Source organism: Salvelinus alpinus, chromosome 23 (genome assembly GCF_045679555.1).
Source record: "Salvelinus alpinus chromosome 23, SLU_Salpinus.1, whole genome shotgun sequence".
Classification (NCBI taxonomy): Eukaryota; Metazoa; Chordata; class Actinopteri; order Salmoniformes; family Salmonidae; genus Salvelinus; species Salvelinus alpinus.
This window is the reverse complement of record NC_092108.1, coordinates 31,020,965-31,093,053: the sequence shown is the minus strand read 5'-3', so window position 1 is coordinate 31,093,053 and position 72,089 is coordinate 31,020,965. Positions and strand designations below refer to the sequence as shown.

General features: G+C 41.6%; 2 protein-coding genes and 1 long non-coding RNA gene across 10 annotated transcripts in view; 2 read left to right on the top strand and 1 right to left on the bottom strand.

The window, feature by feature from the left end:
* Positions 1-22,704, top strand: part of LOC139550793 (uncharacterized) — a 24,431-nt gene extending 1,727 nt beyond the window's left edge. For 2 of the 8 annotated variants that reach the window (XR_011670126.1, XR_011670132.1), the window contains exons 2-7: positions 16,485-16,626; positions 16,711-16,846; positions 17,034-17,114; positions 17,289-17,933; positions 18,398-18,524; positions 19,028-22,704. This is a non-coding gene — a long non-coding RNA (uncharacterized lncRNA). The remainder of the gene's footprint in view (positions 1-16,484; positions 16,627-16,710; positions 16,847-17,033; positions 17,115-17,288; positions 17,934-18,397; positions 18,525-19,027) is intronic. The other 6 variants (XR_011670131.1, XR_011670130.1, XR_011670133.1 and 3 more) reach the window with 6 other exon arrangements.
* A 5,138-nt stretch (positions 22,705-27,842) lies between these two features.
* On the top strand, positions 27,843-35,697 carry LOC139550791 (serine/threonine-protein kinase PLK3-like). Its single transcript, XM_071361947.1, has 15 exons — positions 27,843-28,147; positions 29,055-29,162; positions 29,267-29,383; positions 29,482-29,611; positions 29,812-29,899; positions 30,000-30,095; positions 30,386-30,584; positions 30,930-31,056; positions 31,160-31,269; positions 31,790-31,913; positions 32,196-32,279; positions 32,402-32,564; positions 32,713-32,842; positions 33,068-33,178; positions 33,315-35,697. The coding sequence occupies exons 1-15, from the start codon at positions 27,941-27,943 to the stop codon at positions 33,507-33,509; spliced, it is 1,989 nt and encodes a 662-aa protein (XP_071218048.1). The 5' UTR covers positions 27,843-27,940; the 3' UTR covers positions 33,510-35,697.
* Positions 35,547-40,356, bottom strand: LOC139550792 (dynein light chain Tctex-type 5). The gene is made up of 2 exons (XM_071361948.1): positions 40,219-40,356; positions 35,547-39,456 (listed from the first exon to the last, which is right to left on the bottom strand). The coding sequence occupies exon 2, from the start codon at positions 39,442-39,444 to the stop codon at positions 38,734-38,736; it is 711 nt and encodes a 236-aa protein (XP_071218049.1). The 5' UTR covers positions 39,445-39,456; positions 40,219-40,356; the 3' UTR covers positions 35,547-38,733.
* Positions 40,357-72,089: the final 31,733 nt, after the last annotated feature.

Below are 72,089 nucleotides of genomic sequence, written 5' to 3'. Positions count from 1 at the left end.
AGGCGTACAGAGACCCATTGTCAGCAACCATCACTCCTGTGTTCCAATGGCACGTTGTGTTAGCCTTTTAAAAATGATACTTGGATTAGCTAATTGATCAATTGAAAACTGGCCTTAGACTAGTTGAGTATCTGGAGCATCAGCATTTGTGGGTTCGATTACAGGCTCAAAATGGCCAGAAACAAAACTTTCTTCTGAAACTTGTCAGTCTATTCTGAGAAATGAAGGCTATTCCATGCGAGAAATTGCTAAGAAACTGAAGATCTCATTCAACGCTGTATACTACTCCCTTCACAGAATAGCGCAAACTGGCCCTAACAAGAATAGAAAGAGGAGTGGGCCCTGATGCACAACTGAGCAAGAGGACAAGTACATTAGTGTCTAGTTTTAGAAACAGATGCCTCACAAGTCCTCAACTAGCAGCTTCATTAAATAGTTCCCCCAAAACACCATTCTCAACGTCAACAGTGAAGAGGCGACTCTGGGATGCTAGCCTTTTTAAAATGATTAACTTGGATCAGCTAACACAACGCGCCATTGGAACACAGGAGTGATGGTGCTGATAATGGGCCTATGTAGATGTTACATTTAAAAATCAATCTGCAATAGTCATTTACAAAATGAACGTCTACACTATTTCTGATCAATTTGATGTTATTTTAATGGACGAAATTTGCTTTTCTTTCAAGAACAAGGATTTCTTAGTGGCCCCAAACTTTTGAACGGTAGTATATATCATAATTGTTCATTCCTCTTAGTAGGAATGATGAGCCAGCTGTAGATTGCAACAAAATATTTATTGTGCCCATCTATCACATGCACTTATGTTACATTTTTCAAACGCTTTAAAACTGGCAGCGATTATGTTCAAAGTAGTTCAATATACAGAATCAACTTCAATAGCATTCTGAGTAATAGGGCTGGGAATTGCCAGGGACCTTACGATACTATATTATCACGATACTTAAGTGCCGACACGATATGTATTGCGATTCTATATTTAGGCGTATTGCGATTCGAAAAATACTGAAGCTTTGGTGCAGGTACAGCCAACTAGCACAAAAATAACATAATGATATTGTCAAAACGGTATATATCGTCAAATAATATCCCAATATGTAACTATTGATTTAAAAATATATATTTAGATTTTTTTTCTTCTTACAAATGAGTAACGGTTACAGAAGCTTTTTATTTGCTATGACTGTGATATGTTGTTGTTTATTTAACTTTGTTGAATGCACTGGCGGTAAATCACTCTGGATAAGAGCGTCTGCTGAATGACCAAAATGTTTGGCTCTGCCCCCAAACACATTTGTTCGGTGTGGACCAGATCCAAGTCTGAACGATTCATAGACGTCTAGGCTATGTTTCACAGGTTTGAACGTTACGGCACAGTTTAGTACAGTAGAACATAGAAGATGCTGACAAACTCCCAGCCAGACATGAAACAAGTGGTCAAAGACAAGACCAGAGGGGACTCCATCCTAGATCTGATCATTACAAATATGAAGAATCTCTATAACACCCTCGCTGTACATGCTCCTCTCAGATCCAGTGATAACAAATGTCTGCTGTTCTCCCCAAACACATCAGGAGGGAGAAGCGAGGTGCACCGGAAAAAAGGACGTCTGGTAACCCAGAACAGAAAGTACTGACTGGTCTGCCATATGAGGCTGAGAGCATTGATGCAAAAATGGAGATGTTCAACTCCTGCATTCAAACTGCACTTGATGTATGCATGCCAAATAAGAAAACAACAATGGACAAGCCCTGGATGACTGAACGTATAAAGGCCGCCATCAGGAAAAGACAGATTTTCAACAGATGGGGTAAAACAATGAAATGGAGAAAAATACAGAAACACAGTGCAAACGCTTATCAAAGAAGCAACGACGAACTACTACATAACTGAAATCCAGGACCTAAAGAAGAAAAGCCCTAAGGAATGGTGGGACTACATTAACAAAGGACTGGGACAAAAGAGAACATCAGTAGGGAGAATACAGGTTGTTTTTAATGCCTTCTTTGCTGAGGCATGGACAAGCACCTCTTGCCATCTCCCCCTGCCCATGCCTACAAGGCAGGTTGAGCTGTGCAGCATTGGCCAGAAAGCAAGCTCTGACCAGACTCGCCCCATGTAAAGAGTGTGGTTCTGGTGTCATTCCAGCCTGGCTACTGAAAGAGCATGCAGAAGATCTAGCCTCTGTCATCACACACATGTGTTAAAGTTTGTGTTATTGAATAATAACATAAATTGCTAAAGCAAATCAGGGGGAGAAAAATGTGTTTATTCAGAGAGGACAAATCAAGATGTTATGCTGCGAGTCAGATGTTCAGTCTCCCTGTCCTCAGCTTTTCCCCCAGAACAAAGGACAGGATGCCACTTATAACCCCCCACCCTTGCCTGGGGCTGACCAATCAGAAGTCCTTGCAGGAAAACTTGGCCAATGGCCAAATAACAAGTATCCCACTCCAGACTCATTGTACAGACCAATGAAAACGTGGCCCACGTCGCTCTGAGTTCATGACTGACATCCCACAGATGTTGAACTGAAAACCAACTCCTATTGATCGTTAATCCTCTAGTTTTTAGTCCTCTCATCCTCTCAAACTCTCATCCTCTGCATTGTGTATTTATCTTAAATGTTCTTGTACATGGATAATAACACCTACAGCAGGGACTGTTCCTGCTGCCTGGAAGATTGTCAATGTGTGTCCCATACCTAAAGTGTACCTAAATGAGAACAAATGAAAGCTAGTGGTTCCTTTTAACATGAGTCTTCAATATTCCCAGATAAGATTTAGGTTGTAGTTATTATAGGACTATTTCTCTCTCTACCATTTGTATTTCATATACCTTTTTACTATTTGATGTTCTTATAGGCACTATAGTATTGCCTGCCTAATCTCGGGAGTTGATAGGCTTGAAGTCATCAACGGCGCTATGCTTCAAGCATTGCGAAGTGCTGCTGGCAAATGCAGGAAAGTGCTGTTTACTTATGAATACTTACGAGCCTGCTGCTGCCTACCACCGCTAAGACTGCTCTATCAAATCATAGACTTATTTATAATATAATAAACGCACAGAAATACGAGCCTTTGTTCATTAATATGGTCAAATCCGGAATCTCTCATTTCGAAAAAACAAAACGTTTATTCTTTCAGTGAAATACGGAACCGTTCCGTATTTTATCGAATGGGAGGCATCCATAAGTCTAAATATTGCTGTTACATTGCACAATCTTCAATGTTATGTCATAATTATGTAAAAATCTGGCAGATTAATTACGGTCTTTGTTAGGAAGAAATGGTCTTCACACAGTTCGCAACGAGCCAGGCGCCCCAAACTGCTGCATATACCCTGGCTCTGCTTGCACAGAACGCAAGAGAAGTGACACAATTTCCCTAGTTAATATTGCCTGCTAAAATGTCTTTTAACTAAATATGCAGGTTTAAAAAATATATACTTGTGTATTGATTTTAAGAAAGGCATTGATGTTTATGGTAAGGTACATTGGTGCAACGACAGTGCTTTTTTTCGTGAATGCGCTTGTTAAATCATCACCCGTTTGGTGAAGTAGGCTGTGATTCGATGATAAATTAACAGGCACCACATTGATTATTTGCAACGCAGGACAAGCTAGATAAACGAGTAATATCATCAACCATGTGTAGTTAACTAGTGATTATGTTAAGATTGTTTTTTATAAGATAAGTTTAATGCTAGCAACTTACCTTGGCTCCTTGCTGCACTTGCGTAACAGGTGGTCAGCCTGCCACGCAGTCTCCTCGTGGAGTGCAATGTAATCGGCGTCCAAAAATACCGATTGTTATGAAAACTTGAAATCGGCCCTAATTAATCAGCCATGCCAATTAATCGGTCGACCTCTACTCTGGACACGGGATATTCAGACGATGTAGGGCTGTCCCGAGCCATACCATTAACCAGCATCAAAGAGGAATTTCCATGGGCTTGGAGGCAAAACAGCTGGAAGAGTGGACCACATCCAACAACATGCTCCTGAATGGGACAAAGTCTATGGAAATTCAGATATGTTTTTCTAGAGCCCATCCACAACCTGCACCACTGATCATAGGAGGACAGAAAGTACCATTGGTAACAGCTAAGTATCTTGGTTTTCATCTAGCCTCTAACCTCAGTGGTGACACACATGGGGAGTAGTCAGTGAGGAAGGCCTCATAACACCTGCACTTTTTGACTGTTCTTGCCAGAAATGGCCTACCCACTGAAGATCTGGTCTATACTACATTGGTGAGGCCTTGTCTGGAATACGGTGGAGTGCTGTTAGTTGGATGCAGTAAAAAGCAGCAGGCCCAACAAGACAGGGTGCAGTTGAGGGTCTTGAGGATCATCTCCAGAGGTTGAGCAGTCCAACCACAGCTCCCCTCACTGCAGAGCAGCCGAGAGCAGGCTGCAGTGCATCTGGTGAAGGACATGCACACTCTTGACCATCCACTGAATGAACTGCTCCCTCCAAAAAGAGGTAACTCCACCACCAGGCTCCTGAGAAACAGCCACGAACTGCCCTGTATAACTGTCTGTACGAACCGCCACTCTACCCACTGCTATCAGACTGTTTAATAACTTTAGCTCTTAAATGGTTCTCCCAAAAATTATATATTTTTTAATCACCTTTTAATATTTAAATTTCCATCATAAATGTCCTGTTTCAATTGTTCAATATTCTATTTATATCACATTATATATTTTAAATAAGTGTATAGCAATTAGTAGAAATGTAAATTCGAGCATTTCTTCAGTTTTATGTGAGCAAGAATAAACTCAAACCCAGTACAGTACGGTGTGGTACAGGACAGAGTACATTACAGTATATGGTACAGTAGTTTAATGTATTAGAGCATAGTGGAGTTAAATTCAGTAGAGTACATTAGAATAAAGTAGAGTACAATACAGTATACTATACCGGTGTTCCCTCTGGAAGAATTTGTAGCGGTTTTGGGGGCCCGTGGTATTTTTTTCATCTATAATCACTGAGAAACTCAGATCTAGTGACTTTAAAAGGACAGTCTACTCAAAATGTATGAAAGTAATGCTGACACCATCTAAAATATAATTTCCTCCTCCAGAGATGAGCTCAATAACATATTGGTAAAATTATTTATTTATATTATTTCAACATGTTGGACCATGCAAATAGTCTATGCATGGTCCATATTATCAGGAATATTATTAGCAATAAGCATTATCACCTGTAGCCCAACTGATGCAGCATAGTGGCTATAAATAAATAGGCTGAAGAATGGGGTTGCCAATCTGCATTTACCCTATTGGGTTAATCATTAGCTAGATCCCAAAAGTAGGCAAATATTTGTATCTAATTAGCATCTACTGTACGTACAGTCACTGACGTCGTCCCCACAGTGACTGTACGTTCATACACCAACCAGAAGCCATGTATTACAGGCAACATTCGCACTAAGCTAAAAGGGTAGAGCTGCCGCTTTCAAGGAACGGGACTCTAACCCGGAGGCTTATAAGAAATTCCGCTATGCCCTTCGACGAACCATCAAACAAGCAAAGCATAAATACAGGACTAAGATCGAATCATACTACACTGGCTCTGATGCTTGTCGGATGTGGCAGGGCTTGAAAACTATCAGACAACAAAGGGAAGCACAGCCGAGAGCTGCCCAGTGACACGAGCCTACCAGACGAGCTAAATAACTTCTATGCTCGCTTCGAGGCAAGTAACACTGAAACATGCATGAGAACATCAGCAGTTCTGGATGACTGTGTGATCATGCTCTCTGCAGCCGATGTAAGACCTTTTAAACATATCAACATTCACAAGGCCGCAGGGCCAGACGGATTACCAGGACGTGTACTGCGAGCATGCGCTGACCAACTGGCAAGTGTCTTCACTGACATTTTCAACCTCTCCCTGTCCGAGTCTGTAATACCAACATGTTTTAAGCAGACCACCATAGTCCCTGTGCCCATGAACACTAAGGTTACCTGCCTAAATGACTACCGACCCAGAGCACTCACGTCTGTAGCCATCTCTATTGCACTCCACACTGCCCTTTCAAACCAAGACAAAAGGAACACCCATGTGAGAACACTATTCATTGACTACAGCTCCGCGTTCAACACCATATTGCCCTCAAAGCTCATCGCTAAGCTAAGGACCCTGGGACTAAACACTTCCCTCTGCAACTGGATCCTGGACTTCCTGACGGGCTGCCCCCAGGTGGTAAGGGTCGGTAACAACACATCCGCCATGCTGATCCTCAATACAGGGGCCCCTCAGGAGTGCGTGCTCAGTCCCCTCCTGTACTCCCTGTTCACGCATGACTGCACGGCCAGGCATGACTCCAACACCATTAAGTTTGCCGACGACACAAGTGGTAGGCCTGATCACCGACAACGATGAGGGAGGTCAGAGACCTGGCCGTATGGTGCCAGGACAACAACCTCTCCCTCAATGTGATCAAGACAAAGGAGATGATTGTGGACTACAGGAAAACAAGGACCGAGCACTCCCCCATTCTCATCTACGGGGCTGTAGTGGAGCATGTTGAGAGCTTCAAGTTCCTTGGCGTCCACATCACCAACAAACGAACATGGTCCAAGCACACCAAGACAGTCGTGAAGAGGTTACGACAAAACCTATTCCCCATCAGGAGACTGAAAAGATTTGGCATGGGTCCTCAGATCCTCAAAAGCTTCCACAGCTGCACCATCGAGAGTATCCTGATGGGTTGCATCAAATCAAAATCAAATTTATTTATATAGCCTTTCTTACATCAGCTGATATCTCAAAGTGCTGTACAGAAACCCAGCCTAAAGCCCCAAACAGCAAGCAATGCAGGTGTAGAAGCACGGTGGCTAGGAAAAACTCCCTAGAAAGGCCGAAACCTAGGAAGAAACCTAGAGAGGAACCAGGCTATGAGGGGTGGCCAGTCCTCTTCTGGCTGTGCCGGGTGGAGATTATAACAGAACATGGCCAAGATGTTCATAAATGACCAGCATGGTCAAATAATAATAATCACAGTAGTTGTCGAGGGTGCAGCAAGTCAGCACCTCAGGAGTAAATGTCAGTTGGCTTTTCATAGCCGATCAATAAGAGTATCTCTACCGCTCCTGCGGTCTCTAGAGAGTTGAAAACAGCAGGTCTGGGACAGGTAGCACGTCCGGTGAACAGGTCAGGGTTCCATAGCCGCAGGCAGAACAGTTGAAACTGGAGCAGCAGCACGGCCAGGTGGACTGGGGACAGCAAGGAGTCATCATGCCAGGTAGTCCTGAGGCATGGTCCTAGGGCTCAGGTCCTCCGAAAGAGAGAAAGACACCGGATAAGACAGGAGAAGTACTCCAGATATAACAAACTGACCCTAGCCCCCCGACACATAAACTACTGCAGCATAAATACTGGAGGCTGAGACAGGAGGGGTCAGGAGACACTGTGGCCCCATCCGATGATACCCCCGGACAGGGCCAAACAGGAAGGATATAACCCCACCCACTTTACCAAAGCACAGCCCCCACACCACTAGAGGGATATCTTCAACCACCAACTTACCATCCTGAGACAAGGCCGAGTATAGCCCACAAAGATCTCCGCCACGGCACAACTCAAGGGGGGGCGCCAACCCAGACAGGAAGATCACGTCAGTGACTCAACCCCCTCAAGTGACGCACCCCTCCTAGGGACGGCATGAAAGAGCACCAGTAAGCCAGTGACTCAGCCCCTGTAATAGGGTTAGAGGCAGATTCAACAGAAGATCTCTTTGTTTCTTGGGACCTAGAACAAGCATCTCTGTTTTGTCCGAGTTTAAAAGTAGAACGTTTTCAGCCATCCACTTATGTCTGAAACACAGGCTTCTAGCGAGGGCAATTCTGGGGCTTCACCATGTTTCATTGAAATGTACAGCTGTGTGTCATCCGCATAGCAGTGAGTTAACATTATGTTTTCGAATGACATCCCCAAGAGGTAAAATATATAGTGAAAACAATAGTGGTCCTAAAACGGAACCTTGAGAAACACCGAAATGTACAGTTGATTTGTCAGAGGACAAACCATTCAGAGACAAACTGATATCTTTCCGACAGATAAGATCTAAACCAGGCCAGAACTTGTCCGTGTAGACCAATTTGGGTTTCCAATCTCTCCAAAGGAATGTGGTGATCGATGGTATCAAAGGCAGCACTAAGGTCTAGGAGCACGAGGACAGATGCAGAGTCTCGGTCTGACGCCATTAAAAGGTAATTTACCACCTTCACAAGTGCAGTCTCAGTGCTATGATGGGGTCTAAAACCAGAATGAAGCGTTTCGTATACATTGTTTGTCTTCAGGAAGACAGTGAGTTGCTGCGCAACAGCTTTTCCAAAAAATGTTGAGAGGAATGGAAGATTCGATATAGGCCGATAGTTTTTTTTATATTTTCTGGGTCAAGGTTGGGCTTTTTCAAGAGGCTTTATTACTGCCACGTTTAGTGAGTTTGGTACACATCCGGTAGATAGAGCCGTTTAATATGTTCAACATAGGAGGGCCAAGCACAGGAAGCAGCTCTTTCAGTAGTTTAGTTGGAATAGGGTCCAGTATGCAGCTTGAAGGTTTAGAGGCCATGATTATTTTCATCATTGTGTCAAGAGATATAGTACTAAAACACTTGAGTCTCTCTTGATCCTAGGTCCTGGCAGAGTTGTGCAGACTCAGGACAGCTGAGCTTTGGAGGAATACGCAGATTTAAAGAGTCCTGCCTAATATGACAACTGCTCGGCCTCTGACCGCAAGGCACTACAGAGGGTAGTGCGTAAGGCCCAGTACATCACCGGGGCCAAGCTTCCTGCTTTCCAGGACCTCTATACCAGGCGGTGTCAGAGGAAGGCCCTAAAAATTGTCAGACTCCAGCCACACTAGTCATAGACTGTGCTCTCTGCAACCGCATGGCAAACGGTACCGAAGCACAAAGTCTAGGTCCAAGAGGCTTCTCAACAGCTTCTACCCCCAAGCCATAAGACTCCTGAACATCTAATCAAATGCCTACCCAGACTAATTGCCCCCCCCCCCCCCCCTCTCTTTTACGCTGCTGCTACTCTCTTTTATCTATGCATAGTCACTTTAATAACTCTACCTACATGTACATATTTCCTCAATTACCTTGACACTGGTGCCCCTGCACATTGACGCTGTACAGGTACCCCTGTATATAGCTTCGCTATTGTTATTTTACTGCTTTAATTATTTGTTACTTTTATTTCTTATTTTCTTTTGGTATTTTTCTTAACTGCATTGTTGGTTAAGGGCTTTTAAGTAAGCATTTCACTGTAAAGTCTACACCTTATGTATTTGGCGCGTGTGACAAATAAAATTTGATTTGAAGAATTATGTCCCAAACAACATGCATTAACAGTGCCTTCAAAAAGTATTCATACCGCTTGACTAATTCCCCATTTTGTGTTACAGCCGGAATTCAAAATGTATTAAATGTTGTTTTTTTTCAGGCAATACCCCATAACGACAAAGTGAAAACATGTTTTTAGACTTTTAGCAAATTCATGACAAGTTTTGTATGCAGAGAAATTAAATGTGGACTGTTCTAGCATTTAAAGTGTGCCTCCACAGAAATATTGTTTCATGTAATTCTTTATTTTTATTTTTATGACTGCAGCGGAAACACTGCACTACTTTTTATTTCTTCCAAAACCAAGCATTTGCTTGGTAACAGCAGAGCATCCCCTCCTGGATCAAGAGCCTTGCTGGCTAATATTTGTTTTGTGCGTGCAACAAACTGTCAGTAGCGATTTTGAGCTACTTGTAGAGTTTAGGTCAGAAACTGTACAAAATGTTCACAATGCACTCGTTAGTGTTGTCTGTAAGGCTTCCTTAGTACTTTTTGCTAGCATTCTGGTAAGTGCATTTTTTGGGGGGGGCTTAGTTTGAATATTAGTACTTTTGAAATAAATACCTGCAGTCAACTTGTGCACTAGGTAATAAAGCAGATCGCGTTCATCATTTCGCCTGTTTAAATAATCTTTCTTTATGAAGCTTACCGGTACTAGTTAGCCCAAAACAGCGGTTTGAGCCAGTCACGTGTTTGTTTACAAAGGAGCACAACAAGATATATGTGTGCTTCGTAAGGGGAGTCACTCCTGCAGCACAACTTAAGTGAGGTGATGAAGTTACACTTGTATGAAATTCACTGTTTGCTAGCTATAAATCCTATAACTATTAAGTTAACTATCCAAATAAATCATTTCCAGCTGGGTTTTGTTAACTTGCTAATGTCAGATAAGTGTCTAATGTTATCTTGCAAGATCAAGCTTCTTGGTAACAGCAACAGAGATAATCCCCTCCTTGATTTAGATCCCTGCTGCCTAATATTTGTTTTGTGTGTACTGCAAACTGCATTTTGACATAGTTGCATAACCTTATGAGCTGGGTTGTGTCCTAGTAGTAAATGTTTGCATGTGCTCGTTAGCATTTACCTAGCATCCGCTATAACTTCCTTTAAACTTGTTAGCATTTTGTCATCATTCTGGTAATTTACATTTTTGAGGCTTTATTTACATTTGGGCAAAAAATGGCACCCCATGTGAGCACGGAAATAACATATCCACGGATGGCACAGGCACGGTATGAAGGTGGATATCTGGTTAACGCCCAATCCTACTGTGTACTGTGCTCTACTGTGCTGGCCAGACTTGTGAAACATAGACGTCTATGATAGACGTCTATGTTTGAGCTAAATCGAGGCCGGTCCAGACCAAATCTGAACTTCTATGTTTGGCCCAAATATAGGCCGGATGTTTGTGGAAATTCAAATTAAGGCCGGACCGGACCAAATTATGAACCAAATATAGATGTCTATGATTGGTTCAGATTTGGTCCAGACCGGAGCAAAAATCAACATCCAAAGGTGCTTCAACAAAGTACTTAGTAAAGGGTCTGAATACTTATGTAAATATGATATTCCATTTTCTTTATAAATTATCAAAAGTTTCAAAACTATTTTTACTTTGTCATTATGGGGTATTGTGTGTGGATTGAGGGGGGGGGGGGACGATTTAATTCATTTTAGAATAAGGCTGTAACATAACAAAATGTGTGAAGTCAAGAGGTCTGAATACTTTCCAAAGTCACTATATACACACTACATGACCAAAGGTATGAACATCTTACTCCAAAATCATCGGCATTAATATGTAGTTCAGGCCAATCAAGTTCTTCCACACCTATCTCGACAAACCATTTCTGTATGGAGCTCACTTTGTGCACGGGGGCATTGTCATCCTGAAACAGGAAAGGGCCTTCCTGAACCTGTTGCCACAAAGTTGAAGCACAGAATTGTCTACAATGTCATTGTATGCTGTAGCGTTAAGATTTCCCTTGACTGTAACTAATGGTCCTAGCCCGAACAATGAAAAACAGCCCCAGACCATTATTCCTCCTCCACCAAACTTTACAGTTGGCACTATGCATTGGGACAAGTAGCATTTTCCTGGCATCCGCCAAACCCAGATTTGTCCGTCGGACTGCCAGATGATGACGCGTAATTCATCACTCTAGAGAATGCGTTTCCACTGCTCCAGGGTACAATAGCGGCGAGCTTTACACCACTCCAGCCGACGCTTGACATTGCAATTGGTGATCTTAGGCTTGTGTGAGGTTGCTCGGCCATGGAAACCCATTTCATGAAGCTCCCGACAAACAGTTATTGTGCTGACGTTGCTTCCAGAGGCCGTTTGGAACTCTATAGTGAATGTTGCAACCGAGGACAGATTATTTTAACCTGCTTCAGAACTCGGTGGTCCCATTCTGTGAGCATGTGTGGCCTACCACTTCGCAGCTGAGCTGTTGTTGCTCCTTGACATTTCCACTTCACAATAAGAGCACTTACAGTTGACCGGGACAGCTCTAGCAGGGCAGAAATGTGACGAACTGACTTATTGGAAAGGTGGCACCCTATGACAGTCATTGAGCTCTTCAGTATGGCCATTCTACTGCCAATGTCTGTCTATGGATATTGCATGGCTGTGTGCTCGATTTTTTTTTTTAATATACACCTGTCAGCAACAGGTGTGGCTGAAATAGCCAAATCCACTTATTTGAGTTTTCCTCTCTGTCCACAGATATTACAATGATAACAATTTAAGGAACAACTGTAAAGTCTCAGTAAGCTAAGATTCTTATTTGTTGTCATATTTTGAATTGAATGTTGTTCATAATTGTTTAGGGGAGATATCTGGATCCACCTCAGTTGTCTTTTTTATAGATCTTCTATCATTGCCTTGCCAAACAGTAGTAATGTTATGCAGCAATACCACTGCAAACCTCTGAAAAACCTAACCCCTCATCCAAGATGTGGGAGGCAGAAACCGCTGAACTATGGGATTCGTAGACAGGTCAAAGTTCTGTGGGTGCGCTACGGTTGCCATGAAGGCCTGTCTGGATCCACCACACGCTGGATAATGGGGCTCTCGTAAAGCTAGGTGGACCAATCATCCATTTAGTGAATACTACCGATTTACAGATACATTCATGAAGAAACAACTGCGTAAAGGACCTATGCTTCCCAAAGAGCGAAAGGGTTTAACCTCTAGAGGAAGTGTGTGCCGTGCCCCCCCCCCCCCCGCGGGACGGTTGAGCTAAAGTGCACTAATGTGATTAGCATGAGGTTGAAAGTAACGAGAACATTTTCCAGGACCGACACATCTGATATGGACAGAAAGCTTAGATCTACAAGAATTTAACTGTACTGTCTAATTTACAGTGAAAGAATATCATGCTATTGTTTGAGAAGAGTTTACAGTTATTAACTCGAACATGTATTAATAAACCAATTAGGCACATTTGGGCAGACTTAATACAACATTTTGAACAGAAATGCAATGGTTCATTGGATTAGTCTAACACTTTGAACATACACTGCTTCTATCTAGTGGCCAAAATCTAAATTGTGCCTAAACTGGAATAATACATTGTGGCCTTGCATTTCAAAGATGAAAACAAAATAAATGCTTTTTTCCCCTTTGTATTATCTTTTACCAGATCTAATGTGTTATATTCTCCTACATTTCACATTTCCACAAATGTTAGTGTTTCCTTTCAATTGGTATCATAAATATTCATATCCTTGCTTCAGGTCCTGAGCTACAGGCAGTTAGATTTGGGTATGTCATTTTTAGCTAAATATTTTTTTTTTAAAGGGTCCGATCCTTAAGAGGTACCCTTGCAAATGTCCATTCTCTGTATCCCTAATAATTGTGGATAATGAATTATTTGCATCATCGTTTTAAAGGAATTGTATCTCACAATCGGTTAGTTTCACTTGCCCTCTTCTGAGTGACTTGTTTGTGTATAACCAACAGCTGGGCTAATGCTGGAGAAGTTAAATGGTTTGATTTGAAATCAGGAGAACCCATTTATCCTTGTTGATATGTCTCTAGCATTGGACTATTCTGTCCAAAAAGTTTAACAGATTACATGAATACGTGATTATTGCAGCTCAATGAGTAACTTTTGTTGACAATTTCGATAAACAAAACACGTTTTATAAGGATGGGATCCACCCAAATAATTTGCTTTCCTCTATGCTTTCACAGCATTATAAGGCTGTGTTGAGACAATGACTTATCAATGACCCAAGCCCAACTTGACTAATCCCTACCATTTTGACGCAGTTGTCATAATGCTTCCACAAATGTACATTACACCAGGGGCGTTGGTAGACACAATGTAAGTAACTTCATTTATTTCCCTCTAACTTCCCTGTATTCCTCTGCTGATCCTACAGCTATTGTATGCAGTAATCAAGTGCCTGTGAACCAGATTTATACTGTTAGTACTGAGGCGGTGTGCCCTAGGAGGAATCCCACTGTGTGCAGCTCACCCTGCACTAACATAAATAACATGAGCATATCTCATAGTAACATTTGACATTCATATTCTATCTCTGAAACTCACTTAGATAATACCTTTGATAAAGTGGTAGCAATACAAGGTTATAACATTTACAGAAAATATAGAAATGGTAGTGTTGCTGTTTTTATTCAGAACCACATTCCTGTAAAGATTAGAGAATCTCATGTTAAATACTGTTGAAGTAATACGGCTACAGGTTCATCTGCCTCACCTAAAGCCCATTCTGGTGGGCAGCTGCTATAGACCAAGTGCTAACAGTCAGTATCTGGATAACGTGTGAAATGCTTGATAATGTGATATCAACAGAGGCATATTTTCAGGGTGATTGTAAATATTAACTGGCTTTCATCAAGCTGCCCACTCAAGAAAAAACTTCAAACTCTAACCAAACTGCAACCTTGTTCAGGTTATCAGTCAACCTACCAGGGTAGTTACAAACAGCACAGGAATGAAATCAACAACATGTATTGATCATATCTTTACTAACGCTACAGAAATTAGCTTGAAAGCAGTATCCAGATCCATCGGATGTGGTGATCACAAAGTAGCCATATCTAGGAAAACCAAAGTTCTGGGCCTAATATAGTGCATTTTGTAGTGATTCCAATGTTGATGTAAAGAAATGTTGATGTTCTGTGGTGTGTAATGAGGAGCAAACAAACACTGCACTTGACACATTTATGAAATTGTTTATTCCAGTTACTAATAAGCATGTACCTATTTAAGAAAATGACTGTACAAACTGTTAAATCCACATGGATTGATGAGGAATTGAAAAAATGTTATGGTTGAGGGATGAGGCAAAAGGTATTGTGAATAAGTCTGGCTGCACAACCGATTGGCCAACTGTTGCAAATTTAGTAAACTTAGGCATGACATGGAAGCAACAAACGCTGACACTACACATCCAAGTATATCTGACCAAATTATGAAAGACAAGCATTGTACTTTTGAATTCCATAAAGTGTGGAAGAGGACGAGCCACCGGGGTCAGACAACTTGGATGGGAAATTACTATGGATAATAGAGGACGATATTGCCACTCCTATTTGACATATTTTCAATTTAAACCTACTAGAAATTGTGCGCCCCCAGGCTTGGAGGGAAGCAAGTCATGCCGCTATCAAAGAATAGTAAAGCCCCCTTTACTGGCTCAAATAGCCGACCAGCCTGTTACCAAACCTTAGTAAACTTGAGAGAAAAAATTTGACCAGATACAATGCTATTTTACAGTAAACAAACTTTCAACATGATTATAGGGAAGTACATTCAACATGCACAGCACTTACACAAATGACTAATGATTGGCTAAGAGAAATTGATCAAATGTTGTGGGGGCTGTTTGACTTCAGTGCGGCTTTTGACATTATCCATCATAGTCTGCTGCTGAAAAAAACGTATGTGTTATGGCTTTACACCCCCTGCTATATTATGGCTACAGAGGGTGTTCTTTAATGGAAGCCTCAACATAATCCAGGTAGAATCAGGAATTCCCCAGGACAGCTGTCTAGGCCCATTACTTTTTTCAACCTTTACTAATGACATGCCACTGGCTTTGAGTATGACTGCAACACTTAACAAAGAGCTGCAGTTAGTTTCAGAGTGGGTAGCAAGGAATAAGTTAGTCCTAAATATTTCTAAAAGCATTGCATTTTGGACACATCATTCACTAAACTCTAAACCCCAACTAAATCTTGTAATAATGTGGAAATTAAGCAAGTTGATGTGACTAAACTGCTTGGAATATCTTTGGATTGTAAATTGTCATGGTCAAAACATATTGATACAAGAGTAGCTAAGATGGGGAGAAGTCTGTCCATAATAAAGTGCTGTTAAGAAGGTAGAGCAGCACTTATCAACCAAGCAGATCCTACAGGCCCTAGTTTTGTCGCACCTGGTCGAGTGTTCAAGTGCCACAAAAATGGGTTTAGGAAAATTGCAATTGACTCAGAACAGGGCAACACGGCTTGCCCTTGGATGTACACAGAAAGATAATATGAATCATATGCATGTCAATCTCTCCTTGCTCAAAGTGGAGGAGAGTGACTTCATCACTACTTGTATTTATGAGAGGTATTGACATGTTGAATGCACCGAGCTGTCTGTTTGAACTACTGCCTCACAGCTCTGACACCCATGCATACACCACAAGACATTCCACAAGAAATCTATTCACAGTCCCCAAGTCCAGTACAGACTATGGGAGGGACACAGTACTACATAGAGCCATGACTACATGGAACTCTATTCCACATCAAGTTACTGATGCAAACAGTAAAATTAGATTTTAAAAACACATAAAAATACACCTTATGGAACAGCGGGGACTGTGAAGCAACACATAGGCACAGACACATGCATACACGATAACGTACACACAGATTTTCTACTGTAGATGTGGTCGTGGTGGAGTAGGGGCCTGAGGGCACGCAATGTGTTGTCAAATTTGTGATGTTTTTAAAATTGTGTAAACACCTTAATTTTGCTGGAATACAAATTTTGCTAAATACAAATGAACTACTTAGTGAATATGGAGGACGTTGTTTACTCATGCTTGTTCACTTCATTTTACAGGGGTGCCCAGGATTTCAAGCCGGGGATGTGCTGCGATCCAAAATCCAGAAAGTGGACGTAACTGGTGTGTTTGGAATGGCGTGCAGGCACAAGCATCCGCTGAAGTTCCTGAACCTGAAGAGATGAGAGAAGTTTGTGGATGGTTGGATGCTTCAGATGTATAGCTGATGTATTTTATTTATGTATGACATTGGCTATGATGACTGATGTTGAACTGTCATTTCAGGCTTGCAAATGCTGTGTTCCTACTGGGGACCTGAAAGCAATGCAGGGACCAAACATCACAACGTTTCTTCACTATGACATTGCTTTCCAGCTGAAGCCTCATTTACAGGAAAAATTGATAGGTCAATCTATGTCAGGTATAACAATACATTAATGTATTGAATATTTAACCACCAGCCTGTAGTAAGAGATTCATGAATTACATGATACGGTTTTATGAATGGCTTGAAACTGATTGCTTCATACCTGCTTTGTAATCATAAGTAATGTTTTACACAAATTCACAAAAGACCTGCTCCTACACTAAATTATTTTTCCATTTAGAAAAACAGTCCCGATCTGATTGTGGACCCCACATTTGCAGTGCCAGCCTTTCAACCCTATGCTCATAATGCTAACTGTCAGGTAATGAATAAAACATTTTCTTTATAATTTAGTCTGTTAAACACCACTTCTTTGTAGTTGCAGACAGTTACCCAAACAGTGTTAAGAAACAGCTAGTTGTAATTTGTCCTAGTCCCTTAATTAATTATCTTCTCCCATTGTAATTATGGCTTCTGATTTTACTTTAAATGTCAGGTCACTGATGGTACCAGGTATGTGACTGGTTGTGCGCTTGCTGAGACAGAACAGATGGAGAGGTTGTTGTTCTACCTTGGAAAATTTGAAAGACCACAAAAGAGATGACACCATCTCATCGTGTTGACACCCTCACCGATGCCCTCTATTACATGGTCTGGGAGAAGCAAGGTATCAATGTATAACAGGAAATCAGTTAAGTATTGCGATGACACATTGTTCAGGATTCTTTTAATATAATTTTGCGAAGATGCTGATCTATTTGAAACAATCTATGAAATGTATGTTCACCTTCATGTGTTATAGCAACGGCAATACAACTCTGTCAGCAGAAGGAGGAAACTGAGGCAAAGGAGGAGTTGTTGTGGCACTAGACAGCATTCCAGGTTAGATTCCATGCGTTTTGCTCATCATTTTTGTTTATATGTAATGATCCTTTTCTGCTTATTCAATCAGATGAATTGGAAGCAGGGCTTCAGTAGCTGGAGGCAAGGCTTTCTCCTACAGAGCTCCTCTTTATGGAATGGTTTGCCGGTGTGAGAGAATCAGACTGTCTCAACCTTCAAATATAGACTGAAGACTTCTCTTCTGTCAGTCCTATGATTGAGTGTAGTCTGGTCCATTTGTGGGAAGGTGAACAGCAAGGTACTAGCCCTCACAACCCACCCCACCCATAAACCTTGACTTCTTAAAACATGAAAGCCATCTGATCCTAGAGTCTTGAAGTGTTTACACCCTTTATAGCCATTATGGTCTTTACCTGGCCTTGCTGGTCATCTATGAATGTTTCCTGTTCTGATTATTCATCAGTCTGACAAGCATGCACACCATGAACCGCTTGTATTGTGCTTCTACCTCTGCATTCCTTGCTCTTTGGGGTTTTAGGCTGGATTTCTGTAAAGCACTTTGATGCTGTTTCACAACTGCTGATGTAAAAAGGGCTGTGGTTTCACTGACAATTCAATATTTTAGTCAAACTCCCAACATTTTCCATAAGACATGTTTGTCTAGTTTGTGGGCATTGCACATGTAGAAGTCAGCGCAAAACTGGCACTGTGGTTTTATTTTGTTCTGCAATAGATTTAATTAGGCCTGTGATTATGTCGTAGGCAGCACACTGTCGGACGTGGAAGTTTGGACCCGTAAGATAAAGGAAACCCTCACAGACAAGAGGACGTTGTCCCTTACCTGGCAGGAGAGAGACGTGGAAACTCTGGCAGAGCAACATCGAGTCGCGTAAGTAGTTACATCTCTGACCAAAGGTTTTATCCCATCTCTAAACAGCCCTTTGTCTGGCTTAGCCCTACCAGTCATGACTGACACGTTCGTATACCCTACTGTGTATCCTGGTCCCACAATCCACTAGATCTGCATAGCTACTCCCTGTTACTTTATACTCTTATCATCACCACCTGCTGCCACGTTCCACTACATATCCCAAAGACTGAATGCCCCCCTCACCTGCTTAATCCATTCAACATTAAGTCTTCTGACCGGATTGAATGCTGGTCTCAACACTGCAGCAATTTTGGAAAGTCTGCAGACTAGGCTGGTCCTGAAGTGCTCTTTCTATTGTGGCCTGGTCTGAAAGTATGCAGGTACTGCAGCCAATTCAGTCTTGTTGAACACTGCATCACTCCCTGGCATATCACTGCTGTTGTTATCTAATTGTCATTCACACAGGTGTTTTGAACTATATGAAAGATTTCTCATGACCATTTCTTTCAATTGTTTTTCAGATGCACAAACTATTGCTGTGCAGCTCTCCAGAAAAGTCAGGTGGACATCGGAGAGAGTAAAAAAGCAGATCAACTCCTACAATGGAGGGAACAAGTCACCTCAATTCCCCCTAAGACTGGAGTACATGGATGTTCTCCAGCAAGACCATCCAGTCTGGTCCCAGGTGTCCAAACGTTTGGGGGATAGTCTGCTCTGGGCCATGCAGCGTGCAGTGATGCTGCACAAGGTCCTAAACGATATCATAACCGCCATCGATAAAAGACTGTACTGTGCAGCCAACTTCATCGACCTGGCCAAGGCTTATGACTCTGTCAATCACCGTATTTTTATCGTCAACAGCCTTGGTTTCACTAATGACTGCCTCGCCTGGTTCACTAGCTACTTCACAGATCGATTTGACACACTGAACTCTGAGGGACTGTTGTCCGGACCTCTGGCAGTCTATGGGGGTGCCAGAGGGTTAAATTCTCAGGGCGACTCTTTTCTCTGTATATATCAACGATGTCGCTCTTGCTGCGGGTGATTCTTTGATCCACCTCTACGCAGACGACACCATTCTGTATACATCTGGCCCTTCTTTGGACACTTAACAAACCTCCAAAACAAGCTTCAATGCCATACAACACTCCTTCCGTGGCCTCCAACTGCTCTTAAATGCTAGTAAAACGAACACCCACCCGACCGACTAGCATCACTACTCTGGACGGTTCTGACTTAGGTATTTATAGTTGTCCACATATTCAGAGTGTCTGGCTAGACTGTAAACGCTCCTTCCAGACTCCTATTAAGCATCTCCAATCAAAAATGAAATCTAAAACTGGCTTCCTATTTTGCAACAAAGCCTCCTTCACTCATGCGGCCAAACATACCCTCGTAAAACTGACCTTCCAACCGATCCTCGACTTCGGCGATGTCATTTACAAAATAGCCTCCAACACTACTCAGCAAACTGGATGTAGTCTATCACAGTGCCATCCGTTTTGTCACCAAAGCCCCATATACTACCCACCACTGCGACCTGTATGCTCTCGTTGGCTAGTCCTTGCTACATATTCGTTGCCAAACCCACTGGCTCCAGGTCATCTATAAGTCTTTGCTAGGTAAAGCTCCGCCTTATCTCAGCTCACTGGTCACCATAGCAACACCCACCCGTAGCACGCGCTCGAGCAGGTATATTTCACTGGTCATCCCCAAAGCCAACACCTCCTTTGGCCGCCTTTCCTTCCAGTTCTCTGCTGCCAATGACTGGAAGGAATTGCAAAAAATCACTGAAGTTGGAGACTTATATCTCCCTCATATCTACACAGCCCATCTGTACACAGCCCATCTGTAAATAGCCCATCCAACCAACTACCTACCTCATCCCTATATTTGTTTTTGTTTTTCTGCTCTCTTGCACACCAGTATTTCTACTTGCACATCCTCATCTGCACATATATCACTCCAGTGTAAATTGCTAAATTGTAATTACTTTGCCACTATTTGGCTTATTTATTGCCTTACCTCCTTACTTCTATTGTGTTATTGACTATGTTTGTTTATCCTATGTGTAACTGTGTTTTTGTTGCACTGCTTTGCTTTATCTTGACCAGGTCACAGTTGTAAATGAGAACTTGTTCTCAACTGGCCTATCTGGTTAAATAAAGGTGAAAAAATAAATAAAATTTGCCTTATGGCAGCTAAGGACAGGCACCTTATACAGGCAGACCTACACAGAAACTACAGAGAAAGTGTGTATGTTGGGGTCGGGGGGGTGTAGGAGCTTGTGTGATCAGACGCACGTGTGGGGATTGGCTGTCATTTCCTTTAAAGCCCTGTGTTTTGTGGTGTTCGATGCTTGGAGTTGAGTAGAGAATGTCTCTGGGGGGATTGGGCCCTTATGCAAGTGTCCATGTCTTAGGTGTTTGCTGTGAGCACACTGGACCAGTGTCTGCAGGACGAAGAGTCTTAGTGGTGAATTCAAGTGAGGAAGTGGGCGGCTGTGCTGACGACGAACTGGGGCTGTGGGGAGCAGAGGACCGAGAGAGGCATTGGTACAACGCACATCTAGGAGCTTTAGCTCAGCCAACTGAGGGATGTGATTCTTCCTGTGTACACCTTACACTACTCTTTCTCTCTGGGCCATTTTGCCACACTACTGGAAGCCACTATTGTCGGCAGGTTTCCCTGCCGTCTGTCTCCCTCAGCTTCGGAGATGGGGCCATCGGTGATATAGCCAAGCCAGAGACTCAGACCATGCGCGCTCCAGGACAGGGAGTTGTGCAGATCTGGGTATCACCAGACAGATGTTTATATTTCAATTTTTGTGAGGATCTGGTTCTGCCACCCTCTGTTGTCTTTCCCCCTCCCTATTTCGTCCCATAGCAGTAGAAAGTAATTTTAGAGGGGTTGGCAGAGTAGAGCAGGGCCAAGGGTGGGTCCCATATTGTGTGCCGCACCAGAGTGAGATTGTAGTGCCTTTCACCATATTGTTTGCAGTGCCATATCAGAGTATTTCGCAGTGTGTCACTTTTGCATGCTTGATATTTACCTGAGGGAGTAAGGGGGAGGGTCTATTTTGTGGACACAGTCTTGGAAATCGCACAGTCTGCTGTGGGAGGTGGGGAAACGGGGTCCAATCCATTTTAACCCATGAATTGAAACTAAAACTTACCTTGAGCATACTTACCTGTCCTGGTCTTCTGTGTTGGGGTTGTGTGCTAGAGAACATTAAATCCTTTGGGTGCAGTTAAAAGGGATTCACACTAAACTGTTACATGTCTGGAGTTGCTAGGGCAACTGGGCCTGCCTGCTCAGAGAAGATAGGGAGGAGCAGATGGACCAGAATGGAGAGGAGAAAAAACGGAAGGAAATCAAGCTGCAGTGGCGTCTGTCCAGATAACTCATCCAAAGGGCTTTGACTTCTCGAACACAATATTAATTTAGCTACTTACTTAGATAACTAGCAAGTTGAACTTAGGGGTCGCCCTAACGCAGAATTCTTAGTTTTTCCACGCAGGAAAAAATATAAAGAGCATAAGAAACATCTTGCTGCGTTTTGTAAATGCAGATATAAATCTAAATGTACAGCAACCGAGTACACAACATTGCACCAGAAAATGTGAAGGTCACTTTACAGAGAGATAGGGCTATGCTTTTGTCGTGTTACAATGATAAATGTTTCAATCCCCTTTCATCTCTTCATCAACACTGCCCAAGTTTAAATTTGTATAATGTGTCTTCATTGTTTCCTATTACAAGTATTTCGTTTTACTTGTAAAATATTTGGATGGGAAGAACCATCAAATGACTATCAACAATTTTGATGAGATGAAGCACAGCATCAACAAGGCCTGGTCTGAATCCCAAGACAAGAAAGCCAAAGGAGATGGAGACATGGGCAATATGGACATGTTTTGAACCTGATCCACACCCTAAAAACCTTCCAGTCCTTCCTTAGTTTTTTATTTTCGTACATTGATGACTTTGCATTCCATTGCCCTCTTAAAAGTCCTTGAACTGACTGAAAATGAAAGTTTGCAGAGATGTTCCTTCCTGTTCAAATCATTCCAAAAAGTAATAACTGTTAAAAGTCTAACTTTATTAGGTAGATCAAAGTATATTTGTGAAAATGTCAAATTGTTGCACTCATGTACATATACATTTCAGAATAAAATGTCAAAGTTATCCACTCTAACGTGTTTCCGTAGTGTAGTGGTTATCACGTTCGCCTTAGACACGAATGGTCCCTGGTTGGGGTAGCAGGTAGCCTAGTGGTTAGAGCATTGGACTAGTAACCGAAAGGTTGCTGGATCAAATCCCTGAGCTGACAAGGTAAAAATCTGTCGTTTTGCCTCTGAACAAGGCAGTTGGCCTACCGGGGAACAGTGGGTTATCATTGTAAATAAGAATTTGTTCATAACTGACTTGCCTAGTTAAATAATGGTTAAATTAAAATATATATAATTTAAGAATTGTTTTTAGTAGCCTTCCATGGTCTGGTTCTGTAATGCAAGCTAAGTGATCAAGATGCAAACCCCAGAGACATTTACATGAAAAGGGGATTGCTGTTGTTCAAATTACAGGGGGGTTTACTGAGGGGCCAATTATTAGCTGGATCTTTATTAAAAAGAGCAACATTTTATGAATCAAAATGTATTTTATCCCTAAAACAAGGGATCAGCTTTCCAGTTGCCAAACATTCTGTTTTGAACACAGCTTCTCAACATGTCAAACTGAGAAAGGATTATCCTAGGTCATCAAAAAGAAAGGAGGACCAAGGCACTCTTCATATAATGAATTTAAATGCCTTTAATAGTATGGCATGTTCAATAGAAACAAAGTTTTTTTTAAACCGACGCGTTTCGGCTGCATGGCCTTCGTCAGGGAGTACATGAAGAGGGCCAAAGGATTATTACCACAACCTCATTGCTAGATGAGATGACAGCCACAGAGAATACTGGAATGGACTTAAACAAGGCTTACAGAGACTTGCAACACCTTATGGAGAAAGATACCAAACTTGACCTCAATTCTATCACCTTGTCTGACTATTGGAGGAAAGGCCTAATCCCCAAAGGCCTCCGTATTATGAAGTTTCCAGCTAATGGAGCACAAGGTAAAACTGAATTTAGAGATAAATGGGAGGCTATTCTCAACAAGAGTTCTTTTGACCTAATGCTACTTCTAATAGAAGAATCTAAAAAGGACAGACAAGTAGTCCAAACAGAAATTGAAGAAGTAAAAAGGAAAATCACAGAACACAGTGACAATTCTAACAAAGCACAATGTGATGAGATCTTGAAAGAGAAAGTAGACACATTCACTCTGACATTGAAGCAAGACAAGCTAAGAATATTTAGATGAGATGAAGTAGACTATAGAGATGGCAAGGTCTTTGCCTGGAGAAAGCCAACACGCAAGAATTCAGAATCACATCTGCAGAGAAGGAAGCCTAGATCTATTTCTTTCAACTTTACAAGCAGTGACGATGAGGATCACCCCAGACGCTCAGAGGCCAGCTCCTCTCAAGATTTTTTAGATCAGGAAGAGGAGTCACGCAGGTACCTCAACAAGAGAGGGAGAGGACGCGGAAGAGGCCAACACGGAGGGGGAGGAAGAAATCAAAACTATCCAACCACACAGAGCAGGACCAGAACAAGGCTGTGATCAACATTTCTGGAGAACCCCTTTCTGATGATTGCATAAGGGTCTTGTCTAAAGGACTGTCCTTTGCCCCCACATATTCAACTAATGAATTCAATACAAAGATTGACCTATTTCGTTTCTACATCTGAAGGCCTGCTACAAACAAAACATCTCTCCAACTACACACACCAGTGTCTCAGGTCAGGCAGTTTCTGTTCCCTCAAAAACACATTTTAAGCCCAAGTCCACTTTTTGTCCCATTGTCCAGAATGCCACACTAAATACATTTGCCAAGAAAGTGAATTTTGATGTGGAGAATCTGTTTAAGGGTAAAATTGACTCCAACCAAACACGACGTAATCTTTCTAAGACAGAGAGGGATGCAGTTGAATCATTGTCCAAAAATGAACAGATTGTGGTTAGAAAAGCAGACAAAGGTGGTGCTACAGTAGTGTGGAGTAAAGACAAATATGTGACAGAAGCCTAACGTCAATTAGACAATGATGAATTCTACCAATCTCTTACCTTCAACCCTACAGAGGACCTAAAAACTGAATTGAAAGGGATCCTCACAGAACCTAAGGAGAATGGCTACATTTCAGACAATGAGTTCAAATTTATTTTCAATGGCAGTCCGCGTATGGCTTCTTTTTACCTTCTTCCAAAAGTCCACAAAAATCTTGTAAATCCCCCAGGCAGACCAGTCATTAGTGGTAATGAAAGTCTGACGGAACCCATCTCTAAGTACATTGATTACTTTATTAAGCCTTTTCTGACATCACTCCCAGCCTATCTTCAAGATACCACAGATGTGTTGAACAAAATTAAGGAATTGAACAATATAGGTACAGCTTCCTTTTTAGTCACCATGGATGTGGAGTCTCTATACACCACCATTGAACATGAACAAGGTTTGGCAGCTATGCACCATTTCTTGAGTCCCCGATCTGAAACTGAGATGCCTCCTACAGAATTCATTGTCTCACTGACTGAATGGACTCTTAATCATAACATCTTTATCTTTCAGGATCATATTTTTAAACAGGTCAAATGATGTGCCATGGGAGCTTGCTACAGCCCTTCCTATGCTGGTTTGAACTTGGGTAAATGGGAAAATTACTTCATTTTGGATCCTTCTAATAACCATTTCTTTGACCGGATTATATGGTGGGGACGCTATATTGATGATGTTTGCCTGTTTTGGTCCGGCTCAGAAGATGAAATAATTTCCTTCCACCAATACCTTAACAGCATTAACCCTAACATCAAACTAACTATGGAGTACAGCAAGGATAACATTCATTTTTTGGACCTCGACATTAGTAAAAATGACAAAGGTTGTTTGCACACATCAATCTTTAGGAAGCCTACAGATGGGAATACCATTCTGAGGGCAGACAGCTTTCACCCCAAAAGGCTAAAAGAGAATGTTCCATATGGACAATTCCAAAGAGTCCGCAGAATTTGCGATCAGGAAACAGACTACAGTGTCAAATCTGCTGAATTGGAGAATCGCTTCTTGAATCGGGGCTACAGCGTTCAGGTCCTGAAAGATGCAGGTATAAGAGCTGGATTACTTGACAGAGAGAACTTGTTGCAAAGGGGAGTGCCTTGTGATACATCAGAGAGAGTGTATTTTGTTACAAAATACAGCACTGAAGCAGAGAACATTAAAAGAATCATTAAAAATAATTGGGGAATCATCCAAAGTGATACACTACTACACCAAGTCTTTCCTGAGCCACCAGTCATAAGCTTTAAGAGATGTCCTACCCTAAATGACAAATTAGTCCACAGTTATCTTCCGGGTGACTCTCAAAAAAACTTGGCTTGACCACAAACCCAAGGGCTATTTTAAATGTAACCATTGCAACCATTGCAGAAATATTGTACAGAAGCAGTATTTTGTTGACACAGCTTCCAAAATGGAGTATTACGTCAAGCATTTCATTAACTGCAAAACCACTCATGTCATCTATAGAGTGGAATGTCCACAGTGCAAGGTGTTCTACATTGGACGGACAAAGAGACACCTTCAAGACCGCTTAGCAGAACACAAGCATGCCATACGGGTAGGCAATGAAGACTACCCCATGGCAAGGCACTACAAGTCCTTACACCATGGCAACCCTGCCTCCCTACAAGCTATGGGTATTGATCATATTCCGGCCTCTATTAGAAAAGGGGACAGTTTTAAACAGTTAAACCAAAGGGAAAGCTTTTGGATTTACAAACTACAGGCCACTAAATACCCTGGTTTAAATGAAAATATGGATTTCTCACCCTTCCTGTCGGGTCGTGATAGGTCCATTTGCTGTCATCTAGTGGACATTTTGCTCAATTGCCCTCAGCTATGTTTAGACTGTTGTTGTTCATGTTTTGCTGTGTTCTAGTGTACTATGGAATATATTGCTTTCTTATTCTTGACACGTCTCCCAGTAATATTTAAGGTTAGAACTACCTTTCTAAGTGTTCTGATACTTCTAGCTTGGAGTTGTATTTATGATAACATAGCTACAGTATTTCACCTTTTAATGTGTATAGTATTGCTTACTAGGTGTGTCTAATCAATTTTGTAACCACTCCCTCTTCCAATTAGGGCTAAAAGCCGTTCAAAAGAGGACATTGTATTCTTCTTTTTTTGTACTCCCTGACGAAGGCCATGCAGCCGAAACGCGTCGGTAAAAACTTTATTTCTATTGAACATGCCATACTAATAAAGCCATTTTAATTAATTATATGAAGAGTGCCTTGGTCCTCCTTTCTTTTTGATGACCAATTTACCCCCTTTGCCAAAGAGCACCTTCTATCTACCAAAATGTATTATTGTGTACCTTAGTAGCGCTTCCCTTCCTCCTCTTTCTACGGATTATCCTAGGTGTTTCCAAATACTGTAGTCGCCCAGCCACTGATTATTTGCCAACGGCTATTTGTTGAACAGGCACTGGTGAGATGATTCCCTAATCCCTATCCCTACTGAAAGAAAATGGCTTTATATGAAGGAAACGGCAGCTGCGCATGTCAGATGGATACAGTTTTCACTTGTAGTTCATGCTGAAACCATTCAATGTTTACTCCACCAGGTGGCATCTCGAACCACTTCCTTTCACTGTCAGACGTGAAATGAGTTGGCAGCCTCATGTTCAGCCTCGTGATAATGGCACTAAAGTCAATATGATAAAATGCTGTTTATTGATTGTTGTTGTCTTAAAGAAACATTTATTACAGTAATTTAATTTCCAAAATACAGGTTACATATTACAATTTCTAAGACAAAATCCTACTAATAAGACAATAAATGAATACATATTTATTTCATCTTGGTATATAGAATATCATGTTGATAGAGCATAAGTGTAATGTGCTTTTATAGAGTTATGTGTTTCTCTGATAATACAATTTTAAAATATTTAAAGAGTGGTTCAAAACCTCCATGCCTAAAACAAAATCCCCTCATTCAACAGCAGTTGAATCAATACAGTCACGTGACTGGATGCAATGTTCATTCATTCAGTATTTCACGCACATATGAAAAGCACATTTAAGCACATGAATCATTCAAATCATTTTTGATTGAAAAGTATTTCGAGCAAATAGGATTGGTTCATTTCAGTAATGCACCACCTATTCACCCGCCCTCCGTGACGTCAGGGATAGTTTATATAGTTGAAGAATTTTCTGCGCGGTCATGTCAGATGGATACGAATTGGATTTGAGGACACGACTCCGCTGAAAGGCTCAATTGTTGAATCCGAGGCTTGTTGGAAAATATTTATTTTGGAAGAATGGATACTCCATGTTTCGCCACCTCTCAGGGTAGTTCATGTCTCACGATGAATTCGAATCTATTCAAACCTTGTCCAGAACGTGAAGTTATTCCTCCTACTAAACCGAACAGGACTAAATCCGAACAAATCAAACCAGAACTCGCCCAGGTGGTGACAGATTCCAAGACAGGAAAATCTTACAGTAAAGGAAAACTTCTGGGAAAGGTATATCAATTTGCTCTATGGATTATGTATCTCACCGAATTCAATTATTTCTACACAATTCTGGTGACAATGTGGTCTGATGGTAGTAGTCTAAAGAAAAAGAGATTGTAACAGACGCGGCATTGTCAGTTTTCATTCATTGACATGATTTGTTCAGTTAGGTCGCATGTTCTACAAAGCTACACGTTAGTCACATGTGAATGTTGCGGGATATTTACCTCGTGCGGCGTTGGATATGACAAACTTTATCCTAGCCTCCTAGTCTTTCTCTCTCACGACGAGTCTAGCGAGATGCGCCCCTCATGTGCATTAATCTAGTCTACTAGCCCAAATATCGATGTTAATGTATTATCTTTTGCGACTGAGGTGGTGGAAATTGGCACATTGGCTAATCGTAAAACCAGCCACCGTTCAAATACCACCCGTCATGAGGATAGACTACATTATTTTGCCAGTGTAATAATACATTCTAACGCCTTACTTGTTACTGGTCAGTCATTTGTTGATAGAATGTGTATATATTCTTAATGTATCAACACAAGCGCGGTGTCACTGTCTAAACATCGTTGCCTCAGTCTGCTGCTGCATGTGAGAAACAAATCATTGTTAATGCTTGTGTGATGTGGCATTACCCTAAATATAATAATTTCATTTAATTATAAATTAAATCATGTGTTTAACACAGGTACTAATAAAAAATCGAATGTATCTGATGAAAGGAAAGCGTCACAATTCTGTACGAGGTATATGTTTGGAACATACGTCATTGGATAGGCAATACAAACAGGCAGCCTAGTGTTGAAAGGCAGCAAAACCAACATCATTGTGAAAACCCCATTAATGTTATTTTATGGCTAGAAATTAAATGCCGATGCTGATTTGTCGTGTCTATGGTTTTTCTTCTAAGGGTGGCTTTGCACGATGCTATGAAATGACAGACCTTTCTAACAAGAAAATGTATGCTGTAAAGGTGATACCACAGAGCAGGGTGTCAAAACCTCATCAGAGAGATAAGGTAAGGAAACATTTGAATGTAGATCTACAGATTAACTTTTTTCCAAAGAGTGGTCTCTATTCCTACTTATTTAATGGTTAACAGTTTCATAATTTTTCTGTCAGATAACAAATGAAATCGAGCTTCACAAAACCCTTCATCACAAGCATGTGGTCAAGTTCTCCCATCATTTTGAAGACCAAGACAACATCTATATTTTCCTTGAACTCTGCAGTAGAAAGGTGAGTGGTGCTGCTGCTTTCTGTTATGGTACAGCTTGTGCAGGAATTCTGAAGGGTGCTCACTGGGTACTGACAGAATTCTCACCTTGTCTTCGCAGTCCCTGGCACACATTTGGAAAGCAAGACACACACTGACAGACCCAGAAGTGCGGTATTACCTCCGGCAGATCATATCTGGGATGAAGTACCTTCACAATAGGGGCATCCTTCACAGGGATCTCAAATTAGGTATTTAGAGTGATTTGTCAAATGTCATTTTTATTATTTTACCACCATCTCTTATTCAGTTCAGCCAATTAGAAAATGTCAATAGTATATTTAGAATTTCCTATTTGGTTGTAGTTTCATGACAAACCATTTCAGGTGTGTGCCTATTCCTCATGGGAGGCCTAGGAGGAAAATGAACTTGACAAATGTTGCTCTTGCAGGGAATTTCTTTGTGAATGAGAACATGGAGTTGCGGTTAGGGGACTTCGGGCTGGCAGCAAAGTTGGAAACAGTTGAGCAGAGGAAGAAGTAAGTCAACTGATGGAATATGTCCTATGCCGGAATATTCTTTTTTCCTTCCCAGCCAATCTGAGGTGAACACCTCTAATGCAAACCTGTTTCTCCTCAGAACTATATGTGGAACACCTAACTACCTTGCACCCGAGGTGTTGAACAGGCAGGGCCATGGAACAGAGTCTGACATCTGGTCACTAGGTTGTGTAATGTAAGTATACTTAAAATTGTGTTTTTGTGGTGTCTGAGCTACGTTGTATTTGACTTGGTGCATACTTAATGTTGGCTTTGATCTACAGTGGCGCTACAGCTCATACTTAGTGCTTAAACATTTAAAGGACGTACAGAATTTCACATATGCAAAAAGTTGTTTTAGCGTTATGAGGTAGGCCGTTGCTAAGCTAGTTTACGCTTGTAAAACGTTACTCAAATTAAGCTATGTCAACACTTGAACTCAATTGGCATTTGGGAGACTTACGGATTAGTCTTGTCTTTAACCAGGTACACGCTGATGTGTGGGAACCCTCCCTTTGAAACCCTTGATCTAAAGGAGACGTACAAGTGTATCAAGGAAGTGAAATACAACCTGCCCTCAACCCTGTCTCCTGCTGCTCAGAAACTCATCTCTGGCATTCTGCAGAAGAACCCCAGCGACCGCCTCACACTGGACCAAATCCTCAACCACCAATTCTTCACAAAAGTATGTCACCCATGCCCTGGAATTCGGCTAGAATTTACAGCACCAATTCCTATAGCTTTTTACTCATTGGATTACATTTTTAGTCTAATCTGCCTTGATTTGTATTTTGAGTGACTTTCCAATTGGTTTATGCTTCTTGATCTTGAGATGACATTTGGGTACAATTGGAGGCCTCAGCCTTGGCTATAAAGTGTACTTTCTAAAGAGGAACACTGAATAATAGCACATGGACACTGACTGAAGAGATCTCGACAGGATGTCAGTATTCATTGTGCTAAGTGTTTGATTTTTGAAGTGCCGACCTTGCATTTTCCCTGTCCTAAACCTCTTCTCTCCCTCTTATAGGCTTTCACCCCAGACAAGCTGCCTCCCAGCAGCTGTGTGACAGTGCCAGAGCTCAACCTGCCCAGCCCTGCCAAGAAGTTTTTCACCAAGATGGCCAAGAGTCTTTTTGGCAAGAGAAAATCCAAAGGTAAGCATTGTGGCAAGTCATGACTGACCTTCAAAAGGCTGCAGCCTAACCCCAGGATTAACCCTAGAATCAGGGTTTAATTGAACATGTGTTTGTTTTATAGTGGATAACAGCCATTGTGAAGAGCGGGAGAGCATCTCCAAGCTTGTGTCTGGCATCGTCAAATGCTCCATTAGTCGCCAGATAAGCTATAAAACAGTTGGAGCCAATGAGGTATGTATTATTCTCACATGACAACACATGGTACAGCAAAAGTTTTTTTCTGTAGGCTAGATAGTTTATAGCATAGGCTAGACATGTTTAATTACTTTAAGTATGCAGCCATTTTGCACTTCCTCTTGTTAGCTGAGATGCATTAGCTAAGGATCAAGCTCAGCCAGGGACTGTTATGGGGTTGCTATAGTAGTAAATCTCTCAGAATAGTTTTCTACTGTAGTTAGCAGAATCACATTTTAGCCAGAAAACATATGGAGAGCCTGGGGGATGGCTTGACCACATCTTTAAAAAAATAACCAAGCCTGTGGAATAGAATTAATGTGCAGCAGTATATGCACACTGCTAATCCTTGTTCTCACAGCCCCCTGACATCTGTTTCCCTAGCGGTGCTGTGATTCAGTACAACTGCATTTAATTCATGCGCCATTCTTTGCTTTTTGGGTCAGATTTAAAACTCTTGAAAGGAAGGAAAGCCAGTCTGTTTCCTTATGCTCAAGAAAGCTGTTTCCTTTTTCAGCCTCCCACTCCCACAGTAGGCCAGCAAGTCAGCTCTGGTCCGCTGGATACTCCAGCTGAGGAAGAGTCCAGGAAGTCCGCAGTATCAGGCTCCTTTAAAGGCACGGTGGCCAGCAGCACAGAACGTAAGTCACTACTCTGGCTGTTTGATTTACAATCAATGAGCAGTTTTAATGAACATGATCAATGCTTTAAATATAGATTATTTTAAGATCAAGGCCTTTTCCATACCTATACTTTTCAATTACTGTGAAACAGCCTTGTCTTTTTGGTGTATCCAAATTGATCTTTTTAAGTGGCTTGAATGCAATGATCGTTTCATTTTTGAGCTCATGGACCTGATAAGTGGTTGAGTCAGACTGTTGATGGTGTATAATTAAACCTCACCCTCTCCCATCTCTCTCCAGCGTGTGAAGACGGCATTACCCCTGCTGCTATCGCTGAGTCAGCCATGAATGTCCTCAACAGCTGTTTGTCTGCCATGCCTGCAGGTGAGCTTTCAGCCCCTCTGCAAGCTAGTATTCAGTGTATGTTTAAATGGAATTTAAATGGCTTGATTATACTGAAATTCTCTTAACGAGCCTTTTCTAAATAAGTCTATTTTCCTCTCCAGCTACAAGAAATCCACCTTGTCTCTCCAGACCCAAATCCTTTATCTGGGTCACAAAATGGGTTGATTATTCCAATAAATATGGCTTTGGCTACCAGCTCTCAAATCAAGACATTGGTGTGCTCTTCAACGAGGGGACACACTTGAGTCTGTGTGATCAGCGCAAGTAAGAGCCCTTTTCAATTAATTTAATAATATTCAAGCAGTTATTAGCCTTATTTTAATGCTTTGAACAATCCCGAATTGTGCTTGTTTTGTAGCCTTTTGATTGTTTCAAACCCTTGTCTAATGTATCGCAATTGTCTTCTCCATAGGACTGTGCACTACTGCATGACCAACAACAAACACTTCACCTTCCAGGCCAGTGCTTTACCAGAGCAGCTCTGCAGCCAGAAGCAGATTGTGGAGCTTATGGCCAACTACATGGAACAGAACCTCATGGAGGTAAGGCATTGGACAAGGAAGTTATAGGTTGCCTCCCAAATGGTACCCGGTTTCATTAGTACTCTACTTTTGACCAAAGAACTATGAGCCCTGGTCAAAAGTAGTGCATTTCATGGTGAGTTGGTTGCCATTTGAAACTCGGACAGTCATTGTATCTTATCAAAGTATCAGCTTGCAGTTTGCTGATCTAAGTGGTATTTTAATGTAATGTTTTCTCTTTTCCAGGGTGGAGACCTCCACTGTGAAGACCAGCCTCCCTCCCAGCCACCGCTCCTTCTGCAGTGGGTGAAGACCGACCATGCTCTGGTGATGCTCTTCAACAACGGTACCCTGCAGGTAAGACTTACTGCTACACTTCTGTGCTTTGCGTAGCACAATTTAACTGCAGCACTCTGTTATTCACCACTCACTGTAATTATATTGTACAAAATTCCCTTTGTCTTATTGTGCATTTACCATCCTTTTCTCACAGGTGAATTTCTACACTGACCACACCAAGATCATCCTGTGCAAATCCTCTGGCTCCTACCTACTGACCTACATCAGCCGAGAGCGTGTGTCCTACACCTACCTCCTGAGCATGCTGTCAGAGATGGGCTGTTCTGCCGAGCTACGGCACCGCATGCGTTACGTGGTCCAGCTGCTCGAACACCACGCTGATTCATAATGGACCCCTGCCTCACAGCTCCAGAGTAAGGTGAAGTTTCCCCCTAAATGCTGATCTAGGGTCAGTTTTGAATTCCCCATGATGGTGAAGGTTAGAATTGGGGGAGGGGAAGCTGATCCTGGATCTGTACCTAGGGAAAACTTCACCCCAGTGCCGTAACGCCTGGCTCTGTCCACAAGCCTCAGCCAATCAACCCGCTGCTTTCTGCTTCCACTGGGAGCAAATAACTCGGAGGCTCTGTTGTTAATTCAGGGAGTCTCCTATCTTCGGCTAGTGTCTGGCCTCTTTGGACTATGGTGCACATCTATCTTTTTCAGTTATTCTTTTAGAATGAAGCCTGACAACAGTAACACACTACTGGCTTGACTCACTTCATGCGCACAAACAACCTGACCCTGTTCTCTGAGTAGATGCTCAGACCTGATTCTGAAAATGGCAGGCTGGAATCACAAGCTGCCTAGTGACCAGCCCTATTATGGTTGAAAAGCTGTGAAAAGGGGCTTTTCTGCTTTTCATGCTTTGACTTCACTTGCCTTTTTTATGATAATTGAACTTCACTAATTGGTACACGATGGCATAAGGAGGGCAATGAGTGACACTATTTGCACAATCTCTTATTTCTTTGGATTGGCAGTCATTCTACCACAAGTTGCTACGTTTTTGTTCTGTTTTTACCTATAGATACCAAAAGGTCATTCTTTTAACCTTAACTGGTTAATGTGCAACTCATACCAGCATTGCCCAAAAATATTTTTGCCATGATCTGGTAATTCTCACATCGCAACTTTATTGGGCAGAAGTATATTTGACATGTTTTTAAGTTTGTATGAAAAGTTTCACAAAATTAGTTGCCTGTTTAGACCTATACATGCCTCTTGTAAGACCCTATGATCTGTGAACTGTACATGATACAGACAATGTCTTCGTTTCATTATTCTCCTTATAGTGTGCTCTAAAATATGTAATATCTCTAGATTCTGGAAAAATATATATATAACTTATTGTTTGACATTTAGCATTATCTCAAAGTACTTGTTTTGATTTGGCTTATTTTTAGACATTGTTTGGAACCAAATACTCTTCAAACAAATCACACTTCCAGTGGGCTCTTGTACTTTTAAGGAAATTACATAGGTCATTATACCAACCACAACCCTCCTTTTTAGGATTGCACATTCAACAAATCACCATTCACTGTTTTGGTGGTGCTCATAAAATTGATAACTTCAGAATTACTGGACCACACTCTGGAAATTTGATGTACATATATGTGGTGTATTTTGTTCCAAACATGGTATTAAAAGTAGCAAAATCATAAAGGGTGCTTTGAGAGATTCACACTAATATTTTTAACGTGAAAATGTTTCAAAATCTAGACATGCTAGTGCACACTAAGGAGGTTAATGACACCAAGGTGTCTATCATGTACGGATCATAAAGTCTTACAGGAGGCATGTGTATAGGTCTACAAATGGCAACTTTCATCAGGATTTTCTGAAGTTGCAAATGTGAAACATCTTTTGCCCAATGAGGTCTCTGAGAAGTGCCACAATCTTAGATAAAAAATATTTTTTGTCTTATGATGCCATGGAATCGCCCTAATATATAGTTTGTGTGTTCAGGAGTGAATGTGTGCACTCCAGTTGAAATTGGCTTTGCAAAATTGCATTGCTGTTTGGCAAAGGGGATAAAGTGCCTTTTTGAGAATTCTGTATTGTGCAATAACAGCCCTTTTGAATGTCAGGTTGTGCTGTCAATGGAAATGGGCTATGGAGGCAAATACTTTTTTACCTGGAATTGGGTAACTTAAAATGAAGCGCTAGTCTCACTACCTGGTATAAGCTTTTGGTAAAATGGTATGATAAACCTGTATCAATATGTAAAATGGCGTTTTGTCATACTGTACTCATCCCTCTTTGGTTTACCTTGCCGGCCGTCTCTGCCAAGAGTTGTATCCTTAAACTCTGACCCCTGAGTGCAAGTATTATACTACTTCCGGGTATTGTCTTTTCAAAAATACAACATTGTGAAAGCATCTGCTATTTCAGAAGAACCTTTATTTTTGACAAATGTTGTCTATTTATTTTATTTATTAATGTGTAATTCTATGGTCTTGACATGTGATATGATCACTATGTACTGTATTTGGGCGAATGGAGGAAAATAAAGTTTATGGTAATCACATTGACCATTTTGAAGTCTGACAATTGCCTGATTTCCATCTGAAAATACAACAGTTTAAGCTTTTTTGTCCCATGAGCTTATCATTTGTACAAAAAGCACATTTGGCAATGGTGTTGGTGAAATACAAATTCATTCTCAAACTAGTCTTGACCTTACACCAGAGTTGACATATTCTGGCCCTAGGAACTAGGACTTTATCACTGTTCATCCAGGTGGACTAGCTACTTGCAACAATTTGGATCTACGCTGAACAAAAATATAAATGTAACAAATTTCAAAGATTTTACTGAGTAATGAGAATCTTTCTTGTGAATTGTTAGGCCCTAATCTACGGCTTGCTCAAGACTGGAAATACAGATAGGCATCTGGTCACACAGTTGAAGTCGGAAGTTCACATACACCTAGGTCGGAGTCATTAAAACGAATTATAGGTTTGGCAAGTCGGTTAGGACATTTACTTTGTGCGTGACACGTAATTTTTCCAACAATTGTTTAGACCGATTATTTCACTTACTATCATAATTCCAGTGGGTCAGAAGTTTACATACACTAATTTGACTGTGCCTTTAAACAGCTTGGAAAATTCCAGAATGTCATGGCTTCAGCTTCTGATAGGCTAATTCACATATTTCGAGTCAATTGGCAGTGTACCTGTGAATGTATTTCAAGGCCTACCTTCAAACTCAGTGCTTTGACATCATGGGAGAATCAAATCAGCCAAAACCTCAGGGGGAAGAAATGTGGACCTCCACAAGTCTGGTTCATCCTTGGGAGAAATTTCCAAACACCTGAAGGTACCACGTTCATCTGTACAAACAATAGTACGTAAGTATAAACACCATGGCACCACGCAGCCATCATATCGCTCAGGAAGGAGACTCGTTCTGTCTCCTAGAGAATGTACTTTGGTGCGAAAAGTGGAAATCAATTCCAGAACAACAGCAAAGGACCTTGTGAAGATGCTGAAGGAAACAGGTACAAAAGTATCTATATCCACAGTATATCCACAGTAAGACATGACCTGAAAGGCCGCTCAGCAAGGAAGAAGCCACTGCTCCAAAACTGCCATAAAATAGCCAGACTACGGTTTGCAATTGCACATCGCGACAAAGATCGTACTTTTTGGAGAAATGTCCTCTGGTCTGATGAAACAAAAATTTAACTGTTTAGCCATAATCGTTATGTTTGGAGGAAAAATTAGGCTTACAAGCCGGAGAACACCATCCCAACCGTGAAGCACGGGTGTGGCAGCATCATGTTGTGGGGGTGCTTTGCCATAGGAGGGACTGGTGCACTTCACAAAATAGATGGCATCATGAGGCAGGAAAATTATGTGGATATATTGACGCAACATCTCAAGACATGTCAGGAAGTTAAAGCTTGCTAGCAAATGGGTCTTCCAAATGGACAATGACCCTAAGCATACTTCCAAAGTTGTGCCAAAATGGCTTAAGGACAACAAAGTCAAGGTATTAGAGTAGCCAGCACAAAGCCCTGACCTCAATCCTATAGAAAATTTGTGGGCAGAACTGAAAAAGTGTGTGCGAGCAAAGAGGCCTACAAACCTGACTCAGTTGCACCAGCTCTGTCAGGAGGAATGGGCCAAAATTCACCCAACTTATTGTGGGAAGCTTGTGGAAGGCTGCCCGAAACGTTTGACCCAAGTTAAACAATTTAAAGGCAATGCTACCAAATACTAATTGAGTGTATGTAAACTTCTGACCCACTGGGGATGTGATGAAAAAAATTAAAGCTGAAATAAATCATTCTCTTTATTATTCTGACATTTCACATTCTTAAAATAAAGTGGTGATCCTAACTGACCTAAGACAGGGAATTTTTACTAGGAATAAATTTCAGGAATTGTGAAAAACTGAGTTTAAATGTATTTGGCTAAGGTGTATGTAAACTTCTGACTTCAATTGTACCTTTAAAATCAAATAATATAAAAGTAGGGGTGCAGATCAGAAAACCAGTCAGTTTCTGGTGTGACCATTTGCCTCATGCAGCGCAAAACATCTACTTCGCATAGAGTGGATCAGGCCGTTTGTGGCCTGTGGAATGGTGTCCTGTTCCTTTTCAATGGCTGTGCAAAGTTGCTGGATATTGGCGGGACCTGGAACACGTTGTACACGTCAATCCAGAGCATCCCAAATATGCTCAATGGGTGACATGTTTGGTGATTATGGAGGCTGTGGAAGAATAGACATTTTCAGCTTCCAGGAATTGTGAATAGATCCTTGCGACATGGAACAGTGCATTATCATTCTGAATCATGAAGTGATGGCAGATGAATGGCACGACAATGGGCCTCGATCTTGTCATGGTATCTCTGTGCATTTAAATTGCCATTGATAAAATGCAATTTTGTTCGTTGTCCGTAGCTTATGCCTGCCCATAACATAACCCCACCGCCACCATGGTACACTCTGTTCACAATGTTGACATCTGCAAACTGCTCGCTCACACAAAGCCATACACACTGCCATTTGCCCGGTACAGTTGAAACCAGGATTCATCGGTGAAGAGCACCCTTCCCCAGCATGCCAGTGGCCATCGAAGGTAAGCATTTGCCCACTGGAGTCGGTTACTACACCGAACACGTAGATGAGTTTCCCTGAGACAATTTCTGACAGTTTCTTTAAAATGTTTCTGGAGGCTTATGAAATAAACATAAAATTATCTGGCAACAGTTCTGGTGGACATTCCTGTAGTCAGCATGCCAATTGCGCTCTCCCTCAACTTGAGACGTGACAAAACTTTGGTGGCCTTTTATTGGTGGCCTTAAGGTTCACCTGTGTAACAATCATGCTTTTTAATCTGCTTCTTGATATACCACACCTATCAGGTGGATGGATTAACTTGGCAAATGCTCACAAGGATGTCAACAAATTTGCGCACAAAATTTGAGAGAAATAAACTTTTTGTACCTATGGAATATTTCTGGGAGCTTTTGTTTCAGCTCATGAAACATGGGACCATCACTTTACATGTTGCATTTATATTTTTGTTCAGTATAGTTGTTGCCAGTGCGTATGACTCACTCACAATAAACTCCATGGACTATGACCAACGTGAAAAGAGAATGGTTTTGGAACATGGCAACTGCAAAGTCATCATGTTGCGTGTCCCAAAGACAGCGACTGGCCACTCGTAGACCCTGGTTCCTGTTCTGCCCCACCACCACCTGACACACCAGCTTGTACCGCGGAGGACTGATCTCTTTCACTTTGCTCTTCACCATGTCTGACAGAATCTGGCTAAGATGGCTGCCTGAGGCTGCGTTATAGCTGGCCCCATCCAGATAACTATCCAGCATGGCTTGCACAAGCTTCTGGACCTTACTGGCTTTAAAAAGACATCCCTTCTCTGGTTCAGTCTTATAGGTGTTCTCTAGCTGGACAGGCTGATGGAGCGGCAACCCAGAGAAACTGGCCCGACTGCCCTGAAGCCAACCGCCAAAAGAAAAACGCTTGGTCAGGGCGACCAAGTCCCGGCGTATGAAAGGGGAGTTTGGGTTGCTGATATTGGGGCTCCTGGATGAGGACTCGATAGGGAGGAAGCCCCTCGGGAGTAGAAGAGGGTACCGGGGATGCTGCTGCTGCTGTTGGTCCCTAGACAGGGAGCTGCGGAGGGTGGAGATGGAGCCTTGGCGGCTCTGGCGAAGCTTCCGGGAGCCCCATGGTTCCATGGCCTGCTGGTTACACTGAGCCAGAATCTCCTGGGAGAGAGGGGGCTGCTGGGTCGTCATTTCGAGCCAAACCTGAAAGTCGAGGGCACTGTACTGTACAAGGATGCAGTTGCTTGCCGGTACATTCAATTAATCACATTCATTTGCATCACTGTTATTTGCCAGAGGAATCAATCTGTCCTGAACTATGGATTTTCAGAGTGCTGCCCTAAGTCTTGTCTATCATATTAGTAAACATCTCCCTTTCTGCATGTGGAGAATAAAAATAGCCTTTACATTAAATGTAAATAAGACACAAAGAACACCATATCACCAGTTCTTTCTGAATGAGCATAATCCACAGCATTTTGGTTCACGTCACTGTATGTCCTAAATTTAACCCCTTTGCTAATTCCATCCACCCCTAATACCCTCATGAGAGTTCCTATCAGCATGATGGCTAAAATACCGTAATTTACAATTTCCACTTGTGCTTATCAGTAACTTTAAATAACATCTTTAAAACTATGTATGTGAGATTAAGGTCAACTATTCAAAGGACAAGCGCTGAAGCATACAATAGTAGGTTAGAAAATGTGCTCTTTAAACAAACCAAAGGGAAATCATTTTGACACACAGTATGATGTCATGGGGAAGTTATGTTTACTTAAAAAACGAGTTATGTTGCATGTGTGTCACACTATATACAATCCCATTATGTTGCCTACAAACTTCCCCTTTTTCAAATGAGTCAATCATGCAGCCAGTTGCAAACAGTAGCTTTAGCACACCCCGAAAAATAACAAAATACTGTGACCACAACCAATAACAACAGTAATATAAGTATAACCTTACCTTTTAAAATCACTGGAGTGCTGTATGATGATAAACTCTCCGGTAAAAGCTTTGTGACTCAGACACTCGCTCCTCTGCATGCTAAGGAAAGTTATCAGGCGAACACTGGCCAACCCACCAACAGGAGTTTTACTAGTTTGGGTTCTCAGCAAGCCACTGTGGGTAAATCATTGGCTAGAAGGCCAGTGCAGGTCAGCAACTACAACAGGCTGAGAGCTAAGCAATCATTCCCTGGGAGAGATGTGCAGTCTCTGGCTTACTGCCACGTCCTCTGCTGTTGTCATGGCAAATTGTTTTCTTCAACCTGAACAGTGACCTTCTGAATCAATGGGCTTGTCTGTGTTTGCTGTCTTTGGAATCATTCGATTAAGCAATTGAAATACGAATGGATGAATATGACAGTGTCAACAAATTCAATAGTGAAAAGGATCAGTCATTTCATGTGGGTATTTCATTGCTATATTATCAATGGCATTGGTGTTGCAGATTCTGATTTGATTCTGAGTTCCATGCATGATTGACAGGTGTCCTTCCCTATAATACCATGGCTTTGGACTCATAAAACACAACACAAAATGTGCATGTAAGAATGTAGATGTAAGCATGTATGCATATAAGATCATTTGGGTTGGCCACAATGGCGATGCAATACACACAGATTAACAGAGACAAATGGAAGATAGTTTGTATGCTGTGGACTGGGAATCCAGCTAACTCCGGAGTATCTCTCTCTTGATTGCAAGTCCTAAAAGACATCCAAGCATCTGAACTGGGGCACTAGCGGGTGGTCATCAAAAGGCATCTGGCACCCATGAAGAGAGAGAAAGCTAAATGTGCCATTCCAAATGCTTCATTGCAAAGTGGCTTTAGCTTTTAATTTCAGGGCATTCAGAAATATGCGACAGTGCAAATGAGAAAATGTTTTCCTCTAACCAAAAATATCCCCAAAGCATGAGAGTAATTGTGCAATCCATCTGTTTGTGCCTAGGGTGTTTAACATTCTGACGTCAGAGGAAGAGTAGAAGGGCAGAGGCACTAATGAGCAGAGCACCGTCTAATTCATTTTCCTAATTAACAATGCTATCTTCTCACAGTCGCAGGTACTATACTGTGCTGTACCAGGCATATACCTCCTTCCTATTTTCAGGACTACAGAATAGTTCTGAGGACTCCTGAAGGGATGACGGGATGATTCAGGGATTTGCTATGTCTTACAGTATCATCTTCAGATGGAAATTGAGGGTTTCTGCTCTCTCTCTCTTTCTCTCTTTCTCTCTCTCTCTCTCTCTCTTTCTCTTTCATATTTAAAAATATCAGGTTATCATCCTAACAGTGAGGTGGTTATGGAGCTATAACTGTAACCTCGGCAAGCCTGGGCATGTCTGTTGGTGGAAGCTGATAGAGATCAATAACTCTGGAGTTGAACAAACAAATGGGAGGTTGATGACTTCTCCTTTGAAGGGAGTTATGTTTATAGTTACGCAAACTTTTCTGTTAGATGTTGAAGACTTTCTAAGGTGGGGTTTTGTTTGCTTTTGCCTAGAATGAAAAGAGGGACATTTAAAAAAAAAAAAAAAGTTTGTTACAGTTTAAGAGCAATCTATTTGATGGAGTGGGATGTAAGTAGCCTGTAATCCAAACTGATATGTGTAGTACTAGTCTGGTTTAACCAGGCTAGAAGATAAGAGGTATTGGCTCTGACCACTTCAGCCATATTGATACGTTGCAATGGCCCATTTGACAAAGGACTGTAAACAAGCAGCCTGTAATGACATAGAATCACCAGCCAGCCCTGTGTCACTAACAATAGACCCTTAGATTGTTCAGAAATGAGGTTGAAACCTTAATTTAATCCTGATGGATCAGTTCTTTCCACCTTTTCATTCATACATTGGTCATTTGGGAATCAAAATCAATAACCTTTTGTCTGTTACTCAACATAGCTGCACATTGCTGTTGCCAGAGACTTAGGTAACTTGAATTGATATGAATTCTGCATTTTAATAACAAGGTCCTTTTCACAGAATTGTACCTTTAAATACTGTGGAAGATGAACATGAGGTTTCTATATACTGACATACCTTGTTGCATCTTGACACAAATAAACGTATTTCCATGTTGCACAACTTACCCTTTTGATATATGGTACATGTGAAGGAAATCACTAACTGGCTATGAAGCACAACTGTAATAGCAGCCAAACCTACCAACAGTTTTTATCCATTATGAAACTGAAGAATTATGTTGCCTTGAATTACTCATCTTGAGTTAAGATGATGCATATTTCATCTCTTTTAATTATGGCTTCTACATGACCTCTGAAGTATACAATAGGCATCATTAAAGTGTGTTGACAACCCACAGTGATTGGATGTTTGCATCCTGTATTTTGACCTTCTGCAGTATGCTGAAGGATGTCAGCAGCTATTCATCTGTGCTATTTTTGGCCAGGTTGCCATCCTCTCACATGTGTACATATGGGAGTACCCTATCATTACAATCTGCTTGGTGAGGTACCTGGGAGCCCATTTGGAGAGCCTTTATTGGAGAGATTCTATTTCTGGTAAGTATTTGCTTAGTCCCCTTAGGAGAACAAAGCATCTGTTTCAAAGCTCTTTCAAAGCTTGATGTTATGTATTTCTTTCATTCCAATACAGAAGTCCGAGTATGTGCTTTTGTATAATCATGGCATGCTCTGCTGTACATTCAGGGAGGAACATTTGAATGTCAAATGCAATATTGCAGAAGTAAGTTCAATGGATTGTATTTGCATATGACCCTGTATTTATAACTTTGCAGAAGAGATGTAATCAACTGACAACTAGTTCAGAACTGACCGACCTGGTCAGATAAAGGTTAAAAAGGGAAGAAAATATAGACTGTAAATGTTTATTAGAGACAGGAAGAATCAACCAAATAACCTCATAGCTGTTTGTGGGACATGTTTGTAACCCACACGGTCTCATGGTTTCTTGATATGTGGGGATTTTGTTTAGAATTTGGTCTATATGCCAACTGATTTATTTGTGAATATGCATTGTTCTTTACATAAAATTTGTGCCCTCCCTTGTATTTCTATATGTTGCGTTGGGTTGAATGCTAACTGAATGTTGTTTTTATTAAATGCTCTTGAGCAGGGATTCAATTGTGTTTTTTGTTGGTGGTGGAACTTTATTCACTTTTCCACATCCTAGTTACTCCCATATTACCCCTTATGTTGTCACACCCTGACCATAGAGAGCCTTTTTATTCTCTATGTTGGTTAGGTCGAGGTGTGACTAGGGTGGGTAATCTAGGTTGTTTTTTTCTATGATGGCCTGGTATGGTTCCCAATCAGAGGCAGCTGTTTATCGTTGTCTCTGATTGGGGATCATATTTAGGCAGCAATTTCCCCACTGTGTTTTGTGGGATCTTATTTATGTGTAGTTGCCTGTGAGCACTCCATAGCTTCACGTATCGTTTGCTTTTTTTAAATTGTTTTGTGCGTTTCACAAATAAAAAGATGTGGAACCCATATCACGCTGTGCCTTGGTCCGAATGTTATTTTGACGATCGTGACATATGTGACCCCTGCTTAGCTCAAGTGAATGCAATCAATTTATTCTGAGTCGGCCTGGGATTCACTGGCTGATGTCATAGATGTGCTATTAACTACTCCAGCGGCCCACGAGGACTGAATCACACAGGGAGAGTAACGTCACTCTGGAAGAACACAGCAGGATGTGCTCTGCCTTTTCTTTCTCAGATTACTCATTCTTAGGTTACTCATCAGAACAACAGAGGAAAACCTAGCTCCCCTTCCCCCTCCTTATTAAAATGTTTCTACTTTTTATTTATTTAGCAGACGCCTTATTCCGAGCAACTTATAAGAAGTGACATGAGTGGAGTGAGTTACCAATAACTTCACTTCTCTCTGATTATACTTTTCCCCTTAATTGATCCTGGACCTGTTCTAGAGTATTCTATCAGTCCTCTGTTTTGACTATTCTACTTCCGGCCCTGTCCTCATTTATCCCTGTCTACTGATTGCTAATGGCTTCCTAGTATGACAGCATCCACAGAAGGCTATGAAAACTACCCCGCCAGGAAGTAAAACATTTGGAAAAAGGCATTCAGACATTTGAGTCTGGGGGTCGGAGAATGTTCCTAATTATTAACTTGTGTTTTCCCAGCCACATGGCAGCTCTGGGAAAGCTCTGGGAAACCAACTGTTATGGTGTTCGGTGCTTACCTTACAAAAGCAGGGTCTATGTGGGTGGCTGGGAATTGGTCTGGACTGAGTGGGTGGGTGATGGAGGACTGACTGACACTAGCTTCCTCTGAACAGAGGTGCTGCTGCTGGGCAGGGAGAGGCCAGGCAGATAAGCAGCCATTGTGAGGAGAGGAGGGTCAGAGTGGAAGATATGGAATGCTTTTTTTTCCCCTCGTGGAAGACTAATGGAGGCCATGTTTGTTTTAGACATGGTGGATTTCTTCTGGAGGCATGGAGCTCATCATGTGAGGGAGGGAAATGGGAATGAATGACTTCATTCATTTGTCATAGAAGAGTCAGCAGAGAAGTAGAGCAACTCTAGTAGGTGTGCGTCCCAAATGTAGTTCACTATGTAGGGAATAGGGTGCCATTTGGAATGCATACTCTGTCTAGTGAGCTGTCCACTCCAAAATACCTAATTTAAGATGGTTGGAGTGAAATTGACCACATTCACGCTATTGTTACATATGGGCAATTCCACAGTAACGGAATTGCGCTGAGACTTTTTTCTTATAATGTATGCCAAACAAAAACCATTGATTTCAAAGTTTAACAAACCATGACATGATACCTTGACTTTGAAAAAATCTCTTTTGGTTATTGAACTATGGTAAGTGATGTGGATTTACACCTGGTAAGAGAGTTGCGGTAATGGAATTTTGTCATGGGTCCGATTTGTACTACACAGAAATGCATAATTATGGATATGAATGTCATTCTCTTCATGGTGATGTATCCTAAATATGTACACAAAGATAAAAATGTGCAATATCCTCCTGTATATTTGGGTATTATTCTACATAAATATGAACCTGAACCAATCATGGACGTCTATGTTTGGGCCAAATGAAGGCCAGTCCAGACATCTGTGTACGTTGAAATCAAGGCTGGTCTGGACCAGACTGAAAAACGACATCTGTGTACTTTCAATCAAGGCCAGGGCGGACTGACCAAATTTCAACTACCTCATGGATATCCTGTGTCGACCGGTGCTCAGTGGGTGAGGATGCACACGAGTGGTGCAATATCAAAGGCACTGCATCTCAGTGCTAGAGGTGTCACTACAGACATAAGGACACTACAACTAATTGATATATCTACAATTTATGTTACCCCTGCTCCCGCTCCCCCTGTCTGGTGCTCAAGGGTGCATCAGCGCTTCATGGGACTCACCTGGACTCTATTACTTTATTGATTACCTCTGCTAAATCTGTTACTTCCTCAGTTTCTTCCCCGTGTCTGCATTAATGTTGTTAGGTTTCCCCTGTCCAGACGCTGTCCTTGTTTTGTTTCATGTCGGTTATTTATTAAATCTTCACTCCCTGTACTTGCTTCTCGTCTCCCAGCATCTGTCCTCACAATCTATCTCTACTTGTTACTTCTGTGATCATCCAGTATGGTAACGGAATTTCATGGCACAAGGCAATGTTCCTTAAACTTACAGAAGGGGTTACCTCAGCGTTATTGTGTTTTGATGTATTTTTTTATACCTTTTAAGAATTTTTCTGTTAGATGCTTTCCATATGTTTGACAAGAAATCAAAGCCTTTTCTTATTCCTAATTTCTAGGATGGAAAATGGTTGAAAATCTATATGCCTTATATATATTTTTTTAAATAGAAACTCTTAGCTTTCATTTGACACCCAATTTGACATGCTCCTATAAACTTCACATGTTGGTGCTCATGGCTCCTTTTACATGGAAATTAACATATGTTAACAATCGCTTCATTGACTGACTATCTTCACTATCAGTCGCTTCATAGTGTGTAGAGCATTCAAGGCACGGTTTAAACTCTACCCCTCCATTCTTTTGTCTGTGCATTTTGATGTGTCAGCAACAGCAACTATTTGCCAAAAGACATTAGGGGATTAGATTAGCATTTCACACTAGGTGTCTCCACATTATTTAAGGGTGTGGACATGCTGTTCTAGAAAGTCTTATCGTCTATGTCATCCGAGAGAAAAGTATTCAAAGTAGTGCTTTTCCTGATTAACAAGTGTTGGTCTAGACTGTCAGATACACTGTATGGTGTTGTACATATGCTGATAAAGGTATATACTGTAGTACTGTACATACTGTATTGGAGGATGACTTAGCTATATGATATTTGTCATCTGTCTGTCTGACGCTTGATAATTTCAAAACTACAGAAAAACAATGCATCAGGTTGAATTGTTAACTCTAAAATGGCTTTTATTTGTCTATGCATTTATGAATTTCTATTACGTCCACCGTCATCGGCCAGTGAAAGTGAGGCTGAGCATTGCAGGGCTGGTGGAAAGTATTGCAACATGTGATAGAAAGTACAGCACCAAATGCATCCCTCAGACTGTTGCTTTGTTTTCCATGGGTGCAGGTCATAAGCCTTCTCTCAGTACATGACTTCCTCTGTACCTGGTAAACAGGATGTAACCTGATGATCTCCAAGCAACTGCACACCCACGATAGTCTGATGACTTAATCAGGTAGGTATTCTAGGACACTAGGTGGGTTTGTCTCTTTCAGAAAGCCTGCATTATTTATGGGAATCTTTACTTATCTCTGGCAGCTACTGTCTTATGGCATCTGGATAGTACGTGTATCGCTGTGAGTGTGATTCGTGTAAAAATGTGAACAGCATTCACAATCAGATATTATGTCTCCAGCAGCCTAGTTTGTGTATCAAATGGCACCCTTTTCCCTATACATTGCACTACTTTTGACCAGGGCCCATAGGGTGCAAAGGGTGCCATTTGGGATGCACCCTATGCACTATTTCAGGTGAAGCACTTAGACTGACTGTTACTGACTATGACAAAGGCTGTTGAGTAGAGGGTCTCTCATCTGAAAGCCACCCTTTGTTTTTTGTTTGGCTTGTTACGTTTATTGGAAATCCCCAAGAGGCTGTAACGTTTACTAGGCTCTAATTCAAAGTCATGTCTGTCTAAGAACCTAATAGCTGAAAAAGACGTCTCAACTCGAACAATTGCAGGTTCTACATCAAAATGGGCTAATGTGGTATAATTCAGAATAATACCATGATGCTAAATGTGAAAGTAGGCTGTTTTCTTTCTTCTTCTTTCTCCGTCTTTCTTCCTCTAAAACCCAAACAGCCATGTGGTGAGTACCAGAGAGAGATTCCAGAAGGCTAGATAATGGGGAATTCCCACACTCGCTGCACTGTTGATCATTCCAACAGACTCCATCCCTCCCTCTTTCCCAGCTGAACAAAGTTCAGCCCAGATCAGAAGAGTTCACGTTACAACTATGTGTCTGGCTGTAATTTGTGCTCGGGAGAAACAGGCAGATTTATTTGTCTCTAACTTTTATATTTTGGGAAGCGATAAAGGGAATGTCATTTTATTTAAAGTACAGCCGGGAAGTTCCTCCCGTGTATTTCCCCCTTAACCTTACATCAGGGTTTATAGAAACAGACAAAGTCTTGTGAGTCTTGGGGTTTTTGCCTTTTGGATCTAGAAGAAGTTTCCAAAAATCATCAAGATAAACGACTGATGTCTGATGGATAGACTAAACACAAATAAAACTTGAGTGACAGTGTGTTACTGCGTGGCATTCCAGTAAGACTAGAGATCCAGACGAAGAAGAAGAAGTCCAAGGACACCATTTTGATGGAAGGTGTTATAATGCAGAGATCTGTGAGAGTGGGAGAGCTCACCACTTTAATGGATACGAATAAATCACTTATACTAGGCCTATTCATCGAAGACACTGTTAGATAAGGTGTGTCAAATTATCTCCAAAACCAATCTTATCAAGGAGACTATTGATCAGATACTGTATGTAGGGCAGGTTTATATTTATTGTGCCATATAATAAGCTGTGTGCATATGCCAACAGTACTATTTGGACTTGTTATTTCAAGCCTGTGTGCCAACTAATCTAGTAATATATGCCAACCGTATTGCATTGATCTACTTGATGACCCACAGGCACTGAGCAGGATACAACAATACATTTTAAAACACATGGTTGATAACAAAGGTACATTTTGACAGGGTAGTTAGGTAAGAAAACAGGACATTACCCACAGGGGCGAGTTTCGGTCTAGTGACGGGCATTTTCTTAGTCACTTAATGAACTGGGGAAATTTGAGAAGGAACTTGATGAATAACCCAGACATAACAAATGCAGCTGACACATCAGAGAGAAGGTGAATTTGTGGGAGGGGACAACAAGGTATAATTAACGCAGCAGAAAACCCATACAGTTTCTCATCCTGTAGATCTCCCCACGATGTCCTCCTCCTCATGTACAAACTGGGCCTCTGTAGTCTCTCTAGTGATGAGACGGTCAGGGGTGTCAGGGGTGTTTCAATCCACCTAACTGGGGCTGTCCCAGGTCTACCTCCCCTCCCCTAGCCAGAACTCCCCAGCATCTTTTCTTGGCAGTTCAGACATAATCTACCTGTGGGTTTATGCACTTACTGTAATTTGTTATGGATAAAATTATTATGTCTTCCCCGAAAACACAAGACAATGGGCAATTAGGGAGACCTTATCGTCAAACCAGGATATAGAGAGAGCACTTTCGAAGGGCAACAGAAACTCTAGTCATTACGTTCCCCCTGCATAATCTGGTCGGTTGTTTCAACTACTATGGTAAGATAAACACAGATACCTGCTGTTTACAATGTTTTATGGGAGTGGAGATAAGTTTGGTATTTACTGTCTCATTGTCTGGTAATTTTGCACCGTGGGTTTTATTGCACCTCTGGCATGTGTACTGTACCAATCTAGTGTGTCTCAATTTTGATATGTACAGTGCATTCGGAAAGTATTCAGACCCCTTGACTTTTTCCACATTTTGTTATGTTACAGCCTTATTCTAAAATGGATAACATTTTTTTTAAATCCTCAGCAATCTACACACAATACCGCATAATAACAAAGTGAAAACAGGTTTTTTGATTTTTTTTGCAAATGTAAAAAACAAAAATACCTTATTTACATAGGTATTCACACCCTTTGCTATGAGACACAAAAAACTTAGGTCAGGTGCATCCTGTTTCCATTGATCATCCTTGAGATGTTTCTACAACTTGACTGGAGTCCACCTGTGGTGAATTCAATTGATTGGACATGATTTGGAAAGGCACAAACCTGTCTATATAAGGTCCCACAGTTGACAGTGCATGTCAGAGCAAAAACCAAGCCATGAGTTCGAAGGAATTGTCTGTAGAGCTCCGAGACAGGATAGTGTCGAGGCACAGATCTGGGGAAGGGTACCAAAACATTTCTGCAGCATTGAAGGTCCCTAAGGACACAGTGGCCTCCATCATTCTTAAATGGAAGACGTTTGGAACCACCAAGACTCTTCCTGGAGCTGGCTGCATGGCCAGCTTTAACATTATGGGGTATTGTGTGTAGATTGATGAGGGTAAAAAAAACTTTACAAAATGTGGAAAAGGTTAAGGGGTCTGAATACTTTCTGAAGGCACTATATATTGATACAAGTTGATAGTGTGTAGGAATACTTGACGTGGCATATGACTATCTAGCTTTAAAACAGCTGTGACATGTAACAACTCTATTGGTAAGATTGCATTCAATTTCTTTATTTCCTTGATTGGATGGTATATTTAGAAGACGTCCGAGCCTCAAGCGCTCCATGTATAAATGTGTTTACTTTTAACAAGAAGCTTGGCAAGATCCTAAGTTAGTGACCCAACTACCTATCGTCTCATTAAACTGCTTGCATAAAGACAACTAGCAAAAAACAATCTACAGGTAAAAGTGTGTTCTAGGTATTATGACGGGGAGATGGATTTGGTCACTTGAATAGGAAGATTACATAGTCAGTTTAACTATCCAGGAATTACACCTGATAGTACCTGAATGTATTAACTATCTATACAGACCTAATTTGGCAGACATTTACTCAGTATTTACATTACAACATATTAACCTGCCCAGGGACTGCGGTTGAAAATTAGCCGTCTGGCTAAAACCGGCACTTTTACTGAAACGTTGATTAATGTGCACTGTCCCTGTAAAAATAAAATAAACTTGAACTCAAACTCAATGTGATGCTATAGGTCATGATCATCCTCTAATCCTTATGCATATTGTTTTTAGCACGGAGTGCTTTTCTCTGTATTTCTCTTAGTACTGCACAGTGCCAGCACAAGCTAGTGATTAGTCAGAAAGCTCCCTCTCACCCAAGGTTATTGGAAGTCATCCCTGTGGAGAGAGATCCTCATTGAGTTTCCGGTCACACGCTCTGGGCTTTATTTTAACAAACCTAACCTAATGTCCACTCAGCTAAGCTGTGCTCGCAAATGTTAGAACCATCTTAAAGATCATATTTGCACTTCTCCAGAAATAGCAGACAAAATTGGATTGCATTCGAGCCATGTATGTTATCACCATAAACCAATGGATGGTGAATCTTTCTTATAAGTTTGGTTTATAATCAAGTTAAACAAAACAATATTTCAAAATAGGATCGGGTCAGAAGCATGATATCATAAATCGCTTCTCTTTCTGCTTTTGTGGGTCTTAAAACTTCCCATTATCGCTTCATGAAATTGTCCCTTTTGCTCTAGTTTTTAAGGACACACCTCAAATATTGCCAAAAAGCGCAAGTGAGCTAATGTTAGACGGATAAATGGCAGAACCAGGCGTTAGGGCTGGGAACGAAAATAGATCCCTCTATGTCTGTATCCCAAATAAGATTTCCTGTATAGTGCAATCCTTTTGACCAGGGCCCATAGATGTAGTGCACTATATAGGAAGGAGGGTGCCATTAGGGACACAGACTGAAGACACTCTCACTACACATACAGCTGGCATTTCAGTCATGAGCCACCCAGACTCCTCAGCCAGCTCTACTCAGTCCAAGCTGTTGTATATTAACCTGTGTGCTGGAATCATTCCACTACATGTTCAATCACTTGGGCAGCAGGGCTGAGATATTATGTGAGAATGCGTGGACCATTACCATCCTGAAGGCGAGGTCAGTACAGGTGCATCAAAGCAGGGACCGAGAGACTGAAAAACAGCTTCTATCTCTAGCCATCAGACTGTTAAATAGTCACCACTAGCCGGCCTCCGCCCAGTACCATGCCCTAAACTTTAGTCACTGTCATCTTAAGGAGTCAGCATGCTTCAGTTTGGCTGGCGCCTAGCCGAACTTGGCTAGTCGAACCGAAAGAGTGTGCTTGCATACACACTTAAAAGACCTTCGCTTGAACAATGAGAAAAAAAGCGGCAAAAGTACTGTTTGTTCATTTTGAGATGACTTAGTCAGTATATACTTCCTCAAAATAGTTCAAATTAATCTTACATAACTCAAGAAATCTGTCATAAATTTTTACGTTTTTGCCGAAGAGATCTTAGTCGTGCAATTTTACTTCTAACTAAGAAGTTAGGTACAGTATTTCTCAATTAAAACATTTGCATGAAAACGAGTATATCGTTGAATGACTGCAAAGACTTTATTGAAGAATCCCTACAGTTGACCATTCACCGACGAAGGGGCATAGACTTCGGCTTCCAATCTTCAACTTGCGTGTGGGAAAAAATATTGTTTGCCTGAACAGCTGAAAAAATCCTTACCCAAGTCCAAAACGGGAAAAAAAATCACAAAATGTCCTCATAATATATGCACAAACTCTTCCAAACTGTTTCAGCTGGGAAGCATGTGGACGTGTTTAGAGGCTGCTGCCCTATGTACATAATCATGGAACACTTGTCACTTTAATAATGTTTAGATATTGTTTTACCCATTTTACAGTATGTATATACTGCATTCTAGTCAAGGCATATCCAATTTAACTATTGCTGTGCATATACTATTCTTCAGATATACTAGATATTCTATCCATATACTGTCCATATTGTCTATACATCCCATCACATATACATATATATATACTATGGTACTCCAACATTGCTCATCCTAATATTTCTATATTTAATAATTCCATTATTTTACTTTTTAGATTTGTGTGTATTGTTGTGAATTGTTAGATACTACTGCACTGTTGGAGCTAGGAACACAAACATTTTGCTACACCCGCAATAACATCTGCTAAATATGTGTATGCGACCAATACATTTTGATATGATTGGTTTTATTTGACTATGTAAAGCAGAGAGACAGTCACATGTCTGTTGTGGACGATGACGATTAATGCCTGGGCTTGCAGATAAGCCTTTCACCAGAAGATCAATAGATTTGACAGAAAAATGCTTGGTGGCCTGAAGTGATGAGCCTGTAACTTGAACGTCTTTGGGAAGGATACCCATGTAGGGAAGGGAAATCATATGAGAACTCTTAGAGAATTATAGTCTCACCAGATATTTGCTTTACAAACTTTAGCCTAATTGAAGTTACAACCATTGTTATAGGCTTCCCAAATAATCCACAATAAACTACAACCTACTCATATGCGTAGCTGTGCTGGCTGCACACACTGTGCAATTAAGGCCTAGTGTGACAATCTATTCAGTCTCCCACACACATGGGAGGAGCCTGTACGTAGAACAGGATGTGTTGCTATGGGAAACACATCCAGGCCTATAATCAGGTCTTGTCCTTGTGAGTGACATCACCAAGCATCAATCCATATTTCTATCCATTTCAATTCAATCCATCTCTCTGAGTCATCACAGACAATGGCCTGACCTTGCTCTGTGTGATGTGTGTACAGTGAGGTATGTGATGAGCAACCTGAGCAATCAGGTTCCCACCCCTTCATGAGGTAAAAGGATGATGTCGACATCTGTAATCATTGTTGTATAACCAATCAAGGGAGGAGGGGGGCTGTGACGCATGTAGAGTTAGGCTAGGCTAAGGATGACTGCTTCCTCTGCTCCTGGTTGCTCCTGTAGGCATTTGTACTTTATGTTGTAGTCCACTGTATTGAGATATTATAGTTCCCTTGTTTTTCTCTATACACCACAACATGTATTTGCTCTGCACAAACACAGTTTATGTTGTACAGTGTTACATACCATAAATGTTCTAGTCACCTAAAATCCCCTCCTCTCTTGTGTGATGTTATGATAGGTCTGTCTAGCACTACACATATGTCTACACAGTTTTTGTCCGTGTTATGTACAGAAACACATTCAAACAAGCCTGTTTCCCATGATGTTCCAGAGAAGGAGAAGTGTGGGAATGTAATCACCTGGGTGAGACATGTTTACCACGGGAGGGAGAGAATGTTTTCCTCAGAGACACCCCTGAGCTGCCCCCACCACACCACACTGAGTTTACAGTCTGGAAGTGTGAGACGCTTCAGATCCAGGGTTACTTCCCAAGTGAAATAACCCACTCTGAGGCTCTCTATGGCTGCTGACCTCTCTCGTGGTGGTGTGAACATCTCACAGCTATTCTCAGGCAGTTACGGGCAGGTGGGGGTTGGCCTTCTGAGCGGCACAGAGGCTTTGTGATTTACAAGATATACTGTAGTTGGGAAAATAGCTTGGTCACACTTTTTTGGGATAGTCCGGATGCTCTACACATGGTCAAACTATCTGTTGATAAGCAACTGCTTGCTAAGGTTACGGTTAGCGCTAGGGCTAGGGTTAGGGCTAGGGTTACGGTGAGGGTTACGTTTAGGGTTAGGATACAGGTTAAGGTTAGGGTTAAAGCTACAGTAGGGTTAGGGTTAGTAGATAGTTAGTTCAAATGTATGTTGATAGTTTGTAGAGCATCTACTGATTATCCAAATAAAGTGTTACCAATAACTTTGCTGGTGGACGGTAGCTCTTGATGCTTTTTTCTTATTGTCAGAGTGTACTGGTAAAGAAAGTTTAAGTGCGGTGGTTGGAATGTTTTGTAATGACCGAGGTATGATGACTCACAACTGCCTCTCCACTCCTGGAAGTGCAAACACCCACACAGTAGTTTAATCAAACACATGTAGGCTATCACAGACTAATGGCTGTTAGTTACTTTTTATGGTGTCTGACTTCTCTTCTTTCCTTTTGTTCAGTTTTTTCAAACTGTTGTTTGTGGATTTTGGAGGAATCTGAAATATGCCATGACAGGTGTTTTGCAAGTAATCAATGAGAGATGTGAGTATTGTTAAGTCAATGGCTTTTGGGACAACAAGGTAACACACGTGGGCCTAATGCCCCGTTTATCTTCATTTCTTCATTTCATCATGAAAACTTGCAGGGAAGAAATTCTGATGTGTTTGCCTTGACATCAATAGCTTGGTCACCAGCTGTATGTTCCTCCAATCACACAGCAACATAGATCTATAACCAACAGAGTCCACAAGTGACTTATGTCCATACTGTACATAAGCAATTGCCAGTAAGTATAAGCAAAGTACTGCAGTATGACGCAGTATGGTGACACATTGTCATAGTCTGTAGAACTAATGGACTTGTCCATAACCCAGATACCACTAACTTTTTGAATACTCATATAGCAACAGTGGCACACAGATTTTCCCTATCAAGTGGGACACATGGTATCCAACGCTAGCAAACTGAAGAAGCAGGCTTTCGTGTGTGTTCTCCTAACCTTCTCTTACTTCAAAGCCCTGCTTTTAGCACACAGAATAAATTGCCTTTTCATGTGTTCAATTCATGTGTATGAATGCTCTCAGATTAGTTAATTGACCTTCAATTCCTGAAATAGTTTCATATGAAGTCACAAAGCAGCTTTTTTGCATTCATAGACGGCTTGTTTTGCATGCTTACAGAATTCTAAAATACACTCATCTACATTTTAGTAGATAATAATTGAAGCCACTGAAAATGTCTGTGCCTCTTACGTCGAATGATCAAGGGGATTAATTCAGCTGGGTCTTTCATGAAAACACTTGACATGTTTCAAAGATTTAGGCAGACATTTTACACAGGAAAATGCAAGCAATATCATCCAAATCAAATTCAGAATAAGACAACTCACAGTTGCTTTGTGTGCATGCATCGCCTCAATACTGAGCCCCTGATGGGAGTTCAATGTCATAGGTGTGGCATTTAAGGAATGTTTACCCAAGACCATAACAGTCTTGTTGTCATGTGTCTGAAATCTTACTAATGTTCACAACAATTGGATAGCCATGAAACAGCCTCTGTCTTATTTGTTAAGAATTTGCCGGGCTGCCAGCCATAGAGAGAAAGAGAGAGAGAGAGAGAGAGAGAGGGAGACCCACTGTGTACCTTACTGTACTGTAAATGAAAACCCCAAGCCTGGATGAGAGGGGAAAATAGCCCTTCAGAGCAAACCATCCAATCAATATCCTCCTGACAGGCGATCGATGCTTCCTCTGGACCTGCACGTCATATCCCCGTTTACACTATGGATCTACCAGCCTAGACTAGAATTAAGTTACACTGCACATCATTCAATGACCGTTTGTTCTCTGGACCCTTTTCTAACTGATCACTAACATTGTCATTGGATTAGACTTAGCCTATAGCCCCCTTCACCCAGAGGCCTTTACCCAGAGGCCTTAATTTATAAAAATTGTATTTAACCTTTATTGAACTAGGCAAGTCAGTTAAGAACAAATGCTTATTTACCCAGAGGCCTTTAATTATTTTTCCCTTCTTTTTATTTTGTATATTTGAAAAACAGCTTAGTTTACAATGGGGTTAAGTGTAAATGACAGCACACAGAGGAGACCTCCATAGACTATACTACTAACGGTCTCTGTCTCACTGAGGCTGTGTTGTCCCCAATAAGGCTTCACATGATAGCCACTAGACTTTTCAATAGCAGAGAGCTGTATAAAAGCTACTTGAACTGTGTCAGGGGAAGGGAAGCAGCACAGCAGGAGGGATTGTGAATAACAGATCCATTTGATTGGTGGTGGAAGCCTTTGTCTCTGAGTAGCAAAGGAGATGGGGGAGAGAGACACAGAGAGAGAGGGAGACAGATAAAGAAAGGGAGAGAAACAGAGAGAGAGTGAGAGAGAGAGAGAGAGAGAGAGAGAGAGAGAGAGAGAGAGAGAGAGAGAGAGAGAGAGAGAGAGAGAGAGAGAGAGAGAGAGAGAGAGAGAGAGAGAGAGAGAGAGAGAGAGAGAGAGAGAGAGAGAGAGAGAGAAAATTAAGGAAACAATGTGACAGGTTCTCTTTTCCTCCAGTCAGCCAGCCAGACAGTTTCCCTAGGGAGAGTTCCTATGGTGTACGTAACTGCAGGGAACAGAACAGCCTCTCTATTTTCCTCTCTCTCTCTTTCCTTCTCTTTCTTCCCTTTCCTCTCACTCTCTCTGTCCCTCTCTCTCTCCCTTCTCTCTCTCCTCCCTCTCTCTCCCCCCATTCTCTCTCTTCTTCCCCTCCCCCTCTCTCTCTCTCCATCCCTCCCTTTCTCTCTCTCTCTCTCTCTCTCTCTCTCTCTCTCTCTCTCTCTCTCTCTCTCTCTCTCTCTCTCTCCTCTCTCTCTCTCTCTCTCTCTCTCTCTCTCTCTCTCTCTCTCTCTCTCTCTCTCTCATATTTAAAAATATCAGGTTATCATCCTAACAGTGAGGTAGTTATGGAGCTCTCTCTCTCTCTCTCTGCAGCAGCAGCATACCGAGCAGAGTGATGTGACAAAGCACAATGATGTCACCTCCTTCAGACATGGTCTGCATACGTAATCACAGGCAAAAGTACAAAAAAAAAGTAATACTTTCATCCACTAGGTAATGATTCATTTACATTCAGATATACAGTACCAGTCAAACGTTTGGACACACCTACTCATTCAAGGGTTTTTCTTTATTTTTACTATTTTATACATTGTAGAATTAAGGTGAAGACATACAAAATATGAAATAACACATATGGAATCATGTAGTAACCAAAAAAGTGTTAAACAAATCCAAATATATTTTAGATTCTTCAAAGTCGCCAGCCTTGATGACAGCTTTGTACACTCCTGGCATCTCTCAACCAGCTTCATGAAGAATGATTTTCCAACAGTCTTGAAGGAGTTCCCACATATGCTGAGCACTTGTTGGCTGCTTTTCCTTCACTCTGCGGTCCAACTTATCCCAAACCATCTCAATTGGTTTGAGGTCGGGTGATTCTGGAGGCCAGGTCATTTGATGCAGCACTCCATCACTTTCCTTCTTGGTCAAATAGCCCTTATACAGCCCGGAGGTGTGTTTTGGGTCATTGTCCTGTTGAAAAACAAACGAGTCCCAAGCAAGTCTCTTCTTATTATTGGTCTCCTTTAGTAGGGGTTTCTTGCAGCAATTCAACCATGAAGGACTGATTCACGCAGTCTCCTCTGAACAGTTGATGTTGAGATGTGTCTGTTCCTTTCCTGTGGCGGTCCACATGAGAGCCAGTTTCATCATAGCGCTTGATGGTTTTTGCGACTGCACTTGAAAAAACGTTCAAAGTTCTTGAAATTTTCCATTTTGACTGACGTCCAGGTCTTAAAGAAATGATGGACTGTTGTTTTTCTTTGCTTATTTGAGCTGTTCTTGACATAATATGGACTTGGTCTTTTACCAAATAGGTCTATCTTCTGTATATCACCCCTACCTTGTCACAACACAACTGATTGGTTCAAACACTTTAAGAAGGAAAGAAATTCCACAAATTAGCTTTTAACAAGGCACACCTGTTAATTGAAATGCATTCCAGGTGACTACCTCATGAAGCTGGTTTAAAGAATGCCAAGAGTGTGCAAAGTTGTCATCAAGGCAAAGAGTGGCTATATATTTTGATTTGTTTAACACTTTTTTGTTTACTACATGATTCCATATGTGTTATTTCATAGTGTTGATGTCTTCACTATTATTCTACACTGTAGAAAATAGTAAAAATAAAGAAAAAGCCCTTGAATGAGTAGGTGTGTCCCAACTTTGACTGGTACTGTTTTTATTTCAACCAAAATCATTTGTCCCCAACAAATATTTGAGTGGGTATATCGGTCACACTTAATTTGGATAGTCCGGATTTTCCGTCTTTTGATGCTCTACAGATGGTCATCTTACTATCAACAGACTATCTATTGATAAGCAACTGCTTGCTAAGGTTACGATTAGGGTTTGGGTTAGTTTTAGAATAAGGGTTAGGATAAGGATTAAGAGTTAGAGTTAGGGTTGGGGTTAGTAGATAGTTAGTTGAAATGTTACTGATAATCTGTAGTCTGTCTCTAGAGCATCCTTTGCCTTTAGATCAACCATCCAATCAATATCTCCCTGACAGGCGATCGTTGCCGCGTCTGGACCTGCACGTCATAGACTATTTACAGATGGACTATCTAAATAAAGTGTTACCGAGATATCATTGCCTGAACGTAGGGATTTCTAAAATTGCATTATTATTAAGGGATGTGTGGAAGAATAGCATATGAGGCCATCGCCTATCCTAAACACATGGAATGTATCAATTGTATTTACATTTTTGGTGCACAGTGAGAGTTATTTAAGATACTCTTCAAAGAGGTAGGATTTCAGACGTTTTCGAAAGACGGGCAGCGACTCCGCTGTCGTCACTTTAGGGGAATGCTTGTTCCAACATTGGGGTGCCAGGACAGAAAAGAGCTTCGACTGGGCTCAGTGGGAGCGTACCTCCAGTATCTACACATTTTTGTTGGCAAATTGTTGGATGCTTCTCCTCAAATGTATTTTTGTGAATCTCTATGTTTAGAGGAGTCTTGACTGAACAGTACTTTTCCATGTTCTCCTGATTATCCAGAGTATACCACTCCTCTACCAAACCACTTCTGGCATGGAACAGGACGAAACAACATAGGCCTTCATGTTTCATGACTATAACACTTTTGCTGCTGGCTGCAGTAGAAGTAGAGACCATGAGTGGCGGTAGCTAGCTCGGAGCCAAGCAAGCGGCAGCTGTGTATTGTTAATATTCATATGACCTCCTTTAGAATATGTTTGGAAATCCTTTTAAGCAGTATTTATGCCCTCGTCGACAAAGACACAGTGAAGAAAAGCCTCCTGGGTCTGACAGGCTGCAGTGCGGGGTATTGTGATGACACGGGCCTGCTTTGTGTGGCCCCGGCAGGTGGGACCAACCCCCCCCCAGCCTGGACCCTCGGCAGGGCAAGAGGTATCCAAACCCCGTCTGCGGCAGTGAAAGCGGGGCACACGACCCTACGGCCGCCACCGCTAAACCTCAACCTATGGGCTGAGTGAGTAGGGGCCCCTCTATTCCCCTCCACTTCACTCCCTCCGCTCCCCACCAACACAAAGACAATCTGCTCATCTTTCAGCCAGGGAATAGAAAGTGATCCTGGGCCCCAATGACTCCTATTCACTCCACTGAATGCAATTATTCAAATCCTATCCCAGCTATGAATGTGCATGTGTACACCTGTCTCTAGGGCTGGCCAAGGCGAGGAAGGTTAGAGGAAAGGAATGTTATTATAGTAGGCTGTGCATGACAATATTGGCTGCGATAGTGAAACAAGGGCTCAGCAAAGTTGGGAAAACACAGGAGTGGTGGTAGATATCTCTATCAGTGATCTTTCTTGAACCAAAGGGTTTTCTGTCCTTTTCTAAAATGTAACCTTTATTTAACTAGGCAAGTAAGTTAAGAACAAATTCTTATTTACAATGACAGCCTACCAGTGAACAGTGGGTTAACTGCCTTGTTCAGGGGCAGGACGACAGATTTTTTAACCTTTTCAGCTCAGGGATTCGATCCAGCAACCTTTCAGTTACTGGCCCAACACTCTCACCATTAGGCTACCTGCCGCCCCAATGTTGTTATTGAGATAAATGCAGACTGACTTCAATTAGGAAATGTGCAAAGGACACCCCAAAACAATGAAATATGTCCATAAAACAATGTTTGTATAGTTCTATTGATTTGTTGTGATTGTTATTGATCCATCGGTCTGCGATTCCTCAAGGTCCAAGACTTGTAATTTGTGAGTTTTTTTGTCAGTTGTTGAACAGTTTCTCAGTAATGTAACAGTTTATTAGATACACCCATCTAATACCGGGTCGGACCCGCCTTTGCCTCCAGAACAGCCTGAATTCTTCAGGACATGGGAACGTTGCTCAATTGGTATCAAGACCAAATGTTTTTCCACTCCTCAATTGTCCGGTGGTGATCTCGTACCCACTGGAGTCGCTTCTTCTTGTTTTTAGCTGATAAGAATGGAACCCGGTGTGGTCGTCTGCTGCAGTAGCCCATCCGTGACAAGGATCGATGAGTTGTGCGTTGCGAAATGCCGTTCTGCACACCACTGTTATTTGCCAGTTTGTGGCCCGCCTGTTAGCTTGCACAATTCTTGCCATTCTCCTTCGACCTCATATCAACAAGCTGTTTTCTCCCACAGGACTGCCGCTGACTGGATCTTTTTTGTTTGTCGCACCATTCTCGGTAAACCATAGACACTGTCGTACATGAAAAGCACAGGAGGCCGTCCGTTTCTGAGATACTGGAACCTGGCGCGCCTGGCGCCGACAATCATACCACGCTCAAAGTTGCTTAGGTCACTTGTTTTGTCCATTCTAACGTTCAATCGAACAGTTACTGAATGGTTCAATGCCGGTCTGCCTGCTTTATATAGCAAGCCACAGCCACGTGACTCACTGTCCGTAGGAGCGAACCATTTTCGTGAAAGGGGTACCTAATAAACCGGCCACTGAGTGTATATTGTGAATTTCGTATACCAAGCACTTTTTAAGAAATCTATAACTTCTGCAAGGATGCAGATTTAACTTTTTTTAACCATCCCTCCAGGAAGGTATTGTCTTGGGACCCTTTTGCTCCATATTATTTACTATTAGCAGCACTGCTGACACAGGAGAAAGGCAGTCATAATGGTCAGCGTTTGCGACAGACAAGGGAATGCAGCCTGTCGTCCCACTTAGGCTGAATATATTACCTTCTTCACTGACAGAGAAGAAAAGGGTACAGCCTGTTCCTCCTTAACGCTTGCTTCAACAACAAGGGAACAGAAAATTAGCTGCATTGGGTTTGAAATGAATATGCAAAGAATGCAAGTGAGCTTAGAGAAGGCAGTGTGACCTGGGCACTTCGTTTCTTTCCAGAGCTGGTGCCCTTAACTACTTTAAGATATACCTATTGTGTATGGGCTGAATCCTAACTTGAAATATCAGCGTTTAACTCTGACTTTTGTGTATGTCTTCATTTGTGAGAAAAATCAAGTTACATGCGCAAAAATGTATATTGCTTCATTTTAGCCTCTCTCTTTACTTTACATATGTATAAACATATGGCTTGCTTTACATATGGACCAAACAGAAGAGGATATCCTCTGTTGGTACAGGATCTGTGACATAACTCTATACACAGCGTCCAAACTGAAGGAAGGGAAAACCCTAGTCCTGGCCCAGACACCATATCCTGATCCTGAATTACAGGCCTGACCTGTCAGCTTCAAAAGATTCAGCATCCCATGGGGGACATGATTCATGAATAAAACAGCTGAGGAGAGCACAGTCCCTCTTCCTCGCTTAGCGGTATCCTGCTGCCTCCCCCTAGTACATGACAGGACATGTCCAGACACATCCTCTTTTTGGGACAGAATCAGGGAAGGTTTTACATTATCAAATTGCTTTTTTCATGGTTCTAGGACAATTTTTAACAAATAGACATTTGGGAACCAACTGAACAGCTGTTTTAGGTGAACAGAAGCAAATGATCCAGCTCACGCCAAAACATTTTTAAATGTCCATCACTACTTGGCTGTTCTCCTGCCTCCCAGTACAATTCGTAACATATCATACGAAATGGATGATGGACATCCACAAATGTATACATATTTTACTAAATGGAGGGAAAGAATTATACCTTTACTATGTTATGTATACACCTGAGTTCTGGTTGTTGTTTTCGGGACAGAAAAATAAGTTTGGTGAAACAGCCTTTGTTGTGGTAGTAGTTGGGAAAGGGTTGGGAGGGAGGGGTGGTTATTTCCGACAGAGTTTTTTTAACCTTTGACCGCTTCCATCCCCCGCCCCTGACAGCTGTCACAAGGCCAAGGGCCTGTCCAGAATTTGCCCCATCTGCCATCTGCCTCTGAGAGGTCAGGTAAAGCCAGCAGGGGCACGGAAGTGCTTTTCACTTCATTAATCTTCAAGCAGGACGGAGGTGCAGCTTTCTGTATCTCAGGCACACTTCTCCAGACATGGGTTGTTTTAGTTTAGACCCACCCCATGGTTCTGCCAGCTGTCTTTAGAACCGCTAACAATACAAGGGATACCTGCATATTCATTGCTCTGACGTCGATATCTTACTATGTTTGCGTCCCAAATGGCACCCTATTCCCTATTTAGTGCACTACTTTTCACCAGTGCTCATAGGGCTCTGGTCAAAACGAATGCACTATAAAGGGAATAGAGTTCCATTTGGGACGCATCCTACATGCCTCCTGTGGTATTGTTTCATTCAACACCAGTATAAATCTGTTAACTCTGTAAGTAGAACTACTGGGACATCAAAAGAGTCTCTCCATGAATCTTGATCATAGCACCCGTGAAGTTCATGGGCTAAGCCTTCTAACGTCATAAATTCCTGTGCTTGTCTCCAATATCGTCTCCTCCCTGGCATTCTGTTTATTTGGGAAATTCCCCCATATGCATTCTCCGCTACATAAAATACGATGAAACATTCTTTAAAGATGATATGAATTACAGGTTCAGATTTGATCTAATAAATATGCTTTGTTCTCTTTCCAAGGTATGGAACTTGGAAGTATTTCCAATAAACCGTTAACATGCAGGAACTCGTTTAAAATCAAAGACGAACTCTAGCCAATAAATGAACATTACACAAACAGATAACAAAGGGGTTCTCAGACATAGATTAGTGGGGTCATGCACCTCCTTATTATTAGCTCTTAAAACCCTCTTGAATTCTCTCCATTTCCAAGAGCCAGTCTTTTTGTAAATGAAAACCAGATGCTTCAATCCAGTTACAGTATGTAATATCTAGTATTTGGTGGTACTTGAGACAATTAGGATGTTATGTAGGCCTAATGAGTTTCAGCAACATAAATAATTGCAATTAAATGCCACAAGTAATCAATTATTGGTGGTGAATCCATTACAATGATTAATGGCTCGATTGTTTTACAGTGCTGATACTCCATCATACTCTATCATATAAATGTTAATCAAATGATATAATCTAAAAGGCTAGCTATACACTATGACCTAAGAAAGCTGTGCAACATGTACGTATGTTGTTGGGCACAACACCACCTAAAATGAGTATACCAAACATTAGGAGCACCGTCCTAATATTGAGTTGCACTTCCTTTTGCCCTCAGAACAGCCTCAATTTGTCGGGGCATAGACTCTACAAGGTGTTGAAAGCATTCCACAGGGAGGCTGGCCCATGTTGAATCCAATGCTTCCCACAGTTGTGTCAAGTTGGCTGGATGTTCTTTGGTTGGTGGACCATTTTTGATATACATGGACAACTGTTGAGCCTGAAAAATCCAGCGGTGTTGCAGTTCTTGACACAAACCGGTGCGCCTGGCACCTACTACCGTACCCCGTTCAAAGGCACTTCTTGCCCTCTGAATGGCACACACACAATCCACACAAATCTAACTGCCTGTAGCTCAGGCCCTGAAGCAAGGATATGCATATTCTTGGTACCATTTGAAAGGAAACACTTTGAAGTTTGTGGAAATGTGAAAGGAATGTAGGAGAATATAACACATTAGATCTGGTAAAATATAATACAAAGAAAAAACAAACCGTTTTTTGTATTTTTTTGTACCATCATCTTTGAAATGCAAGAGAATGGCCATAATGTATTATTCCAGCCCAGGGGCAATTTCGATTTTGGCCACTAGATGGCAGCAGAGTATGTGCAAAGTTTTAGACTGATCCAATGAACCATTGAATTTCTGTTCAAAATGTTGTATCAACTGCCCAAATGTGCCTAATTTGTTTATTAATAACTTTTCATGTTCAAAATTGTCCACTCTCCTCAAACAATAGTATGGTATTACTTCACTGTAATAGCTACTGTAAATTGGACAGTGCAGTTAGATTAACAAGAATCTAAGCTTTCTGCCAATATCAGATATGTGTATGTTCTGGGAAATGTTCTTGTTACTTACAACCTCATGCTAATCGCCAGAGGTGGGACCAAGTCATTGTTTTACAAGTCACAAGTAAGTCTCAAGTCTTAGCACTCAAGTCACAAGTCAAGACAGGCAAGTCCGAGTCAAGTCTCAAGTCAAGACCGTCAAGTATCAAGTCAAGTCTCAAGTCCTAAACTTTGAGTTTCGAGTCCTAAACAAGTCATAATGTGCTCTTCACCAAATGTAATACCATTTCATATTTTTAACAAGAGTAATAGTATGTTACATTTATGCAAATCATGAATGCTTTAAAAAATATCTATATATTTATTATTTTCCAAATAAACGTTATATTTCCATGGAAATACATGGGTAGCCATGAGAAAGACACCCCCCCAATAGTGATCAACTATCGAAGATCGCTATGGGGCGCAATCGGGCTATGTAGGCTTGTACACAATCGCCCAACCTTAGCACACACACACACTCTCTGTGTGTGGTTACAGTAGGCTAACGTATGGCAATGGTTTTAGGAACAGCAGTAACATCAGGCAGGATTTAAGCTACCAACTGCCTAGCCAATTGTAGCTCAGTCTTGGGTGCAATGATCACATTCCCACACTGACTGAATGTGTGGAGGCTCATTGATTTCATGTTACGTTAGCCTACATGATACACCAGTAAAGTAATAAAATATATAGCTGTCGGCTATATTAGCCACGACTTACCGTTCTTTGTGCAGCTTCAAATGTCGAACAAAGTTGGAAATTGCTGCGCCTCCATCTGTAATTTTCTTCCCGCATGTTTTGCAAGTTGCAATCCGTTTTTTTGTTGATACAGCGTCGTCTTTATATCCGAAAATAATAATTTTGGGGTGCCATCTTTCCAAGGACTCTATCTGAATTCACCCGCCGACGTTCCTCTGCACTGCTCTCAGCTGGCACAATTTGATTGGCTGCTGTCCGATTCAAACTGTAATCCGTTAAATGAAGAGTTGATGCGCTGCACACGTTTTTTAATAGCATCATTTTTTATATTTGGGCTTGGAGAGAGTATCAACTCAGGTCGAGTCATAAGGCTGAAGTCCAAGTCAAGTCACGAGTCATTGGTGTTAAAGTCAAAGTCGAGTTGCAAGTCATCATATTTGTGACTCGAGTCTGACTCGAGTCCAAGTCATGTGACTCGAGTCCAAGTCATGTGACTCGAGTCCACACCTCTGCTAATCGCATTAGCCTACGTTAGCTCAACCATCCCGCAGGGGACCCACCAATCCTGAAGAAGTTTTAACAAGTGACATCAGTAAGGGATCATAGCCTTCACATGGATTCACCTGGTCAGTCTATGTCATGGAAAGAGCATGTCATGGAATGTTTTGTATACTCAGTGTATGTGCTGCAGTCTAGCAATCATCAAAGCAGGAAACAATGCTTGTCTGTCTGAGTAATACGTCTTTGAACTCAGCAGCACACAAAAGGCACCAGGAAGTGATCTATTGGTGTTGTACAATGGGTGGGAGGTGTTCGGAGATGCAAGGGAACTTGCCCAGAGGGAGGGAGGGAGAGAGGGAGGGAGGGGAGAGTGAAAGGACTGGTGGGTGATTGTGAAGTGCAAGGCAAGTGACAGCGTTGAGGTGACGCAGCGAACGTGTCATCAGTCGGTTTGATAATTGGATTGCAGAAGGAAAGGGAGATAGGAAACCCCAGTACCTCCCACATCGACATGACAGACATACAGACATGTGGGTGGTTGGTGGAGGTAGCTATTTCCATAGTAACAGGCAAGGATTATAGTTGCCATATGCCCTTTCTCTCTCCATAGCTGTGTGGTGCGTCACGCTCTATTTATCTCTATTTCTCTGTAGCCCTCCATAGTCCTCTCTCTCTGCACACGCACACACACATGTACACACACATACAGTACACACACAAACACACACATTCTAATCACTATAGTCTAGAGTTGGATCTCTGTAAAGTAACACTCGGCAACAGAGGCTCACTGTGTCACATGCTGTGACCTTCAACACATCCTGTCATTACACCACACACAGCTTGTCATGCATATTATTGTTTTGCTTATGAATACAATGATTAGCGTTGAGTCCTATAACAAAAATAACCTTCATATAATGTGTGATAGAACAGAATTGGCATCTACAGTAAGATTTTACTTCATTCTCCAAGGTGTTTCAATATCACTGTGGTGGACTGTATCAGTATCTCTTTGAGGTGACTTTCAAGCTCTAACAGTTCAGCTTTTTCCAAGATAAACCACTAGCACAGCTTGCAGGTCTTGTCAATTTCTTTGTTCTCCTGACTCCTAACCTCAAAGACAGACTAACAACTGTGTGGTACTTTGTTGATGTTGGTTCAAACATAATTAGAAAGCTTGTAGATGGTCAGAATGTGAAAAATAAGATCACTGGCCAAAGTTAGGGCTCCCGAGTGGTGCAGAAGTCTAAGGCACTGCACCTCAGTGCAAGAGACATGACCACAGTCCCTGGTTTGAATCTAGGCTGTATCACATCTGGCCGTGATTGGGAGTCCCATAAGGCGGCGCACAATTCGCACAGCGTCGTCCGGGTTTGGCCGGGGTAGGCCGTCATTGTAAATAAGAATTTATTCTTAACTGATTTGTCTAGGTAAATAAAGGTAAAAAAAAAAAAATCTAATAAAGACAACTAGATTAGAGAGGCCACAAAACGCCTGCCTGCCTGACCACTCTAAGCTGATCTGTAAACATCTTTATTGCAGGCTAACAGATCAATCATCCATCACCTCCACTGTCCTCTTCCACTCAACTCCACTGTGTCCTCACAGATGCCTGCAGTACAGGAGTGGATTAATTTGTGCTAGCTGTGTGCAATTGTGCAAGAATATCCACTCATGACTACCATATTCAACAGACCTTCATATTTAGCATACTATATTCATTTTATAGATTTTTTGGACTGATCATGGACAATTTCACTGCAGTCTGGATTGGTACACAAAAGAGTGACGACTGAGGAAACATTGTGATTGACAGAGATCGCTTATGATTCAGCATTGCTGTATTAGGATGACAGCACACAGTCTGACAGAGCTAATAGCCAAGAGTTGACTGTACTGACTGGGGGCATGACAGGGCTGGGAAGACAAGCAGGAAAGGTTCTGGCAGCCAAAAGAAAAATGAATCAGTCTAGACTTAGGAAGAGAGACTAAAAAATCTCCCTTTAGATCAGAAGGGGTCTTTTGACATTCGAGTACTTTGTGTATGTGTCAAAGACAATCCAAGTTAAATCCATTTTAATTTCTTGGTTGTAACTCAACAAAATGTGAAAAAGTGCAAGGGCCTGAATACTTATGAAACCCACTGTAGGGAGAGAAGCCATGGTAGCCATGGTAGCACAAAGGTCTCTATTTCTCCTTTCCTACAGTCTTTTAGTAATCTCAGAAGGGATTGAGTGTTAATGTGTCCAAGCTCCTGGATTTTAGATGTTGCAACTTACATAAAGCAACTACAACAACAGCCATTCTGGCCTGAGCTGGCAATACAACCAAACAAATAGAATAGGGTGCATTGTACTGGCCGTTAACTGGCTCTGCTACCCAGTGCTGTAAGTATCAAAGACAGGGCATTAGGGCACTAGTGCCCCATACATACCTACATGTAAGTCTGTTCAAGTTGCCTTGATTACCTAATGCTTTTACAACAAGCAGCATAACCAAAGTCTCTGCTCACAACAACTGAGGTTCATAGAACTATAAAAGTCGACAAAACTACATACTCTTGTTCCTTTACTCTTGCTTACTACAATGTATTACTAGGTTGGTACACCTGTACTTTCACCTCTGTCATGTGGACCTGTTATCTTCCATAATGAGCCACCTGCCTCACACTGATGTTCAGGGTTAATGTCTTATGCAGTAGTATTGGATCCAGAGGACACACCCTTCCCAACCAGGCCAGTCCTCCCGCATTTAACTGCAAAAGCTGATTGGACAGGAGAGCAGAAACCAGTTGGGTGTTGGAACACAGCCAACTAATAGAGTGATCAATCTGCCCAGACTGCAGCTGGATTGCGGCAGTGTCAACCTTAGGGAGAGACATCAGGACAATACTGCAATCAGACAGAACCACCATGAAACCACCTTACACTAACCATGCAGAGGCGCACAGGGCTGTTTGACCACATTTGCAGTGAGAGGAAGACAAACATGTTTTTCTATTCTTCAGCAGTTTCGACTGCTACCAATCAACAGCAGGTGTGTGATATTTGTGTGCACTGTTGCTCGCCCTTAATGCATTCACTATTGCATGTTTATGTCAATCTATACACACACTAACAAAATAGGGTTTCTCAAGGGTTCTTTGCAGTTCAGAAAAGGGTGATTTCCTCTTTTAGTGATAGTTAAAATGAAGGGTTGGCAGCTCATTTGAACATTTTGTGGTGTGGTTTGCTCACATCTCTTTAGTGCATCTGTGAGTTAGAGTGTCATTCCAGTTGATCTAATATGTTGTGTTATGTCACTGCATGATAAATATGACTATGGCCCGTAACCATGTCTTGTGAAAGACTCACATAAGGCTTTGTCTCAACTTTCTCCCCAGCTTTTCCAGAGCTAACGCGTGATTCAACTGGTCAATGAAAACAATTATAACACCAATGTAAATGTGATTAATCACAAACCCTGTGTGGTTCATCAAAAGGATCTACAATTTTTTTTTTATATTAAGGAAGGTTCTTTATAGAACACGTTTCCATAAAGGTTCTATAAAGAGCCATAAAAAGGGTTCTACTGTATATAGCCCCAAAAATGGTTGTAACCATATAGCAGAACCCTTTTTGGCACTATACAGAACCTTTTATTAATGGTTCTTTATAGAACCTTAATAAGAAAGGGTTCTTTATAGCACCATGCATATTCCAGTTAGAACCTTATAAGCATGGTTCTTATAGAACCTTCAAAAGAAAGTTCTTTATAGCACCAAAAAGGGATCTGCTATGGTTACAAGACAAATAATATTATTTGGCATTATATATTGCTTTTTTTGTGTGCAGTCACTATAATATCTGTAAACAAAGCCTACAGTAAGAATTCAGAAACTGTGTCAGAAACTGCATCTTGAAGGCATTGACTGTTTGTTATATAGTATTGTTTACTTTGAAGGTCATGTGGACACTACACGCGGTTTGTCGACCCTTGTCGCCCACACTGTTGTTATGTCCTTTATGAGTATTATGAAAGGTCTCAGCATCCTGTTGATCTCTGTGGTCAGTCAATAACACACAGGTTGTTGATGCACATCCAGGGCATCATTACCCACTGCAGACAGAGGCCCATCTGTGATAAGACCAACGTATGTTTCCACCCACTTTCATTTCCATCTACGTAGGATATCAGAAGAAGTACAAATAGTACATGTCTTACAGTGTACCTTTTAGATTTTAGTGACGCATTTGTGTAGCTGCTGGTTGCTACACTCAGACACTTTCTATTTACAACTGGCACTGTTCAAGTCCCCGTCTCTTGAACTACACAAATAGAACAATGCTATATGTAAAAGTAGGCCATTGATGCAACAAGTCATAGACTAAGAAACAAATAGTGACAAGACAAACATGACAAAAAACAGTCGTGTGTTAATCAGAATCAAGTTCAGTAGCATTATTTCAGCTGTTCTAAGGATGTGCCCTTGAGCCATTATGAGAGGTCAAACGCAACTCCACTCTCTCTACATATTTGACTATGGCGCATCCATATCAGAGTGGTGTGACAAGTATACACCCGTGTGTGTGTGTGTGTGTGTGTTTCATGCGACAGTGCGAGAGTGTGTGTATGCTGTATGTGACATGTACACCTTCATACGGCACACACAACCTCCCACCTCATCCCAGGATCTATGTAATCACATAACAGGCCAGATTGATCTCTGTGTTGCCAGACCACTCGTCATCTCAGATGTAATTATTCCACTGGCTCATAAGGGACTGAGCTACGTCAGTGCACAGCTGTCATTTAAGCACATCTAAAACAAACTACATCAATCAAGCCTAAACCATTACACATCCCCCGCCAAAGGCCTCCATGATCTGCTCTCAGCTCTCTGACAGTCTCTATGTCTCTTTGATCTTCAAACATTGTCAGAGTATCTGTGACTGTCATTCTCATGAGATGAACAACACTCTGTGGGGCAGTGCTGTGACCGGGAGTAAATATGGCTAACTAATACTAAATCATCAGTGTTCTGGTATTGTAGGTTAACAGACGTACAGGATCATCTCCTCCAATGTGTTGCTATTTGAGCTCACATGTCTGTGTCACGTCCGGGCCCAAAATAGAGGAGGACAGACAGTGGTGCCTGGCTCCATTTTATTGAATATTTCTCATATGATTGTGTCTCTGTGCATTATTGCTGTACGTTAGCTAGATGCATAATGACTATATGGTGCGGTGTCATTGATGTGCTGGTTAGGATAAGTTTTATTTCAGGCATCATGACTAGTCTGATTGCTTTCTTTGTTTAGTTTGGACACATTTGGACACATTTTTGTTTTGGTTTCCATTACAGAGCAATATTCCTCTGTGTTGGCTCTGCTGTACCAGTCCCATGGTTCATCAAGTACCAGCAGTCTACCAGGCAGAGTCCCTCCAAACCTTCTATGGTTACATGTTTAGTTCTGAGTGATTCAGCTTTGATCCAAATTGAGAGTATCTAGGCCACCATTCAGTAGAACCTACCTCCTTGTTAAAAAAACCCGGAGGAAAAATAAGAGAGAGAGAGACCAAACGAGAATCTGACATCATTAAGGGATTATGGTGCAATAACAGGCCAGAAGGTTTCTCTAATTTTAACAATGGGAGAAATTCTGGGTGATATGGTATTGGGGTTTTCCCTCTTAGGAAAAGGGCCTTATCCCGAGCTGTCTAAGACCTGTCTTAATGAACCGTTAGTCAGCATTAGTCCAGAAGTTAGAGTGATATGAATGCCAAATAGATTTGAGATGGAGAGAAAGAAAATATGTAATGAATTTAAGATCCTTTTTTTCTTTAGAAACATCTTCAGAGAAGTTTTCTTATTTGTATTTATACTGAATCAAACTAGATATACTGTGTTTCTGTCTGAACTTCAATAAACTCACATCAAATGTGCACTGAGAGGCACTGAGAATAACGTGGTAGAACAATGTGACAATGTGACCCGCTCATCTGTGTCTGTTCACTGTTGCTCATATCAATCCTACAGTAGTCAACGACATTTCATGGGCCGTTATTTACCTGGCCAGAGCAGAGCTGTAGAGCAGGACACAGATGCTGTTTTGTTCCCTGGTTCTGCACCATCGGAGCAGAAGAGGGAACACTGTCTTTAGAGACCCTGAGGGGGAAATACATAACCACAGCTGCTACTTAATAAGCCAGTAGTGGCCAAACGACTACCACAAAGGTTGATGATGGGGAGGATGGAGGACTGACACCATGGTGATGGGTGTGTCTGTACTGTACTGTATGGCCACCAAGGAGTAGAAACAGGAGAACATGTTAATAGCTGTCTTAATTTATGTTAATTGGAGTACATTAAATTGTATGGCATAAGTGTATGATTATCATTTAGACAGCCCTCCTCTCTCTCTTTCTCTCTCTCTCCCTCTCTCTCGCTCTCTCTCTCTCTCTCTCTCTCTCTCTCTCTCTCCCTC

What these genes read in the sequence shown, in the direction of transcription:
- LOC139550792 (XM_071361948.1), bottom strand. Translation starts at nt 39,444, where the DNA reads ATGACGACCCAGCAGCCCCCTCTCTCCCAGGAGATTCTGGCTCAGTGT.
- LOC139550791 (XM_071361947.1), top strand. Translation starts at nt 27,941, where the DNA reads ATGGATACTCCATGTTTCGCCACCTCTCAGGGTAGTTCATGTCTCACG. An exon ending in TGGTCACTAGGTTGTGTAAT is followed by an intron (nt 30,096 to 30,385) that starts GTAAGTATACTT and finishes GTCTTTAACCAG; the next exon opens with GTACACGCTGATGTGTGGGA. An exon ending in AGTCTGTGTGATCAGCGCAA is followed by an intron (nt 32,565 to 32,712) that starts GTAAGAGCCCTT and finishes TCTTCTCCATAG; the next exon opens with GACTGTGCACTACTGCATGA.